The sequence below is a fragment of the Dermacentor andersoni genome, chromosome 1 (assembly GCF_023375885.2).
Source record: "Dermacentor andersoni chromosome 1, qqDerAnde1_hic_scaffold, whole genome shotgun sequence".
Lineage (NCBI taxonomy): Eukaryota > Metazoa > Arthropoda > Arachnida > Ixodida > Ixodidae > Dermacentor > Dermacentor andersoni.
Window position 1 is genome coordinate 178,433,840 of NC_092814.1, and position 68,553 is coordinate 178,502,392.

General features: G+C 47.6%; 1 protein-coding gene across 1 annotated transcript; it reads left to right on the top strand.

Annotated features, from left to right (window-relative positions):
* Positions 1–5,710: 5,710 nt before the first annotated feature.
* LOC126547234 (nose resistant to fluoxetine protein 6-like) lies at positions 5,711–54,341 on the top strand. The gene is made up of 13 exons (XM_050195176.3): positions 5,711–6,221; positions 30,144–30,352; positions 31,452–31,575; positions 33,341–33,428; positions 35,642–35,754; positions 38,036–38,215; positions 38,855–38,951; positions 40,489–40,584; positions 42,070–42,238; positions 47,936–48,018; positions 48,672–48,794; positions 49,074–49,518; positions 50,225–54,341. The coding sequence occupies exons 1-13, from the start codon at positions 5,873–5,875 to the stop codon at positions 50,603–50,605; spliced, it is 2,457 nt and encodes an 818-aa protein (XP_050051133.2). The 5' UTR covers positions 5,711–5,872; the 3' UTR covers positions 50,606–54,341.
* The last annotated feature ends 14,212 nt before the right edge of the window (positions 54,342–68,553 follow it).

The window sequence follows — 68,553 nt, forward strand, 5'->3', positions numbered from 1 at the left end:
TCACATTTCATCAAGTTTCTCATTTCGTCGAAAGGTTGAAGATATTGTTTCTTTCAACCGTTTAAAACTTCCCCGGATCGTTTATGTTTATTTGGAAGCAGAAAAGGGACTGTATTATGAAAGAAAGGAGGCTTAAGCGATTCAGCCTTTCGCAAAATGATTGCAGCTCGACGTTAATGGAGGCAGGTCCGCTTTGGCGTAGTCTCTTGTCATTTTGCTGGGTTATGGTGCTCGGCTCAAATGGAAAGTTGCCACGAAAGTGAAGGATACACTGATGGTATAGCCTAGGTAAATGTGTTAGCGCTGAATACATATCAGGTGTATAGTAAACACAACTAGCAAGCTTTTGTGAATTGTTTAGCTGGGTGTCGCGTGTGTCGATGTCTTATGAAATTGTCAAAAAAAAAATGAAAATTCGGGCAAAATTCAGCTACCACTAACTTTCAAAGTATGTGATGGCATGCTTATAAGTGTGTGAGGTAAATATTTTCATGTAAGTACAATGACGTCAGATACAGCACAAATGCTGGAATCTATGTGAAGTGAAGCTTTCAGGGTATGGTTATTTAAATGCTCTAAAAAACTGCTCATCTTCTGCACCACATGTTGCAGCATAGCGATTACTGGCCCAGCATAGCAGGGCACTATTTCACTATCTCCAGGATCGGCCCAGTCCTTCCGATGCGCTGGAGACGCCTTAAGCGGGAGACACATGGTGCGATTTTCCGTGCGATCTGTCGTACGGCGCGTCGTGTGCGACTTGCCGCATGCGGCGATTCGGGACACATGGTACGAATGACCGAGCGGCGGGTAGCTCCGCCCAGAACCGGCGCCCCTGCGTGGAAGTTCGGATTGCTGCATAACTTCGAACCGAAAGTGAAAGCAAACGTATTTGCACAGCTCTCTTGTTTGAAACAAACGATGACGATATAAACACGCCTATGGAAGCACTGTAGACGTGTTTCCGCAAGGCCGCGTTAGCAGTAACGGCTCCTTTGACAGCCGCCGATGAGCCGGCAGGCACAGCTCGCTCGGCCATCGAATCCGACACCGGTGGCGCTTGTGACACGATCGCTTGCAGCTCGTATAACGAAGCGTCTATGTTAGTCGGCACAACGTGTACACAGTTATCGTACGCTCAATTTGCAGCACATTTGATTTCATTGGCGCCGACAGAAGCGAACGAGCATGCCAGGCGAGCTTGCGATCGCTGGGGTACTGTGTAGGCCTAGCTCGCCGGCCGTCTATCCGAGGACGAGGGCCCATGCCGATGCGTCCGCAGCTCGTAATAAAGCGCCTAAATTCATCAGCACAATCAATGCCTGAACATTTATGTTTCTCTTAAGTGAAAATACGGTTAGTTTTCTCGGTGCCGTTAGTAGCGATGAGTAAACACGCCAGTCAGGCGAACCGCTTCGTATAGACGATTGCTGGCGCATCTGCGCTGACCGCGTCCGATTACAAATCACGCCAATTATTTACTATATCGCACAACGTTTTATAACATGCACTCTTTCGAGGCCACTTTATTCTATCAGTTATTTCGTGTCAGAAACAAATTGCAGCTTACTTATGTGCCGCCGTCACCGGCGAAAGAGGCCTTCGTTTCGACCAGGGAGAAAAAAAAAAAAAAATAAAACAGACATGATCGGAGCGGCGAGGCGCTCGCTCGCCGGCTCCGCCCCGTCGGGTCTACGACGTGGCCGTGACGTTTGCGCTACCGGCGCTGTCATTAGCTGCGGCCGCCCGACCGGTGCGGCAGCGAGTTGGTCGCATGCGGGGCGTGCGATTCGGCGCCGCGTGCGGCGGATTTGGTTGAAAAGCTGTTGAGCGCGGCTGCCGATGCGAATGGTCGTACGACCGATCGCACCCAAAATCGCACCATGTGTCTCCCGCTTTACAGCTGCGCGCCCGTGCATCACGGGCGACCTTGCACACTCTCTTTTGTCAAAGGTGCGCTCCTATACCTCGTATCTCTTACAGACTTGAATCCCTTGCAGACTGCGACGTGTTCGTCTGTGTTCAACACAGAATGTTTTTCTGCTAGATACCTCTAATGTGTGTTAAGTCCACCTATATTGCTATAAAAGAAAATGCGTGATCTATGGTGGATCTTTCAGCCCTGCAGGCCAATTCTCTAACTGTTAAGGTCGCGCTTCTCTCGTACCACTCTTCGAAACATCTGGCGCGTGCGCGTCACCTGCCAGTTTGTCGTATACTCTTCCCTCGTGACAGCTAGCGCTTTGAGACGCCGCGTTAGACTGCGCGGCTTTCGGGATCAGCCCATATATCTGATCAGACGGATGCCTATAAAGTGGTCGAGGTCTGCCTCTAATGCTATCGTATCAAAAAGGCTCCTCGCAGAGCACTAGCACCTCATGAACAGATACAGCACAAACGCGCACTACACACAATGCACTTCTTTTCGTGTTGCTCAATCACCTGTCACTTGACCAGTGCCATTACAATCGTCGTTGTCGTCATAATTATCATCAGTATCTTTCTTTCTTACTTCCAGCGATCACTTTATTTCTACACTGTATTTCGGCTGCTCTTTGGCCAAAGTTTTTGTACTCCAAGAGAATTTCCAAGACAGCGTGCGTAGGGTATGCTCTGTTCCCCTTCTTAGCCTTTATGATGCCCGCACCGCAAGTGTATCTTAGCTGTGTGCCGCAAAGCAAATGTAAGGGTATATATAGCTGCGGACTATAATACTACCGGCGCAAGGCAACGGTACGGTAGGGGAAAAGCACACGTAATTATTAAAAACTCACAAAGAGGCCAGTATTCATCAGAATCGTTCGTACTCGAAGAAGCTTCATATTCCACTGAGTGCCGCCTAATAGTGTCAGTAAAATATATGATAGCAAAGATTCAGGCCAGTGATGAAAGTTTCTGTGAAAGGAGTAATAAAATACCGGCCGGTGTCCTGCACTAAGGCAGGCAAACTGAGTGTACTGTGATTACATGAATAAAATAAGATAGTTCGTTTTTGATCAATAAGAACTGCCGGAGTACCTCTTTAAGGGGCCTACGATAAATATTAGTCATAAATTATAACTATCTTGCATTTCCGCCCACTTAGCAGTTAGACCTTTAAGATAGAGTGCACTTCTTCATGCAAGGTAAAAGTACGATCAGCGCGATGTCGGATTTTGGGCTTGGATTACCCCGCATTAGGTTACATGCTGTACGTTTTGAATAACTCGGCCGGTTTAACATAATGATCCGCTTTGCCCGATTCATTCCACTCTTATTGTTAACACTTCCAGAACGGTCGATTCTGGTAACACCACAGGTCTGGCCAATATGAAAATACGAAAAGAAAAAGAACTGGAATTCAACCATCACGTGATTCCAGCCTTGCTGCAGACTGAGTGCTGTATACGGGCAGAAAGAGACAAAAGCTGCGAAGACGTGATAGTTGCGACAAACGGGCATCACTGAGCACATTGTATCTCGTTCTTTTATTTTGGAGGGATAACCTGACTATTTGGCACAGCTGTGTTAAAAATAAACTATGGGGTTTTACGTGCCAAAAGGACGATCTGATTATGAGGCACGCCGTAGTGGGTGACTCCGGAAATTTGGACCACCTGTGGTTCTTTAATATGCACCTAAATCTAAGTACACGGGTGTTTCCACCCCCACCGAAATGCGGCCGCCGTGGCCGGGATTCGATCCCGCAACCTCGTGCTTAGCAGCCCAACACCACAGTCACTAAGCAACCATGGCGGGTAGAGGTATACGCTATTGCGACGCTTTAGCATAAAGTAACAAAGCTACCGACACTGACAACACAGCTCTGGCGATACGACGGTGTGTTAGATATAATTTATGAAAAGAAAATAAAGTATCGTATATTGTAAAGATTATTTTCCTGCGATTGTACCTATAGTTCTTTTTCTTTTCACCCGTCCCACCCTGTGGCCGATCACGGAGAAAGCAGAGACGTTTTCTTATGTGGCCCAATGACTAATGGCAAGATAACTGGAAATCGAGAAAAAAAAATAGTTGCGAAACATGCGCCCTTCGCAGCTACCTGTATACTGCACGTCGGCCATACATCAACTGTACACACGCACGCCGGACACCACGTCACTTGAAAAGCGATATGATAATAAATCCTAACAAAACGGAAATGGAGCACGATAACTTAACATATCTCACATCTCACACAAGCGTACCTTCCCGCCGATGTGAGTACTTCGAAACATTGGCCCGTCGTAAACATGATTTGAGCGCAAAGAAGAGCCATTATCGCCAGCGTTACCTATAAAGTATATAAACCTCCTTACACTTACAGACTAATGAATGAGCACAGTGCGCTCACTTATGACGAAGGGAAAATATAGGTTCTAAGCAATATGTCAGATAGCCTCTTTAATAAACTAAATTAATTAACAAAAAAGGGATTTTTTAAGACAGTTTAAGGAGATAATCTCAAGAAGGTTACAAGAGCGCCCTTCATTTATACGTAAAAGCGACCGAGGCCTGGGTCGTCTTCTTTAATGTATCTTTTCTCTCATTATTCCTAACGTCGAGCGTTTTTTATGAACCAGGATTGCTATTTCTGCGTTTGCATGTCGTTGTCGCGGTAATATATGTAGTGCTTCTTCTTTTATCTAGCATGCTGCGGCCACTGAAGTTATCGGTGACATGGCTTGCCCTTCGCAGGACGTATCATAATCAACGGGTAAACAAAGCTATAGAGTATCAGCGATGGAAAGAGTTATGGCCAGTGAACGTTAAAGTACGCAGATGCTTAGCCTGAGCACGCTTATGGCCGCATATACCACCCCAACTGCGCGCTCTCTTCCTTATAGGAATCCAAAAACATTTCGCTAGAAACAATGCTAGGCCTGCATGACAAAAAGGTGACATCACCAATAACAAGGAACTGAACAGCCGAGTTGGAAAACAACTGCAGCGGGCACGAGTGGTAAATGCCCTATCGCTGCGAACCACACACCTGTTTCTAAAAAAGGCTAAACAACGCTCTTAATGCTTGTCTATCCCAGCGAAGAGCCGAGCGTTGTCACATAGCTAAAGCTCGTGATTTGCGAACAGGGTGTTCAATACCGCCATAAGGCCTCCATTAAGTCCTGGAATTCCTTGAAAGTACTCAGGCAGCACGTCCTCTCAAACAGGAGGGCGCCGTCTCGCACGCGCCACGTGCCTTTAGAAAAACACGTGAAGCATTCGCTGCAAATGCGGCAATTAGAAAGGGAAGGAAGAAAGCTGGGAGAGGAGGAAGGTAAATGAGTGTATGGGCCACACGCCCTGTGGCGCGGGGTGTTCTTCGGCAAAGTCGCCTTCGTTTTTTTTTCCCTCTTGCTGAAAGGTATCACTCGGGAAAAGTCTCACTAGCGCTGACGTCACAGCGAGAACGGGGCGCACCACATGAGCGCTCAATGCCAGCGTATCGGCTGGCGTCGAAGACGCGTGCCCCGTGCACAGGAGAAGCGGCCGCCTTTCTCCCGAAGCTGGTGATTGGTCAAGTTCAACGGCAACAGGGGCAGCAGCACGCGCTGACCGTCACCAAGGTCCCGCGCCGTCGGCACGCGCCGCGGGAAGCGCAGACGACACGGTAACGGCTGTGGGGGAGGAGAAGGCATGTCGTCGCGGGGCCTCCCCCGCTCTGCCTTTCCCGTCACCCCCCTCTGTAGCGGCCGGGCTGACGTAAATTCATCGCCAGTTCCGAGTCCATTATTCCGAGCCTGAAAGTCGCCCCGTGTTCATTCGACCATCCGTGGCGGACGCCAGCGGTTCCAAGTGCTAGCGAACCCCTTGCCGGCACGGGCTAGCGCGTACGCGACCGTCGCGGAACCCCCCTTGGTCGGCCGCATCCGCCGCAGAACCTAGTCGCACCATGACGGGCCTCAGGTCGGAGCAGCTGAGATGCCCTCGCGGCCTCCTCCTGCTCCTCGTGGCCACCTCGTCGCTCGCCTCGGCGCAGCTGGCCGGCAACTCCACGCGCGCTGTGCCTGTGACGGGCCTCTCTGTCGGCCGGACCACAGCTTCAACGACGACGGCAAAGCCGGACCCCATCAAGGAGGCTTTCGACTCCCTGTCGGAACGCATCACGCGAATCATGTTGAAAGAGTTCTACCCGATGGTCAGCGAGCTCATCTACGATCAGCGCCTTTCAACGGGCTGTATCGGATCGCTCATGAAGATCGGCCCGGCCTTGAAAAACTTCGACATATGGGCCGTAGAAAGTGAGTGCGGGCTCGGCCTTCTTGCTCTTTTTGACAAAGCCTTGGTGCTCACGCGCGAGTGCGAGCTGAAAGCGTGAGTCCATTCTGTTCGCGGCAAACGTTTAGCGCATTTTTAGCTCTCGCAGTATAGTGAGTAACTGGGGTCTGCCCTGTTGTCACGGTTGACGCACTATAGTTGTATATAGCGTTTCAGCTACTGGCACTACAGCTTCCTTTACTCTAGCGGGCTACGCTTTTTCACTTGCGTAAGCCCTCACTACAGGTCCAAGAACAATGCTTAGTTGGGGATTAAGCGTGGGCCTCTGATTTCCAATTGGTTGCTAGATTACAGCGAGTGCGGCAAGTTATTTATTACACTGTGCTATTTCTTCTTCCGCTCTGGCAATGCAAATGTCGCCGTTGGCACTGCTTTCTTTTGACGCGTGTGTGTTCTTGTTCTGGAGAACCTCCATACAGAATGTGTTGCAACTCATCGCGGGATTCCATTCTTATTGCGCGAGCAGGCTGCGCGCGTGATAAACTGTGAGGCTTCGACCTCGTGAAGTCTCCTAGTTTGTCATGCGCAATTTCATAGTAATTGATGAACTGAGGTTATACGATTCCAGATGTGTTCTTGTTACCCAAGGAGTAGGAGGAGGAAAGAAATAATGGAGTGGAAGTAGTAGGATAAAAAAAGGCACCCCCCCCCCCCCACTTCACAAAATATTTATTAAAACAATACAAACAAAAAACGTCGTGGCCTTTGTGTTCTCGGTGATAGTGAAAAGTGAATGTCTGTTTCCCGCTAGGCGTAATTCACTCATGATTCCGTCGCTGTTTAGTTCCTCATTATGCCTTTATGATTAGCTCGCTTCGGTGCAGGATCATTGGTTGTAAAGTTCGGCTTCAGAGCACCAGATCGTGGATTCGGTTGCCGGCTGCAGCTGTTAACGTCGTGATGTGGACGAAATGCAAAAAACGTTAGAGCACTTACATTTAGACTCACCTTAAAGAAGCCCAGCCGGTAAAAAAACAACAACAGGTAGCCCTTCACTGCGCCATTTCTTGAAGGCCGTCTGTGGCAATAAAGAACATTTAAAAAGAATGTTAAACATCAAACCCGTCAGTTCGCAAATAAATATGTTTTCAATTACGTCTTGCACAGAGCTGGCTTTAAAATTTTACGAGCGTACAACACGTCTAGATTGTACACAGTATTCCTAACATGATGGCGAGGTACCGCAAATATCGGAAGGAAAAAGCCCCGTGTGTTTGCCTGTGGGCTTCTGTGTACGACACTCCCAACGGCGTACAAACCATCCCAAATTGGCGGAAAATAAAAACTAAGAAGAAAAATCAAGATTATGTGCTAATATTACTCTTCGGAAAGCGAATAAACGGAATAACGGGCAAGGATGTAGCAACACAGTGACTTCATAACAGATACGCGTAAAACTGTGATAAATAAAAAAATAATAATAAGACAGGCCCAAAGGGAGATTAATACGGCGATAGGACTTCGGAATTAGTTTAGTACATTTGGGGTGCAGCAGAGCGATGAACATTTCTGAACAACAGGTACACGTAACATTCAACGACCATTTATTGTTAAGAGAGTCCTTTTTCAAGTAAACTTGGTGCGTTTCTGGCATATCTAATTTATTTATTTATTTATTTATTTATTTATTTATTTATTTATTTAGTACATACTGCGGACACGAAATCCATGCAGGGTGGATAACACAATATAAGGTCAATATATAGTAGGTCAAGGCGGGCAATATTGAAAGCGCTTGCAAGTGGGTGCTGTAAAATGTCCGCTGTCGTAAACGCGCTTCATGGATGACGACGTGAAGCTTCCACCATGATACATGCACTGCTAGAGAGTTTAGGCCCGAAAGAAAGCACGAACAGACGTAGAAATATCAAATCTTATGCGCGCGTGTTTCGTTTTATTGATTTAAGGTCGCCTGCTTCGCCGCAATTCTCCACTTTACGTGTGCTCTATACCACTCACGTTAAGTACGTATTTTAGGGGTAGCAATTAGCTTCGTGCTAGACGCAAACAGAGCGCATACATTTTGCCTCATCGAGGTTATTAAATGCGAAGCATTTCTTGGCAAACATTTGAACACTTTGGCAGTATCTATCAAACCACCCCCGTCTTGGCGCTCTCGTGGTCGTTTCGTTAACTTGGTAGGCATCAAAATTCGCATAGTATGACAAGAGTATATGACGAACACAAATGATAGGTCATGACATGAATATCATGACATGTTTGTCATGTAGGTCCTGAAACAGCCGCCTGCATCTTGGTATGTACCAAAATTGGCACAGTATGACAAGAGTGTATGACGAACCTAAATGATCGGTCATGACATGAATATCGTGACATGTGTGTCATGTAGGTCATGAAACAGCCGCCTACGTCTTCGGGCTCTCATGGTCGTTTCGTTAACTTGGTAAGCTCCAAGCTACACACTGCTTCACATAACATCGATTCTCGCAGGGCGTGGGATCTGCCGGCTTATCATTATTATTTTTGAAAACATATACACTTGACAGGAAAGGGAAAGCAAGGAGCAGGTTGGCAGCTGCCACCGGAAGGGGCACAACGCCTGCCTACTTTTGAGATAAGAACAGGCAGAAATATAGCATCGGGGTTAAATATATGTGTTCCACGCATCAGTAAATGGAGAAGCGTGATTACCATTCATCACGTAAATAATTGCTGAAATCGTTATATCGTACAGCGTGAAGCATAGTAACAGTCAGCACAATTCTCAGACAAACATGACGTACGGGAACACCAACTCCGTCGTGGTTAATTCCTAGAATGGCACACAAAAGCAAGGAATAAATTCAGTTGAAATGTGCACATCTGAGTAAGGTCACTGTATTTTAATTCGTCAATCACGTTAGGTGGGATTGACTGGTTAAAGGATGTAGAAGCGTTACTCGATCCATTTAGCTGCTTCAAACGTAGTATCAAAACAATGATGTATATTACAACTAGTAGGTATAGCTAAAGTCCATCATGAACAAATGACGGCGATTATGAAGGACCAATGAGAGCATTAAGAATTATCACACCGTGAATTAACAAGCAACCAGACAGGGCATGTTGAAAAGAGACAGAGAAAGGGAAACGCATCGTCACAGGGAGCGGAACAGCTACTGATCATCGACGGGGCAAACCGTTAGGACACCGATCGCGTGGCGGCAAAGAAACTTGGTCGAAGGCCAGAACGGACAACTAACGGCGCTGGACGCTCGCCGTGGGTTTCCCGCGGCGGCCGTAACGATGACACCGAAGGAAAAGCGGTCCGTCGTGCCTAAGTGGGGCATAAATCCCGTCAAGTCGCCACCGGTGCAGACAGCCAGCCGTTCGCTGAGTCGAGGGCTTTATAGGGGATGTCTTCCGAGGAGGTGCGTGCGCGATAGGCTGGCCGGGGGCGTCGTAATCTTTTAACACGCGGATCTGCGCGAGCGATGAGGGCCCGGAGTTGAGTTTTCCTCTCCGTCTCGCGCTGTTGACGCTCGGTTGCGCGAGTTGTCGTGGCGTGTATAGACCACGATTTACGGCACGGCCGCGACGGTCCGAGTGGGCGCGTGCCGCAGCCGCCGCTACATACAATTAAGCGGGAAAAGCGAGAGCCGCTGGTCGCGCTTTGCTTGGCGCGATAACAGAACGGTAGGAGAGAGAGCATATATCGATGTAGGGAAGAGCTCAAGGTGGACGGGACTGGAAGGTTATCGACGTGAAACGTCCTTAAAATCGGTTGCTTAAACGGCATGTAACGAAAACATGTTATGGCATTGTCGTGCATATCTTTGCAACCATACTAACCACGCGCCTCACTTTGATATCGTTGTGCAGAGGAAAGAAGCCACAGATGACACCATGCGTCGCGTGCATAGATGGCGTTGTTGTCGTACCACGCATGACGCAATTGGAGCTAAATGCAGCAACTTTCTCGGCGTTCAGAGAAGCATATAGTTACTAGTATAGGCTCAGCCATACTCAGTCATAACAGATATTATCCATCAGAATCAAACCAATGCTGATCAGGAGTTATGGGCCCTACAAGTGCCCAAGCACAAAGGCAAATAAGCTCGTGAACTTGCAGAAACCTTTCAAATACACAAGATGCGCGATTATTGCGTTTCGGAGCCGTCCATCTGTTTCCTAGATTGTGAGACGCAAATGCTTGGCCATTTATATCATGTGACCTAATAACATGCGCACGCAGATGGTGTCTTCCTTTTTTGCGTGTTTTCTTAGTAAACTTCAGTTGTTAGCGCTCGTCCTGTGTCCTTCCTTCTTGTGTTGCCGTCGTTTTCCGTGCTGATTCAACGAATTTACAGGAATTTCACGCTTGCTCGGTTATTGCTCGGAAACGCAGGGTCAAGAAATGGCGTGAAGAGAATCGGTCAGCAAGGCAGAATGATACCGTTTAACGATCCCTCCCCTCACCCCCTCTCCCCAGACACACACACACACATTTTACCACGCCGCGCCAAGCATGATTAGGGAGCGAGCACGATTGTAAGATCAGAGCGTAAGCTGTATAATAAGTTAAGCATATAAAGCTTTCTAATGCGTGAATAGACGTCATGTGCTTTACTTTAGCATCTTTGTGCAGAGGAAAGAAACGCTACTTGATCATATGTGTCGCGTGCGCGGATGGCGCCGTTGTCGCGCTACGCAAGACGCAACCAGATCTAAATTTAGCCTCGCGCCCGGCGTTCAGAGAAGCTTAGCTTCGCTGTACGCTTGTCCATTCGAGCAGGTATGGCCGCGTTTGTGAGCTCACTATGTCATAGTAGGTATAATTTATCAAAATCATACTGGTGTTCCTCAGCACTCATAAGGCCTACAAGTGCGTAATTTCTTGCAGAAATCTCACGCTCGCTCAGCTATGGCCTCCCTGCGTTCTGCACTTACGGTAGAAAATAATCACAAAGATTCTGTACTCCTAGTGCCCACACGCCGCGTGTAGCACGCACAGAGACGTTTCACGTACCCCGCTGCGGCTGCGTCCCAAATATATCCCAGATTTTTCTATATCAATATGGGGGTATCAAGAATGTGGTGATGCAGAGGAAACGATAGCTGCCTTATTGAGACACCAGAATTTTGCTTTCTTTCACTTCGTCGTCTTGTTACCCAAAGAACGTCAAACGTGCGACAGACAGCAATTTCTTATTTGCGATTTGCTCCGCGAAAATGGCGCATAGATTAAAGAAAGCGATGTAGTATGCTACAGTGACGCCGCCATCCTTTTTTCTCTCTTGTCCAAACTTTATATGGGAGCCAAGCGCGAGACTGTGTATAACCCACCCGCTCCGTAAAATTCAAGACCTTTACAATGCGTGTTCCGACTCGAGAAAAAGAAAAGTCTACCGAAGGCACTGGGCACGGTGCTGGCGAAAGAAGAACGACGACGAGAAGCGCTTGGTGGCCCGCTTCGCCATAGCAGCGACTGACTTGTTTCGGCCTACCGCTGCAAAGCTACAAGTGCTGCTAGAATAGCAGGTCTTAGTGCTGCTAAGAATATAAAAGCAGGTATGTAACGAGGCCGAAGTGCTACGTCGTTGGCAAAAGCTGCGTACGCAGTTCTCGTATGGGGGCGTCATCTGTGAGGCACAAGAACTCAACCTGCGTCTAGTGGCAAAGGGATCATTCTAATGTATAGATTTTGACGGGCTGTCTATATATGTCAATCTCCTGTAGGACACAGTCTTTAGCTTTCCTTTGGTCCCACACCGTAACCTCTCACTAACATATAACCTTTCTAATTTATCACTTTTTTTTCAATTATTCTATCTTTACCTTTATTTTGAAAACCTTTGTTTACACTTGCACCTTTCTTTGAGCCGCGGCCCACACGCATGCTGATGAAAAGCGTGGCTGCATAATCCTCAGTATACCGCTTGCCATAATTGCCTTCGGCCAGGTGCAAAAATATACGGGCTAGGAAACCACGTTGCCGAAGCGAAAACAATGGATTCTCTTATGCAACCGGTGTTAATCATCAGAGCAAAAGTAAACAATAGAGAGGCTCAATTGGACGGTAAATCGATGGTGAAAGGAGGAGGCGAGCTACAGAGAGCAAGAGATTGTTTATTGTCGTGTGGAGCGTGGGGACATCTGTGAGCTATATTTATAGCAGCATGTGGCGGAATGTTTCTGCGTGCTCCCTGGATTTGTCCGCGGTGACAACCTTCATCCGGGAGTACCACTCACGTTAGTGATCAAAGACGCACTTGAACAAAACAAACACGTAACCGCTGGGGCACGAACAATTCCGCAGTCATAGTGATTTCTAAGCGGCCAATTTCCATCACAGAGCTTTCATTCTATAGCCCCGCGTGTACTCCACAAACACTCCTGTACCACAAACAACTCCTTAGAAGCATGAGAGAAGGGCAGGAAAAAAAAGCAGGAAGTAAGCGGTCCGCCACTAGCATCAGTTAAAAAAAAGTCATTGTTGCTTCTCCGTCAACAACGCGTCACCACTATTCATCCTTTTTAGTGGACACATTTCTTCGAACAGTATACTCTAGCCTATTGAGTGTCGCGAGCGTTACTTTTTTGGTTCCGCACGCTTTCTTTATGGCGGATTTAACCAGGAGCGTTAGTCATGCGCGTGACCGTACAGATAGCAAACATGTACCGGCCGCCGGCGACGCATCGGCGAGCGGGCAACAGAGGATTCGACGCCGGGTTCGTGAATCGACGGTATCTGCGGACGGGTATACGGGCATGCCGCGGCGAACGGATCGCCGTGTCCTCACCGTCGCAAGGGGCTTATCTCCAAAATGGGAGGCAACTGAAAGGAGATCGCCGGGGCGTGAAGGACGCGCGGCCCACGTCCGCGGACACACGCAGCCGGCAGGCCCAGCGAGCGACCAGTTACGCATTCCGCGATTCCTATCGGCCTCTATTTACACTTGCACGCATGAATGACGTCGCGCCGAACATCCGAGAAGAAGGACGCGTGCGAGATTCGCGGGCTTGGCAGAACGGCTGCACCTCGTACCCGCCGCCCTTGCCAGAGCAGCGTAGTGGTCGCTGCACAGAAGGCGGGTAGATCCCCCCGCGGCGCGATGAGTGGACGAGTGCCTGGCGAGCGTCGTGCTCGAGCGAGCGCCATCGCACCGCGAGGCGACAGGATGGCACGAACACCCCGCGCGCGAGTGGGGCGCCACGCGGGCATTGTTCCGCATTGCTGTTTTCGGCCGGGAAAACGGATGCGTCCGCGGAGCGGCTACAGCTGTAGTACAACGACTCATTGTGTGCATCGTCACAAGCTGCGGCCCGCTTGTTTCTGATGCGACAGTTTCTCAGAAAGCACGCGTCATGTCGACATGCGGTCTATAGGATGGCGCGAGGGCTGCTAGAATTGGTCAGCTTTATCGTCGATAAACGGCCGCCTGCTGACGGCAGGTCAGGCTATTGCGCGCCGCTGCTATGCGGGGTGATCATTTATAAGTTCTGTGCATTTTTTTTTAATTACCTGTGTCATATACCACAATTCCAGTCCTTGAGCGAGATTGTTCATAGAGGCGGACATTACTTGCACAAAAAATTCAAACACATATTCAAGTAATTAACAAAGATTTACTAATTAAGTTCTTATTTACGTTACGGCATACATTTCAATTTACGAATTGTGGCCGCTGAATTTGCAAGATGCGTCCACTTCAAATGAATTTCCAAGAAATGACACCAGTTTCGAGTGAGTGAGTGAGTGAGTGAGTGAGTGAGTGAGTGAGAGAGTGAGTGAGTGAAAACTTTTGAGTCTTTCAAGAGTTTCGCGGTTACGAGGTCTCCGTCGTCTTTATCTTCTTGGCGCTGGCGACTTGAGACTTCTCTTCAGCAAGGGTGGGTCCCTATTCGAAATATTTCTCAAAGTGTGGGACGAAATACATGGGCGTCCCCGTTACACTTATATGCATAAGAAAAGCGCCTTTTTTTATAAAGAAAATGGACCAACTGTGTATTTTATCGCGAGTTTTAATTAACGAATTACATTATGGGGCTTGACGCCCCAAAACCACGGTCTGATTATGAGGCACGCCGTTGTCGGAGATTCGGGAAGCTTGGGCTACCTGGCGTTCTTTAACGTGCACCTAACTCTAAGTACACGGGTGTTTTTACATCTCGTCCCCATCGAAATGCGATCGCCGTGGCCGGGATTCGATCCCGCGACCTCGTGCTTAGCAGCCCAACACCATAGCCACTAAGCAACCACGACGGGTATAACCAAACTGGTCTCATTCTGGAAATTCATTCCAAGTGGATACGCCTCACAAACTCGCCGGCTAAAATTGGTAAAATGCAATATGTGCCGTAAAGTAATTAATTAAGAAGTTGCTTATTCAATATTTGTTAATTAATTGAATATGTGTTTCAATTTCTTGCGCAAGTAGTGTACGTCTCTCTAACTAATCCAGCTCAAGGGCAAGAATTTTGTTATCTGCAACAGGCGGTTTTTAAAGATTCCATAAAACTTCAAAATGATCACCCCGTATACAGATTGTCCCAGCTAACTTTAGCCAGTCTAAAAATATGAAAATGCCACCTAGCTGGACAGAACAAAGGTACTGTTGTTTGCCGTCGCTTGGAGATACTCGAGCTATTCTTTTCTTACAGCCTAATTAGATGATTAGTCTTAATTAATCAATTAATCGTCTTCTCAAATATTATAATTAGATGAAAAGTGTCAGTGAGAAAATTGTAGAGCAACATAAAAAACTCCCGATACATCTTTCCGTTGCTCAATACGTGCTACATAAAAGTGTTTTCCGAGCGTGAAAGAAGCCCGCTAATGCACGCAAAACTGCCGTGCCACTGGCCGCTCGAGGCACTTTGTGTGTATTCGCGGGCTCCTTTCGCCCGCCGTGGTTGCTCAGTGGCTATGGTGTCGGGCTGCCACGGAGGCCGCATTTCTATACGGGCGAAAACACCCGTGTGCTTAGATTTAGGTGCACGTTAAAGAACCCCAGGTGGTAGAAATTTCCGGAGTCTCCCACTACGGCGTGCCTCATAATCAGATCGTGGCTTTGGCACGTAAATCCCCATAGTTTGTTTGTTTTTTTTAAACCTCAACCACAAACCGCGTAGCGAATGGCTGGAGGATCCGGCAGTCACGAGAGCACCGGCCAAGTTGACCTCCAAACTTTACCTGGCTCCAGATTGCGCGCAATGTCGCGGGGACTATACCAGTGTTTCTGCGAAGACTTCCAAGACATTTGTTTTTTTTTAATCGCCTTTGGCAGGTAGCACTATTCTAGTGCTTGAGCTGGTCCACTCGAAGCGGCGGACATTACTCGCCCAAGAAATCGAAATGCATAATTGACTAATTAACAAAAGCACTGATTGTGTTCTGACTTAATTAATTCACGGTATATATTGCAATTTGAAAATTGTAGCCAGCGTGTTTGCAGGGCACATCCACCCGGGGCGAATACTAAGGACGGCACCGGTTTCGACATATGCGCAGTCAAACTTGAGACCGAAATTCACTGTTGTTCCACTTCATTTTTTAAAGAAAACGTTATTTTATGCATTGAAACACAAAAGTAACTGAGACGCCTATGTATTTCGTCGCCAACTTCGGGAATTAATATCTCGAAACTGGTGTCGTCCTGAAAATTCGTTCTTATTGGATGCCCCTTGGGAACTCACCGGCTACAAATCGTACATTGCAATATGTGCCATAAAGTCATTAATTAAAGAGTTCATTAGTTCGCCTGTGGTTACCGGAGTACCGAACATGCTCGGCGCTGCGACAGAATGCTCGTAACTCGCGCTGCTTCGATAGCTCTCGCTTGGGATCGACTGCCAGGCGGCTGGCGGAGACGTTGGAGAGGCTTCGCGCGCTGGCTCCAAGACAACCGGAAGTAGACGACACGATGCCCCATCAAGAGCCACTGAAGGCGAAGCTTAGCCCCAATCACTCGGCGAACGAGTTGAGGAGAAACTGCATGGCTATGGAGGAGGGTAACTTGTAATCGACCGTAGCTCTCTGAATATGAGACGCTTCACACAAATTGTGGTGCGAATTATTTACTGTATCTGTACCCTACGCGTCTACAAAATTTCTCCGAACCGTTTCAGGGACCATTTAAAGGGCCCCTACACTCTTAAAGCAAATGTACACCCTTTCGAGTGTATATTTGCCACACAACTATAATCGTCATCTGTCTTTTTGCTTGCGTTTCCTTCCTTGAAAACGCTGTGCTTGCTACTTTCCTGTCGAGAATGCTCTGTTATGCTGATAACGGGCATGCCGTTAGTGACTTGGAAGTACCGGGCTCGTCGCGTTAAAGAAAGGAAATGCGGACAAGACAGATGACGATTATCGTTGTGTGGCAAAAGGGTGTAATTTTGCTTAACAGTGTACACTCTGAACATTTTTGTACCTTTATTGGCGTATAAAGGGTGTTAGATGGTCACGCGGCTAACACCCTCACGTTTAAGGGGTAAGATCAAATTGTTGGTGGGAGCGAATGATGGCATCTTGTTTGCCAACTTTTTTTCTTGCAAGTAAAAATGATGACAGCTGTGCCAGGCGACATAAAAAGTGCATTAAATAAAGTTTCCTATCTATACCTGTGAAATTTTCCTGTCGGATATTTCTTTGCGCCGAAAGCTGTCATAATGATTACGCAGTTTTCAACTACGTCTTTTGTCATCGCACGTCTAGTTATAACTCCGTTGTCGTCCTCTATAAATTTTTGTAAGGCCCTTGCGGTAGGGGTGTTACCTGTGTGACAAGCAAACGCCATTAAGGGTGTAATCATTTTGACAGTGATTTATAAAGAAGATCCGACATTTTGCGAACATGGCAGCCCCTTGCAAAGTTTCTTCATAAATGTTGGCCCTATAAACGCCCGCGGAGAAGGCACAAATTAAAAAAAAAAGAAGCCCGTTCGGACTTCCGGTCCCTTCAACGCCAGCAGAGTAAGATAGTTCGATTGGTCGCTCTACGAGGGTCGATAGCGACATAACGGTAGCTGTCTTTCTGTTCTGAGAAGGGCTCGCCCATTGTGCCCCACTAATCCTACCGTGAAGCTTTCGCTGAGTCGGCGTCGCGCGGATGGTCATTAGGGGAGGCAATGGAGCAGCCTTTCTCCTGATGTGCCGATGCGACCATTGGCGTTCGCCACACTCACTACATGAAGTTGTCGAGCAGAGGGCGCCTGTTGAGAGGGTAGCGAAAACGAGCGAGAAACCGCGGTGGCCGCGTATAGTCGTTATTTCATCAAACGCCTTTGACTTTGTTATACTGGCGACATTGTTGAAAATTTTTGCGCTAGTATGTTCACTTAAAAGTGGTTCACAGCTGTCAATATATGACAGTGTCTCGAGCTCAGACTGGTTTAGGGGCCAATTAAAGGTGTACTTACCGGAGAGGCTATTCTTCAGCGAGTGACGTCGTGTGCAGGGTCGTCCATGTTAAGGAAATAGCCTAATTAGTATTCAAGCCAGTATAGATAAGCTTATCAATTCTCCTACTTCCATGGGTATAAACGTGCCTCAGACGACGCCTAATGCGGATACCTATTAATAAATATTTTGCATGTTGGTAACAAACAAAACACAGCGCACGGACAAAAGACAAAGAAATTAGTGCGCGACGCGACATAGTATCTTGTGATTTGCGCTCTTTTGTTTGTTAGCATGAATCAAATCCAACTAACCCAATTTGCCCTCTTAATAAGTCTGCTGGATTCCATGCCAAACTTCAGCTGCACTATGAACGCTATGCAATTTGATGACGTATTCCTCCTAAATGTGCACAACCTTCTACAAGCAACTGACGCCCCCCACGTCAACTTTTTCCAAGCGTGCGCCATCAGAAGCCGTTTACGAAGTCTATACCTCTTCTTCGGGCGTACACACGCATAACTTGTGATGGCGGAATAAAATGAAGAGCCGCACTTGGACGAAACTATTGAATACGGAGAAACGGCATGACCTGCGCACGCATACAGAGTTCGAGACTGCACCGCCTTTCCGCGTCCGAGCTTCCGCTTGTTATTCCTGCGCACGGCCTCGTGTGACCAGGCGTGTACGAAACAGCTGCCACGCGCCAGCGATCGATAGCCGTAGCGTACGCCTCTGAATCGTGATGCGCAGAGCAATTGGCTCGATTGATACAAGGAAGGAAAATGTATGTCGGGAGAGTAAAGAAGCGGAAAGTCGGGTTTTTATTTTCTCGCTGCCCTTGACAGAGCGGAGTCAAAGCAAATCACGCTTCGAATTTCTAATGTTCGCGCGTATGCAAGTGCCGCAGTCAATAAACCCAGGAAGTTACTTGTAGCGCGACAGGGAAATAAGGTTTTTTTTTATATATATTTGATGGAGGGTTATATGTGGCCGCAACCTTTAAGAAAATCATCCGGCGTTTGCATGTGTAACTTATTAGCAATTTCAGCTTCATATGACAGTAATACGCGGACACGCTTTTTCGTTGTTTATGCATGCATTTGTTATACTTCCTATGTAACTGCGCGCTGATAGGAGAGAGAGAGAGAGAATGAAGAGGAAAGGCAGGGAGGTTAACCAGATATAAGTCTCCGGTTTGCTACCCTACACTGGAGATGGGGGATAGGGGTTAGAAAGATGACTGAGAGGAAAACGCGCTGATAGGATTCCGCAAATCATGCCTGTTCTGGGTCTGTTCTTGCACAGCGCCAGACTGAGGGACAAGGAAGAACATGCCCGCCGTAATAACTCGACATTGACGTGTGCTCGATGCATATCTGCCGTCAGCATTTGACTTCATTCTCAGCTCTGCCAATATATAGCTATACAGCACCCATAGACCGTTTCGAGACCTGGTATTTCGCCAAGAGTTCCTCCTTGTGGTATACCTCGGAAAGGTTTAATTAATGCTCCCCTAGGGTACTCAGATGTGCGAGATTTCCACGTAAAATTTAGGTACACGTTAAAAAACCCCACGTGGTCCGAATTATTCCGGAGTTCCCCACTATACGGCGTGCCTCATAATCAGATCGTGGTTTTGGCACGTAAAACCCGATCATTTATTATTTTATCTCCATCTACTCGAGTAAGGTAACTCGCGGTAACGATAAAGTCTGAGTGAGTTGGTTGCTGCTGTTGCAGTAAACGTAGTATTTAACACCAAACGCGTCCCGGAAGACCGATAAAAAAGCAAAAGCACGTGCGCTAACTTCCAAATGATGTTATTCAAAAATGACACAAGCTTATATTGTACCTGCTCGATTTCTTGGTTCTAACTTTGCTCACTGGTTTCTGTACCGCTTTCGCAAAGATAGCATTTATAACCTGCGGCACGATTCCCTCGCGTTATCTTAGCCAAGCGCACATACGGCACGTCTACTTATCAGGATTCTGTTCCATTTATCCGCTTTTACGTGCTTTTCGCATATGGTGTGAATACGAAGCTGTATTCGGAAATCACGCAATATAATTTAAATTCGCGTCAGTTTTCCCAATAAAATGAGAAGTTAGCGCACGTATTTGTTCGTCTTTTTCTTAGTGTGTCGTCCATTGAATGGGGGCACTAAATACAATATGAATAACAAACTCTGAACCTCTGCAACTAAATGTCCTAGGACCTTTCAGTTCACCGTCTTCTGACACAACAAACGCATCCATCTTGGCCGAAAAGTGGGGACATACAACGCTGCCGAAACTGCCGCGCACCGTGCATAGACGTTGGCGTAATATCCGTGCATAGACTTGCGGAAAAGCGCACTTCCTTGAACTCCACCACATACCAGATTGCTATCGCCGCTGTCGATAACAAACTGGTATGTCGATCGCCGCCACTTCGAAGCCAGCGGAAGAAAACTACAACCACTGAGCTCCCGCAGAGGGCACAAAGTGGTAGCTGGGCGTAATTATACTTCTTCAATCGTGATTTCTTTTTACCATAGTTGTGACAACGTGTCATCATTTCGTATTATTGGCGGCCCCTCCACGGCACCAATGCGGCAACGGGCACGCCAAAGCTACGACTCGGACTAGTCCATAGGTTGGGGCTCGCCGAGACTAGCGCGTGCCAGGGGTGTGTGCGAACATACCGTGGCACGCTTCGGCCTCGGCGGCTCCAACCCAAGGACCAGTTCGAGTTCCAGCTTTGATCCCCTCCCGCTGCCCATTGGGTGCCCCGGAGATCCTGCGCCGCCCGCTTTATTAAAATGTCAGGTGCTCTCCTGAGGCCTCCGTTTGCCGGTTACGTGTGCCCTCCTGGAGCAGTACTTTTAAAGAATAAAGAAAAAAGCACACCGCGACTTCTGCAACACCACACAGAACTTTGCCAATGCTTCTTTATGTTTCCCTTTTTTTTTTGGGGGGGGGGGGGGGGTGGGGGGTGGGGGGGGGATGATATATGCTCCGTCTTGTGCCTCATGTCAGAAGTTAATGGCGGTATATCAAAATGACCTTAAAAAATGTGGAGTTTAACGTCCCAAAACTGCACAGCGGGTTATAAGGGACGCTGTAGTGGGGGGGTTCCGGATTATGTTATATGTCACTCGGGGTTACTTAGCCACGCAAAGGTATACGAGCGCTTTTTCCATTCCACCCGCATCAGAATTCGACACTTGTGGCCTAGAATCAAAGCCGCGAACCTGTGCTCAGCAGCGCAACGCCATATAGCCACCGAACGACCGCAACGGGTGCGAAAATTATTTCAAATCGAGTAGGTCGGCAGCTACATTTATGCAGCGATTGAAAACGCTAGTGCCTGAAATTTGCTTTTCTTATTGTTTTCCTTTTTGCGTGCATGTTTCTCTCTCATAATGTGATTTTTACGCACAGAGACATCGTTTCGCTCCGGGCGCTCGCTGATATATGCGTATTGAACTGACCTGCCTATACGGCCCGCGTCAAGCGTTTCGACTGGGAGCTATGCTTCGCCACGTGTACCCCTTGTTTCACACGGTATCCACTCGTATTGGATAAATAAGCCCTTCTCGAGCAGAAGACACATTATGGGGGCATCCAGTATACGGCACGGTGGCGAAAGAGGAAGGGGGGTGGGGGGGGCTGGGGGGGGCGACACCATGCTTTTCAAGGCCGGCAATGTTGGTCCTGTCGTATGCGTCCGCCTTTTTTTCTGTTACCATTTGTTTTGTTCAATATCAACTTCTGAGGACAATTGAAAGAAAGAAAGAAAGAAAGAAAGAAAGAAAGAAAGAAAGAAAGAAAGAAAGAAAGAAAGAAAGGAAAAACCTTGGAAGCACTTGATGATCGATACTCGACTGCTCGATTCATGCGCTTATAGAGTCGCCTGGCTGTCGTGTAACAAAACATCGCAGATAACGTTCCCTCGCAGAGCAAGCCTTGGCCACCAACATTGAACATTATTTGCTTTGCGAGACCAGTATATCATGCATCATAATATTGCAACTTACCTGGCTCTGAACAGGGCGCAGAGATTTCTCTGAAGAAAAGAAAACTGGGTTCTAAATGTATAAATCGATGCAAAACACCAGAAAGAATAATGAATAAAGATACAGGCCTGAGCGATATCCCAAGCGAGATCAGCTGTATAAGGAATGGTGTGTGGCAGTGCGGACTGAATTAAACCTGCCGGTAATTAGCTCATTTCGACGGGCACTCACCTGATGTTGCGTTTCTCCTTGCTTCAGATATACTGAAAAGCTAAGCGTATGAAAACGCTGGGCATCGAGAACATTGGTCGGCGCATTTGGAACAAGGACAATGAAAGTAACGTCGCGATGGGGAAAGGCAGGTTTTTACGGCACGCTATAACTTATAAGGAGGGGAGAGGGAGAGACAAATAGGAGGAAAGACAGGGAGGTTAGCCAGTGTGAGTACCGGCTGGCTACCCTGTGCTGGGGAAAGGGGTAAAGGAATAAAAGGAGAAAGAAGAAGAGGAGAAAAAAAAAAGAGAAATCGGAAAATTCACGCAGTAACGCGATAGTACGCGATACAACACTCAAAGGCGATCCACAATTCGCATGTCCTTAAACACTTCCGCAAAGCCCTTATGGCCTTGAGTGCCGAAGCCCGTCTGGACCAGTGTCCTAGAGCTTTTTCCTCTGTAAAGGGGTGATTGTCCACTTTTTCTAGCGCGGTCACGAGCACTGTTCTTGGCACTTTGTAGCTGGGACAGTCACAAAGGAGGTGCTCAATCGTCTCCTCGCAGCCGCAGGTGTCGCAAGTAGGGCTGTAGGCCATTCCAATGCGGAATGAATAGGAGTTCGTGAATCCCACGCCGAGCCACAGGGGGCACAGAAGTGTTGCTTCCGCTCGTGGCAACCCTGGTGGTAGACGAAGTTGCAGACATGGATCCAATCTGTGGAGACGTGCGTTCCTGAACTCATTGGTGTTCCACAGATTCTGCGTAAGCTCGCGGGCGAGGGAGCGAAGACTTGTGGCTGTGTCTGTTCGTGACAGTGGTATTGGTATAACGTGGGCACCATCGTAGGCCGATCGGGCGGCATCATCCGCACTGTGATTGCCCGAAATTCCGCAGTGACCCGGTATCCACTGGTAGATGATGTTGTGCCCCTTGTTGATTGCGTGATGGTGTAGTAGTCGGATGTCTGCCACTAGTTGCATATTTGGTCCGTGGTTGAAAGGGGACATCAGACACTGGAGAGCTGCCTTCGAGTCACATAAGAGGGACCATGACTGTGACGATTTGTGACAAATAAACTCTAGAGCAGCACGGATAGCTGCGAGTTCTGCAGCCGTCGATGATGTAATGTGAGACGTCTTGAACTTGAGGGTGACAGACTCTGCGGGAATTACCACTGCTCCAGCTGACCTATTAGAGGAGACAGAACCATCCGTGTAAACGTGGATGCGGTCTTTGTGTTTGTCATGTAGGAATGAAAGCACGGTTTGTTTGAGGGCGAAAGATGACATCTCCGTTTTCTTTTTGATACCGGGAATAACAAGAAGAGCCTGGAGTGGATGGAGACACCAGAGCGGTAAAGATGGTCGTGCTGCAGGCGTGAAGTTTGATGGTAAAGTTCCGTGGTTAGCGGCAATAATCCTGCTAAACGCTGAACGAGGTCGAACGGCAGGAAGGGAGGCGAGATGATGCGATGGAAGTCGCGCGAAGTGCCTGATATGCATCCTTAAAACGTCGACTTGAAGATACGTATCGATAGGGTGGTCATGCGCGATGTCTATTGTTGCTGCCGTGGATGCACATCTGGGAAGTCCAAGACAAATTCGTAGAGCTTGAGCTTGTACAGACATGAGGGCACGGAGGTTGGTCTTACTGGTGCCACCCAGTACAGGTAAGCTATAGCGCAGGAGACCGAGGAACAGTGCGTTATAGAGTTGGAGCATCGCACTTACAGACGCACCCCACGACTTTCCCGCAAGAAATCTGAGCACGTGGGTTATCATGAGTAATTTCCTTTTTAGGTATGAGATATGTGGACTCCAGGAGAGGTCTCGATCTATTATCACTCCTAGAAAGCGGTGCGTCTTCTCGTAGGCAATCAGATGTCCATTAATTCTGACAACGTACGGTTTCATTGCTTTGCGCGTGAAAGCGACCATAGAGCACTTCTCGGAGGACACCTCCAGGCCTCGCGCTCGAAGATATGCTGATGTTATTGTGGCCGCTTTTTGAAGTCTGGCACGCACCTGGGGACGCGTCGCTCCTGATGACCAAATGCATATATCGTCTGCATAGATCGACACATGGACGGATTTCGGAAGGGTGTGGACCAGGTCTATGAGCACGAGGTTAAATAGAGTGGGGCTCAGGACTCCGCCTTGTGGTACGCCACGGTAGGTGTTGTGTTGTGATGACGCACCATCCTCTGTTTGCACAAAGAAGGACCTGTCCTTCAAGAAGCTGAATATCCACCGAAAAACAAGGCCGCCTAGGCCGACATTGCCCAAACCGTCCAGGATGGCTCGATGGGTTACGTTATCATAAGCGCCTTTAACATCCAGGAACATTGCCGCTGACAGCCTCCTTAGGCTTTTTTCGTGCTGAACAGACGAGACAAGGTCGATGACGTTGTCTACAGAAGAGCGTCCGCGTCGAAAGCCTGCCATAGCGTCAGGGTATAACCTGGAGGGTTCTAGATACCACTCTAGACGCGTCAGCACCATCCTCTCCATCACCTTTCCTAGACAACTGGCCAGAGCAATGGGACGATAAGATGCCACGTCTAGGGGTGATTTACCTGGTTTGAGCAGAGGCACAAGGCGGCTAGACTTCCATGCAGCAGGAACCACTCCTTCACGCCAAGAATTATTGTACACGCCTAGAAGAGCATGCCGGGCTGCTTGACCGAGGTGTCCGAGAGCTGCGTATGTCACCCCGTCAGGCCCAGGCGATGAGGAACGTCTGCACGCTGCCAACGCCGCCTGCAATTCCTCGATGGAAAACGGATTGTCCATACCAGAATCCCGCGAGATTGAAACATCACAGGGATCACGTGTAACGAACGATGGCGGTAGACCAGCAACCTTGACACAGAAGTCCTCCGCTACGTCGATCTCTCTGCGAGCTTGGTAGAGAGCCAGGCATTTGAAGGGGTGGCGTTGTTGCGGTGATGTTCGAAGACCACGCACCGTTCTCCATATATGTGACAGGGGTTTATGCGGATCAAGGGAATCGCAGAAGGTTTCCCACCTTAGAGACTGCAGGGAGTTGATCCGACGCTGGATCTTCTTCTGTATTCGTCTCGCCTCCCTTAGGTCGTAGGTGGACTTGGTGCGCCTGTACCTTCGTTCCGCGCGACGGCGGATTGCTCCAAGCCGCTCCAATTCTGCTTCGAATTCCGAAAACTTAGGAATAGGCCTAAAAGCTCTTGTGGCTTCTTGAGCAGCGGGATTAATTAGCTTTGCGATGTTGCCAGGTAGACAGTCCTGGATCTCTTGGCAATTCTTCTCCATGAGCAACGTGTATTGAGGCCAGTCAATGGGACGAAGAACTGTGGTGGACTGTGTCTTGCGTATGCCGTCGATTTTAACATATGTTGGGACGTGGTCACTACCATGTGTTTCGTTGTCCGTAAACCATTTCACACTGGCACTGAGGCATCTTGAAACAAAAGTCAAGTCCAGGCAGCTGCTGTATGTCAAGCCCCGCAGAAAAGTAGGACTGCCATCATTTAGGCAGCAGAGCTCATGGTCCGACGCGAAGGATAGTAGACGTCTTCCTCGGCAATCCATCTTTAAGCTTCCCCATAGCGGATGATGCGCATTGAAGTCGCCGGTAATAATCCATGGTCCAGGTGTCGCTGTTAAAATTGCACTTAGTCTCGCGTTGTCAAATCGACTCGAAGGTGAAATGTAGGCACCTACGAGCGTGAATGCGACGTTCTTGCATTTTATCGTCAAACATACGTACTGATTGTCGTCATCAGGTGCCACTGGGTGTGAAACATACGTGAAATCGCATCTGATATAAACGATGACTTTGCTGCGTTCGCTACAGGTAGCAGACATGAAAGCTTCATATCCTGATAGGCGGATGGCGTTGTCAATGTTTGGTTCACAAATGACGATTATTGGAAATTTGTTCTTAAAAACAAACCGACGAAAGTCCGAAATGCGGGATTTAATGCCTCTGACATTCCATTGGAAGAGAGACGCTTCCTTGACCTCTTTATGGAACGAGTGTAGAGGAGCAGCCATGGTGCTTCTCAAGACCGGACAGTACTAGATTCAGGGCGTCCAGTATTTGAAGTGCGTCTCGAGCCGCCGGAGTGTGTATGGCGGTCAGTAGTACTCGTAGCGTGTTCATAAGGGCCCTTATCATGGTGACAACTTGTTTGTCGTCGTCTAGGTTGCTGCCAGAAGGTGAAGCATGATTCGGCGAGCGTGCTACATCTTGTCGCTCCACTGGTGGATCTAGCCGCGGCAACGGTGGCCACTCCTCGCATAAGGCAATGATGTTACCGACTTTCTGCTTAGGATCCTCATTGCTACTATTGCTAGTTGTATGTGGAAGTTTGTGGACTGTCAATGGACGCGGTGCATCCTTAGCAATAGCAGTGAGTTTCCTAGATCTCCAGCGACGTGAACGTCGACGACGCACCTTAGCGGCAGCCTCCCTGTGCGAGGAACCATCCCGGACCATTTGCCTCAAGACTTTCGCCTCATTTTTCACGTGTGGGCAATTCTTTGAAGTTGCATCATGAGAGCCCTGACAATTGGCGCACTTTTGGTTTTCTGCACGACAGGCGTCGGAGCTGTGCAACCCAGAGCAACGTGAGCACACGGCAGCATTTGTGCAAACTGCACTAACGTGCCCTATCCTTTGACACTTCCTGTACTGAAGCGGCTTTGGCACAAAAGGTCGTACTATGTGTCGGAAGTGACCGACCTTGACGTGTGACGGTAGGCTGTCTCCTTTAAAAGTTAACTTCACACACTGCGAGTTCCCCAGGCGACGGGCTTGCAATATGGCAATTCCCTCTGTCGCCGGCTTGATGAGTATGTGCAGGTCAGCATCGCTTATCGAATTATCTACGTCATACACAACGCCGGCAGTAGAGTCGTGATGATCTTGTTTATAGCAGCGTACGTTGATGCTATCCAGCACCTTAACATTACTGAGAATGTCTAGCGCGCTGCGGTTTGTAACATCTATAGCAAGGATGTTCTTTCGGGCGTTGATCCTTACATCTTTTATCTGACCCGGAACAAGTGCCTCGAGCGACACAGATGTGGCTTGGCGGTTGATCCGGTTTAGATTGTCGCTAGCAGCCACAGGCACAAATAAAATTGTGAGGTCTGATGGCTTTCGCGTAGGGATCACAGTTGCCTTACTTGTGGAAGGAGATGTCCTGACGAGTCGTCTCTTTGCTTTGTTCTTCGCTACGGGCACGAAGTCACTGTCATCCGAGGTTTCATCACTGGTCGCTGAGTAGATCACAGTGTCCTCGCTGTCGGTGTCACTCGGGCGACTAGACCGCTTTCTCGGAGCGACCGCTGTTGACGTAGAAGGACCAGGGACCCCTCCAGGTGACTCCACGTCCATCGCCGTAGTTAAGGGAGCGGCGTCTCCCACAGGGTAGCTTCAAGTTCGCAGAGACAAAAAAGCAGCGTTCCACACAGTAGACACTTCGTCGTCGTCCCTAGCTAAGTTTTCAAACTTATAAGGAAATATGTAAAGCAGTCTACGTGATGGTGTTTTCCCAGATATGATTCATCACCTGGGGAACAGAAATAAAGTTGACGATGGGGGTACAAGAGAACCGCATTCCCCATTGGAGAAATAATAAATAAGTAAGCACAATAACTAAAATAACTTTACGTGTCAAAACCACAACATGATTTTGCGCCCAATGCACGGTGCACGGGCATTTTTGCATTTCGCCCCCGTCGAAATGCGGCCGCTGCGGTCGGGATTCGATCCCGCGCCCTCGGGCGTAGCAGCGCAATTTCCCAAGCCACTATACGCCATTGCGGCGGGTGTACAACTACTATTTGAAACTTTCTGTACGGACACCAAGCTAAACATGTTTCTCGCTCACCGAGAGTGTGACGCATGCTCGGGAAGTCGCAAATAAAAGCTAACTGTGAAGTTTTACCTAGGTTGGACACGCAGCCGGTAAATATATTTCCTCGTATTATCTTCGATCACACGTCTCTGCAAACTGTACACATTGCAGCGCATCGCAGTTGACGCTCCGGCTATATATAGCACTTCACTTGGGTACGTAGCAAAGTGATAACAATGCGCGTCACAAGAAAACTAATTGTATGATATTAACCGTGCAGTGAAATGAGCCTTTTCCTTAATGTCAATCCTTTGGGGCTACTACAGATGCGTACGTTGAGAGGGGCAAAGGTCGGGCAGATCATTATATACGCTTTCCATTATGACATAGAGTAGCTACATTTAGAAGTCTCCTTGCGCAGACAAACTACACAGGTACAGGCTGGAAACAGTATCAAGACTTCGTTCGAGTTGCGCGTATGCATTCATAGTGTCGAAAACTATGTGGCTACCTCCACTACAAACTGCGCACCTTGCAATTAGCCTGAACGCATGGCTTGAATATATATATATATATATATATGTGTGTGTGTGTGTGTGTGTGTGTGTGTGTGTGTGTGTGTGTGTGTGTGTGTGTGTGTGTGTGTGTGTGTGTGTGTGTGTGTGTGTGTGTGTGTGTGTGTGTGTGTGTGTGTGTGTGTGTGTGTGTGTGTGTGTGTGTGTGTGTGTGTGTGTGTGTGTGTGTGTGTGTGTGTGTGTGTGTGTGTGTGTGTGTGTGTGTGTGTGTGTGTGTGTGTGTGTGTGTGTGTGTGTGTGTGTGTGTGTGTGTGTGTGTGTGTGTGTGTGTGTGTGTGTGTGTGTGTGTGTGTGTGTGTGTGTGTGTGTGTGTGTGTGTGTGTGTGTGTGTGTGTGTGTGTGTGTGTGTGTGTGTGTGTGTGTGTGTGTGTGTGTGTGTGTGTGTGTGTGTGTGTGTGTGTGTGTGTGTGTGTGTGTGTGTGTGTGTGTGTGTGTGTGTGTGTGTGTGTGTGTGTGTGTGTGTGTGTGTGTGTGTGTGTGTGTGTGTGTGTGTGTGTGTGTGTGTGTGTGTGTGTGTGTGTGTGTGTGTGTGTGTGTGTGTGTGTGTGTGTGTGTGTGTGTGTGTGTGTGTGTGTGTGTGTGTGTGTGTGTGTGTGTGTGTGTGTGTGTGTGTGTGTGTGTGTGTGTGTGTGTGTGTGTGTGTGTGTGTGTGTGTGTGTGTGTGTGTGTGTGTGTGTGTGTGTGTGTGTGTGTGTGTGTGTGTGTGTGTGTGTGTGTGTGTGTGTGTGTGTGTGTGTGTGTGTGTGTGTGTGTGTGTGTGTGTGTGTGTGTGTGTGTGTGTGTGTGTGTGTGTGTGTGTGTGTGTGTGTGTGTGTGTGTGTGTGTGTGTGTGTGTGTGTGTGTGTGTGTGTGTGTGTGTGTGTGTGTGTGTGTGTGTGTGTGTGTGTGTGTGTGTGTGTGTGTGTGTGTGTGTGTGTGTGTGTGTGTGTGTGTGTGTGTGTGTGTGTGTGTGTGTGTGTGTGTGTGTGTGTGTGTGTGTGTGTGTGTGTGTGTGTGTGTGTGTGTGTGTGTGTGTGTGTGTGTGTGTGTGTGTGTGTGTGTGTGTGTGTGTGTGTGTGTGTGTGTGTGTGTGTGTGTGTGTGTGTGTGTGTGTGTGTGTGTGTGTGTGTGTGTGTGTGTGTGTGTGTGTGTGTGTGTGTGTGTGTGTGTGTGTGTGTGTGTGTGTGTGTGTGTGTGTGTGTGTGTGTGTGTGTGTGTGTGTGTGTGTGTGTGTGTGTGTGTGTGTGTGTGTGTGTGTGTGTGTGTGTGTGTGTGTGTGTGTGTGTGTGTGTGTGTGTGTGTGTGTGTGTGTGTGTGTGTGTGTGTGTGTGTGTGTGTGTGTGTGTGTGTGTGTGTGTGTGTGTGTGTGTGTGTGTGTGTGTGTGTGTGTGTGTGTGTGTGTGTGTGTGTGTGTGTGTGTGTGTGTGTGTGTGTGTGTGTGTGTGTGTGTGTGTGTGTGTGTGTGTGTGTGTGTGTGTGTGTGTGTGTGTGTGTGTGTGTGTGTGTGTGTGTGTGTGTGTGTGTGTGTGTGTGTGTGTGTGTGTGTGTGTGTGTGTGTGTGTGTGTGTGTGTGTGTGTGTGTGTGTGTGTGTGTGTGTGTGTGTGTGTGTGTGTGTGTGTGTGTGTGTGTGTGTGTGTGTGTGTGTGTGTGTGTGTGTGTGTGTGTGTGTGTGTGTGTGTGTGTGTGTGTGTGTGTGTGTGTGTGTGTGTGTGTGTGTGTGTGTGTGTGTGTGTGGCTTGTGGTCGGTGGCGTAGCAGCCACGCGCGTAGGGCTGTCTATGTAGTTTGAATCAGCAGCATGTCCTCACTCAAAGTGATGCACATACAATAGCTTGACGTAGTGGACCTGTCTTTTGCATTGTTTCCATGGGTGTTTCCGCCTAATAGATCTATTTTAATGCTTGTCCTTTATGTTTTATCCCCACAGTGGTGGACGCCATCGGCAAGCCGCACGCAGGTATTACACAGGGCCGCATCGCTGTATACGGCGCGTACGAACAGTGCCTGTCCATTAGGCACAACGAGAACCTGTTCCAGGGCAGGTACTGCATGATACACATGTACCACGACGGTTCTGACCTGCCACCTAAGGTGTACGAAATCGCCGAGAAGTTCCTCACGCACCACAAACTCGGAGTGAGTGTCTGCATTACACAGGAGGCGGGGGGGGGGGGGGGGGGGAGAGGGGGCTATATAGCTGCCTTTGGCCGCGCATGTCAGTGCTTCAATATTTAGTCAATCGCACATTCACGAAAAGCAGGGCTCCTCTTGAACGACGTCTCTACGAGTGCTACATTACTTCGAACCAAAGATTCAGTTATTAGACCGGCTGGAGAAGTTCCAAATTTCCTCAAGCTATACCTGTATGTCACGGCCGTTCGAGACCCCTGAGTGTCAAACACGCACATCGTTGTAGAGAGACGACTGAGAATTGCAAATAGGGAGGAGCTACAGCTTCGTGGTTCATGTCTAGCCCGTACTTGTCGCGATGGTAATGCGGTGGATTAGACAAGTGCTAATAAAGAGAACAAAATCGACAGAACCAGATGCGAGAGTTTTTATGAATGTTCCTTCAATATATGCCGGTCCCTGTAATGTTCGGGAGGTGAAAATCAACCAAGGGCAGCCTTGTAACGTCTCTCTTTTTATTTCTTTTTATTTCTTTTTATTTACATGTTTTATGGCATATCGAATAAATTTTACTGCACTGGGACATCTCATCAGAGCGCGTATTTTAAGCGTATGCGAAGAAAATGATCTCAACATTGACGATGTCGCCTACACCCTTTCTTTTTAGATAGACACGAAATAAAATAGGCATACATGCAGCAAAGTATTATTACGTATTTCGTAATATTACGAGTAGAAAAGTGGTTTTAAGGACGACATTCCTCATTAAATAGCAACCTCTGTGAGCATGACCCTTTATTGGAACACATGCACACAATACATAGCAGACAGAGTCGCGCAGTGATCCAGCGACACATGAACATCAGTACCTCAAAAATAATATAGCTATATGCAGGATTTCACGCAGTACGCAAATGAAATGTGCGAACACGAGAAGCAATGCATAAATCGAGTGCAGGTGCAGCAACTCTCCCGTAGGTATAGCTATCTCTATAGTATAACCACTGTTGCAGAAGAGTTTCGTCTGGTCACTTCCTGAAGGTTCAAACCAAGGCTGTTTCCTTAACCGAGTTGCCTTGTTTGTTTCTTTTGCCCCGTTCAACAGTATATTGGAAACATTTCACGATTGGCCGACAAGGAGTTATTGGCTATGATCCCGCTTCTCAAGTACGGCGTTTGTTTACCTTCCACCTGTCATCAGGAGGACGTCCAAGTCATCATTGACCACTGTAAGTGTGCATCGCCTTATTACGTTTTCGCTATCGCGTTGGAAAGTTTCAATTTAGAGCAACTTCGATGACCTCACATTCGTGCTGAATGTTGTGCCTAGTGAAGCTTGATTACTACTTTTGGTCTCTTGGAAACTATAGACGCGTGCAAGTCTTTTTGCACGTATTTTGTCATCCCTATAGTAAGCGGGGTGGGGGGTGTTCGCCTTCTGCCACATTGTGCATAATTCGTTGGTTTCTTTCTTATGGAATGGAGAGGAAATTGTATCGCTCCTTATTCTAGCACAAGCTATACATCTCTATAACTTTTGCGAAAGTTTGAAAGCTTCGGAGATACTTGGTGAAAGCTGTTTTAGAGAGCTGCGTTTTAAAGCGGAGCTTTCTTTGTCTATCACTCCGCGATTTGGCGTGCCGTAGTCGTGTGGCTGTCTCGCTGCGTAGGAGCTTTCGCTACTCTAGCCACCATACTGTAGCAGTGGAGGAACACTGCGCCACGCTCGCTATCTACGCAGAGTGCCAGGAACGCTTTCGGTCGTCGACTTCGACGTATCCAGTGCGGAGTCATGCGAAATCTCGCGAAGGTGGTAATATCACCGAAAGTGATAGCTCCAGAATATTGACCGTGAACAAAACTTACCGTTCCTCTACAAAGTACACCACCGTGGCTGATGAGCGTTATGGGATGCCGAACCTCTCTGCACATTTCTTATAGTGATGAACCGTTCAGTCTCGTCCGATCATCAAAACTTCGCTTACACATGTTCTTGCAGTGCGCGTGATCTGAATACGTATTTATTAAGGCGAAAGCCTTAGGTGTCTATGTTGGCGGCGACCCTGACGAAACTGCGTCGTTACGAAAAATGGCCGACGCCGCAAAAAGTAAAAACACGTCAAAAAATTCTCCGATTGACATCACATTTCTCAAGGTGGTTCCTGTAAATAAAGTAAATTAGTGGCTTTGAAAAGAAAATTCAGCCCGGGCTTCCGGGGTGCGAGACTAGCACGCTTCCCTGAAGCCACGGCTGCTCCACGGTTGCGGCTTATACTAAAGGTGTGCCTAGCGCGTGCCCGATTGCACACGCCACGTCACAGCCATCTCGCTGACCACGGCGTGCCTCATTGGGTGGCGCACGTGACGGTGCGGAGCAGGTGGCGCCACGTCATTAGTGCATAAAATGAGCGCGTTGATGACGTTCCGAGGTCTACAAACGGTATAATGTTTTCGCATTCCCACACGTAAGCAGTCTAAAGCGTCGGCCGAATTTTAAGTTTAGCCATTGCTGTCGCCGCAGGTGTTGCGGCGCAGAAGAGAGGGCGCGCGCGGTCTGTGCATTGACGTCACAGTCGGAGCGGCTGCGACGGTTGTCGACGGCGAGCGATGTAGGAGCGTGCACGCTATTTCGGGTTGCGAGCACGGCCGCGCAAGTACGCCACTGCGGAAGAAGCGCGTGCCCCTGCGCCTTAGTGCCACACGTGTAGTTCCCATTGCGGCTCGTTATGTCATCCAAGAAGTCTAGCCCCGATTGCCCAGCATAATGCATTACCAATATGTCTTACAAAGAAGTCTAAACCCGATTGTATAACTCCATGTATTGCCAAATGTGCAGCAGGCTTTCGCCTTCTTGTGTTACAGGAATGTAACACTTGCCGAAGGTTTTTATTTATTTATTTATTTATTTATTTATTTATTTATTTATTTATTTATTTATTTATTTGACCAAGATTTCTAAACGTGAGTTTTATTCTTTTTTTATTGCTCATGCAGTTGTCGGTGAACTCGACCTCAATATCAAGGCCCAGTGGTGCAAGATCGACGAGCCAGTAAAGTTGGATCAACGGCAAACCCTAATTGTGTAAGGCCCGATGAATACGTTATCCTTAAGCCACTGATAATAATAATAATAATAATAATAATAATAATAACCCAAGTGTTTAGTGCGAGGTGCTTTTTCTTTTCACAATTCCTGGGTGTGTGTAGATCAACATCTACTCATTTTTCCTCTGGTGCACCTGACGTAATTGAGAAAGCTTCATTTTTAAACTCAATTGGCGTTACTCATAAAGAAGTAACCCCTAACGAGGATGTCTGACTGCTTCTGGAACCTTCGTTCCATCCCCGATTCCTTTCGCTGTATAGACAAGGGCGGTGATCTTGTAGTAATGTATTCCGCTCGATTCAATACCACACTTATTATCTGCCGTTCACGGCCAGCTGATCTCATTCATAACGCTAACGGGGCGCCGCTGTGACCACCGACGAAGCCCGAAAAGTGCGAAGAGGAATAGCATTGGAAAAGTGGGCCGCTATTTTGGGACCGATGCCTCTTCCGGTGCTATATTATTTTTCGAGCTTCGTCATTGGCCAGAACGACGCTCCGCCCGCGTTACCAGTGAGATCAACTGGCCGTAAACAGTGGATGATAAGAGTGAATAGCATCGAGCGAAAGGCATCACTAAAAAATCGCGGACCAGAATAATTTACTCTCGTATACCCTCTTAGAGCAAGCACTCTTTATCTCGACTCCCGTCGCCACCTGTCGGCGCAGCCCGCGCTGGGCGACCAATTTGATGACAGGGCAGCTGACGACGAAGACATGGCGAGAAAATACTGGCGGAGAGCAGCGCTAAGTGCAGGCTCAGCGTTTTCGCGCAGGTTTTTCTTTGCCTCTACCTTCGACTTTCCCACTGCTGCTTGTGTTGCTGCTGCTGTCTTGCACACCGCGTTGGGAGTGGTTCAGAGTGTGTATATACATGGAAGGAGCGTGGCAGAGAAGAAAGGAGACGCGATAAACTCGTTTGACCTGTGCACCTCGTCAGATGTGCACCCTCTGCAGCTCCCTGGGCGTCACCAAATTAGCCTCTTGACAGCTTTAATTATCCGTGACCCCCTCAAAATCATCGCAGAAATTACAGCGCTTACCTTTCTACCAACGTGCAGGAAGCTAGATAGAATGGTTGGTAGGAGGGGGAGAGAAGGCAGAGAATGGGTAGAACCGACGCAGTCGAGAAACGAGGGAATAACAGGCTTGCCACTCTTCTTTCGCAGTTCCCATAAAAGGGGGGAGGGGCGGGCGGGATAAAGAAAAGGTTACGTGAGAAGGCAAGGGAACGCTACAACTAGGCACGACCGCGGTTAAGGGGAAACGGGGTAAGTTTAAGTTTAAGGTACGGTACGGTACGTTTCTGCTATTTCTGAAAAATAAACGCCATGCAACTATGTCGAGCGGACAACTAATGCAGAGCGTGCAGAAGCATTATAATATTAAGCGCACCGCAGGGTCTAGGCGACACTACGGAAGCGGTCGAACGTCAAATCAACACTTATGTGCCCCCGTGGTAGCTTTGCGGATCTCATTGCTCGAGGTCGTGGATGTGACCCCGACCGCAGCAGCCGCATTCTGACAGGGGCGAAATAAAAAGCGCTAGTGCACTTAGATTTGAAGATACGTTAAAGAAAACCAGGGTGTCAAAATTAATCCCGAGTCCGCCACTTTGGAGTTCCTCATGATCCGATTGTGGTTCTATCACGTAGAGCCCCATAATTCAATTGAAGTTTGATACTTCTGCCACGATGCGATGTGCCATGTGAGGCAGTGATAATGCTCAACACTCTCAGAGATTATGAATGGCGCACAATAACGCCTGAAGCAAACACGTCTCATTGTGCGTTCTGTGTACTACGCAGACAAACAGCAGTAGTGCACGCAATGTAACGTTTAACATCCGCTCAGCAATATAGTCTTGGACTAAACGTTGAAGTAATTAAATATTCACCGTCAATCACCGCTAATTATCGTCAATCAAAGCAAAGAGCACAAAAACCTTCGCTTACGTCGATTCCCACAGTGCGTGGGATCCGCATATTTTTCTTTTGACAACAAAGCTTTTTCATTAACATCATAATTAAGATACGCCTTTTGTAGTTTAACGTTTACAAATGACATCGTCGTGTGTTCGTGTCTGAGAAGCCATAACCGTGCTGCTTTCCTGCTTTCACATTTACTAGCGATATTTTCTGCGCGCGAAACGCCGTAAAAAATTCCTCTTTTCACAAACGCTTATGCAGGTGCATATTCGTGCTGTGGACAGCCTTTATTCTCTTCGGGACTGCCTACGACATCTACAGGACGATGGTGTCGACGGAAGAAATCAAGGAACCTAAATACCACCCATTCATAAGTGAGGACATTTTTGGTTTCTTTCATTCCTGCTTCGACCGGATGAACTGTAGAAAGAGAAGGAGGATTTTGTTGTTGGCTGCAGGTGGATCTAACCTTGGGAGAATTGCCGGCAATCGTTCCACCCGAGTGCCGCCCTCCAGGAAAGTTTAATAGGACAATACAGAGAAACACTAAATCGGTCTAGATTCCTAAAATATTCTCTCAAAACTATGTTTTCGATAACTTTGCGGTGATGATAAGTATTAGAAGAGGATATGATGGGATGGTTAAACTTCTATATGTAAAATTTTGTGCTAAAACATCGCTGCCGGTACGCATGACGTCACGTATTTCAAAGTTTTTTTTATTCGTATTTGGGCCGTTGTTGTTTAGTAAAAGTTATTGAAACTTGCTATGATCAGTCTTTGGCTCGTTTAGAGTACAACGTATAGTCCAACGTATAGTCCAACGGCGTGCCACCATCTTTCCTATTACGTCTTCTTTTGCTTACCAACCATCCTTCCATAGTAAGACATCATTTTTTTCTTTTCTTTCCTTTTTTTGGCAACGTAGAAGGTAATTAGCTGATACATCCCAAATTATTTATTTAGTGTCTCTTTATAAAATGTGAGACGAACCAATTAATCATCAAAACGTGAAATCGATGGGCTAAACGTTCAGTGCGTCATTGTTCAGAAGCGCGGCGCGAGACGGTTAAAACAATACGACGCGAACAGCAAGGTGGAAGAAAATTAAAAAAACAAATAAATTAGGTTACTTTTAGGTGCGAAAACCACGATATGATCATGCGGCGTGCTGTAGTGGGTGAGTCCGGATTAATTTTGACGACCTGGGGTTCTTTAGCGTGAACCCAATGCACGGTAAACACGGGTATTTCTTGCATTTCGCCCCCATCCCCAATATGCGGCCGGGATGTCCTCTCGCGCCCTCAGGTTTAGCGACGCAACGCCAAAGCCACTACGCCACCACGGCGGGTTAGAGGTGGCACACGCCACAAGCCCGCCACTTGCGAGCCATCCAGCTCACGATGCCACGCAGGCCCGCCCACTTACACGACCCAGCGCGCTGAGATGAGTCTTCTTAACGTTGCTAATCACGAGCTAAGTCCACGTCATTTTAGGAACTTGAGGAGCCGGAACAGTTCGCTCCTGAATGTTCGGTGCACGCGAGCACCACGGTGAACACCACGGTGAGTACGGTGAACACCATGACGTCCGCATTATGTAGCGTGTGGAGCGCTTCAACGCTGAATGACTCAACGAGAAATGTCCGCGCTGAAGCGAGTTCAGGGCACTGCAACGAATAGCGTTCAGCATCACTCCGAGCCTTACAAATCGCGCATAATGGTGACGCGGCGAGTCCAATTTTACTGTATAATTATGCCGGAGTACAAGCTGTCGCCGTGCGCAGGCGATACAGCAGGCAGGCCTCTAGCCTGCTCAGTCTCTTCCTCACACATGACTGCAGAGGTGGCGGTGACCGTAAACAATTGAATACCACAGGCGACGGCTTGTTTTACGGGACCTTGAAGGTTTCTATAGGAGCCTTGTTGGCCTGAGCTCTCGGGCATCGCGAGCAAACCTATTAGCCGCTTCATTGTCCGCTACGCCTACATGCAAGAAAACATATGTAATTGAATCACGGAAGTTATTTGTAGCCTTTATTCAAGCGCATCTCTCTCTGAAGAGCCGCCTGCGGAGGAGTAATGCGTTAGCATGCGGTATTAGAGTCGTCATTACTGACACCTATATACTCACAAGAATATTTTTATCGGGCGGACTTGTTTGTCTTACATCCCCACATTTCTTTTTCTTTTTTTTTGTCTTTATTTCTCTCTTCTTCAAGCAGGTAGGTGCGACGTCACTTGCAGGAAAAAGTGGCCATAATGCGTTTTTTTTTCCAGTTTCGAATTTAGTGTGTATGTTTGAATTAAATAGTCATAAGAAACAAGACGCTCATTACGTGGTCCCACTGTGTCAGGGCAGAATCGAAATTATCTGTACGCGCTCAATTATCTGGAAGGCAGGTTAGATACACCTAGCCTTCTTACAGCATTCGAAAGTTAATATTAATAGGAAACCGATCATGGTGTGGCATTACCTTTCGTGAAAATATAGATAAAAAGCACTTTCGTCTTGCGGTTGCTTTCAGGCCAGGCTACGACACGACGCAGTTGATTGACTTGGCGACGCGCAATCAGCTTTCTTTGCCGCAACACGGAGCTATCATCGGGTCATTAACATACCGTTGGCTAACAAGCGGTCCTCTTTATTGCGCAGCCTACCTGTCCGACTCGGTACAGTCGGTCTCTCTTCGAAGGGCGTTCAAGAAACTGATGGATATGCCCAACTGGGGCGACTACTCCAACAAGCTTGGGTTCATTCACGGCGTGCGTGTCTTCTCTGCTACGTGGGTCGTTCTGGGGCACAGCCATATGCTTCGGGACCTGCACGCCAGCTGTAAGTAGCAAGAGCACGCATAGGTGCGGGCAATGCGAAGCCGTTCTGGCTGCTTGTTTCGTTCCTTGACCTTTTGGGCAAAAGAGGGCAATGGTTGTAGTTGCTTTCATTATACTTCAGTGTGTCTTCTTTCTGCCTATCTCCACTGTATTGTGGATACAGTTCGACGTGCTCGTCTGATCTTTGTCGTCGTTTTTTTGCAAAGCCAATAAGCGTTCATTAGAACAGCGGTACACTTCGTCACTCATTCTGAGGGTGAATTTTCCGAAGCAATTGCTAGGCTCATGACGTCAAGCTTTTCTTGTGTCTAGCAAATTGGCTGGCTTTATGTCTGGCAAGCTTCTACTTTGCAATTACAGCGTGTCCCCTGAAGTTGTTAATGAAACGTTAATTAGTAAGATTTACTTAATTAGTCCATTATTTGTCGATTAACACGTGCATCCTAAGCTTTGCTACCGAGAAATACTTGTTGCGAAAACATTGTTTCCGAATCCCACATATGTTTAATAATCACTTATAGTCTTCGCTGAAACACCCGGTATATTGAGCGTTGAGAGAGTGTTATCTGCAAGTGTAAGCAGCAGTTTAGCTCACGGTATGTGTGATTTGCCTTATCCCATACTTTCCTTCTTTTTTTAGCCAACATGATTCGTTTCCTCAGGCGGATACAGGACGACTTCTTGTTCACTGTCCAGCTGAACTCCTTCATGTCTGTCGAGACGTTCCTGGTGATAACGTAAGTATTTATCACTGTTGGTGAACTCGCAAATCGGGGCAATTTCGCCCGAGGGAAAGAATATATATAACATTGCAACCGGTTTTTACAATATTCTGGATGTTTTATATGAACGTTAACACAATTTTTTTTTTATCGTCCGTGGCATACAGCATAAATCTACTAACCGAGCTGTAAGTAATGCAGGCATCGAATCTAATGTATGCCTCAAAGAAACAAGCATTGACAGAAAATCAATGTGCATAAATGATTAATTTAAAACTTTTTAACAATTATATTTTTAACTAATGGCTTTAGAACACATATCGATATGCATGAATTGAAGCCAGTGATTTCCCAAGGCACATCCAGCTGGAGTGAATTTTGAAACTAGCACAAGTATTGAAATAAGCGCAGTGAAACTTGCCGTAAAAATGCACTGTTCTTCCACTTACTTCTTTAACAAAGCGCCTTTTTATGCACTGAAGCTCAAAAGTTACTGGAAGAGCAGTGCATTTTGTCGCAAACATTGGTTAACCATATCTCGAAACTTGAGTCCCGATCAGAATTCATTACAAGTGGATATGACACGAAAAGTCATCGGCTACAATTCGTAAATTACACTATGTGACGTAAAGTAAGTAGTCTTAGAGGTAATTAGTAAAGCTTTGTTAATTAGTTAAATATTCCATTTCACTTTTTAATGCAAATAATGTCTGTCTCTGAGAGCAACCTTTTATTTATTTATTTATTTATTTATTTATTTATTTATTTATTTATTTATTTATTTATTATGATATTATTCATTCATAATAAATTAAAACTTCCCCACTAATTATCACCAAAGCAAACAGCACAAAAAGCTTCGCTTACATCGATTCTCACAGTGCGCGGGATCCGCATATTTTATTTATTTACTTATTTATTTATTTATTTATTTATTTATTTATTTATTTATTTATTTATTTATTAAATAATATAGACCGTTGTGTGCGGAACTCCACGATTACGCAACAAAAAAAAAAGAAATTCTTCGCTTAAGAAGTCAGGCTTAGTTCATTCCAAGTGATCTTTCGAGTAAGGCAGCTTGGAAAAACAATAGACCGGCGAAATCGCTGAAGTCGGCAGATTTTTCTACTGTTCGCTCTTTGTTTAAATTGCTCAGGCGGGTTTTTTGTTTGCCTGATTAATGAATGCTTTATATGGCCCTATCAGTTGGGGAAAGGACTCCAGACGAAAAACTGAAAAAAAACGAAAAAGTAGCTTAGGACAACTACGCAGATAAATTTTGGCCACGTTCGGGTGCCAGGATTTTCTCTCGTTGCAACTACGTTCAAGGAAAACGAGAGTTACCTTACACAAAAGCGGATAAGGAACGCTGAAAAATTCAAGGTCACACCCACTCTGCTGTTGAAGTAAGTTTGCCACTTTTTACCGGCCAGTGAGGTTGATCATAACGGTAAAACGCTGACTTTTTTTTTTTGTACATACCTTCTTGCAGCTGCATTCTTTGAACAATGAACACTGCTCATTGTGTGAAAAACTGGCATTCTTCCAGAGGATTTCTTTCGGGCTATCTTGTAACCAAAGCACAAAAACTGGACTACCACCCAATAATGGTATTCATCGTGGCACTTGGGAGGCGCTATATCAGGTGAGTCAACAAGTGCAAACTACCTCTCATTTGATTGGTATGGATATAATAGAGGGAAAGAGAGAAATGCTGGCCTCTGAAGGCCTGGCGTATGCTATTAAAACCGTAGCGTGAAAGCTCACGCAGCACACGAACACGCAACGGGAACAACTATTGAGATACACGCACACCTAATTAAGCTATTTGATGGTCTCGTTAAGACCTGTTATCTGATGCCGATCTTCGAAGGTGCGCACCGCTCAAGGAAGACAACTACAGTAACGAACAAAAATAAACTGTGGCATAAGGGACAAGCACATTTGATGCGCTGTCTAGCGTGTCGCAACAATCGATAAACTTATTTATGGAGCACGTTTATCAATTAGCTCATCCCTCATCAGCCTATTAGATGTTAAGGGTTCTCATAATACTGGAAATATTTTGTTCTTCTCCGAGAGTCATAAAGCAAACCCGTCGCAATTTAACGGGGCGCACATGTCAGCGAGTGGTGTTTATAGCTATACGACTGGATTTACAAGCCGCTATTTAGTAAATTTAATTGATTTCGATCACGGTGTTTAACATCTTGAAACAGCACAGTGGGCTTTGAGGAAACCCGTAGTGGGGGGCTACGGATTAATTTTGACCACGCAGGGTTGTTTAACGTGACCCGCTGCATCCAGAAATAAACCCGCAATATCGTGCCCGGCAGGAAATCGCCATAGCCCCCGAGCCACCTTGGTGCGTGCCTTAATAAGCATGCTTACCGGGGTAAACATTTAACAGTGCGAACAGACGAATAACAAGACGAGTAATTAAATAAATTTGTGGTTTTACGTGCCAAAACCTCGATCTGATTATGAGGCACGCCGTAGTGGGGGACACCGGAAATTTGGACCACCTGGGGTTCTTTAACGTGCACCTAAATCTAAGTACGTGGGTGTTTTCGCATTTCGCCCTCATCGAAATGCGGCCGCCGTGGCCAGGATTCAATCCCGCGACCTCGTGCTTAGCCGCCCAACACCATAGCCACTAAGCAACTGCGGCGGGTATCAAGACGAGTAGGCGACACACACAAAAAAAAAAAAAAAACGGGCACGTATGGCCTATTTCGTCTTGTGCTTCGTCTGTTGGCTCTGTTAAACGTTAACTACGATCCAGAACCAACTATAGCTCACCAACAAGCCATAATATGCTTCTCGACCGTCGGTATAGCCGTTACCGAATTCGAGGTTTGCGTTGACCTTATTTTAGCAACGTGGCCTTAAAAAGCTCTGCTGCACGTAATTGTCAATCCCGCATGTTCGGATGATATCGTAATACGTGTCAGCAGTCATAATATACAGCGAAATTGTAAGAACAGAAAATATAAGGTCAGGAGCCGAAAGTCGTTCATGCCTATCGTGTGTCTCGTTTATTCGGTAAGCTGTAAGCACCTCGCACGCAACTATAACGTATGCAGCCAGTGCGCAGGCTCACGCGCGCATGTCCACTGCCATGCCGCAGGTTTATCATGCCAATGGCAGCGCTCCTGGGCTTCGTATTCCTCATCCCAGCCTTGGTGGACGGACCCGTGCTGCACGACTACTGGTCTATCTTCCAGAAGCCCTGTGACACGAACTGGTGGAAGATATTCACTATGTCCCAAAACTACATGGATGACTTCAAGGACTTGGTGAGTAGCCCGTCCCGTCTGTGTCTCAAATGGCTGTTGATTGTTGTGCGGATATTTTAGGAGGAACGACCACTGCGTTAGGCAGCTGCCGTGTTCGTCGGTGTTTATTGTGGTGCGGTGACCAGTGTTGCCTGCCGAGCTATAGCAGGCCGCCGAGCTTGGCGGGCGAACCAAGATTATGTCCGAGGGGGCGTCACATACTTGCTACAACCCCTTACCCCCAGTTTGTTAAATAAAAAACGAACGTCCAAGTTCACACTATGAAGGCTCTGCCTCCACCCTAGCTGGGTCGACGGTGCCTGCTACCCAGGCGAGTAACGGTCTGGTGGCCTCCGCCGTCGAGTACTCCGCCTGGGCACCGATGTCGACGGGTCGGGTGTGGCAACGCCGGGTGCTGCCTGGGCCAGCGTCGCTCCATCCGGGTAGTGGTCGGCCTCGTGAGTGGTGCCGAGCTCGACACCGGTCCAACGGGTGCCGCACTACTGGCTACGGTTGCCGCCTCCGAGATAGGTGGTACTCCGCTGGAAGCGACTGGTGCTGCCGCTAGTCCTCCTGCGGGCTGGAACTCAGTGGCAGTCGAGGGTGCTGGCCAGGTCCCGAGGCGAGGTCTGACATGGTCGGCGTGTCTATGCCACATGGCCCCGTCTGGCATGCGCACGAGCAGCGATGAGGCGATGGCAGGAGACACCACCTGTCCGGCAGACCTGGGTGGGCCAGGACGGAAGTTCCTGGCGACAACTGGAGCTCCCGACTCTGGCAAAGGCCCGGGACGGCATCCTTGGTCAGCAGCCAGCTTCTGCTTCTGCTTCTCTGATTGGGCCTCGCGCAGCTTGCGCTTGCTGCGGGAGACCACGCTCTTGAGCTGCCTGTTGCGGCTCTGCAGGCTCGTTATAATGTGCCGCATCTCCCGGTTGATTGGCTGAACCTGCTCGCTGGACACCGACGACGCCTCAAACTCAATGCGTAGATTCTCGTACTCGAGACGAATCTGCGCGATGTTGTCCTCGAGGCGGATGACCTCCGAGCGAAGCTTCTTCTGGACAACCAGCTCCTCGCTTTCCATCTGCTCAATGTGGCGAAGGTGTGAGTTTTTGGCTGTCGACAGCAAGGAGCGACACTCATCCTGCTGAGTCTTGAGTTGCATGCTCTCATTGTACAGCACGGAGAACTGGCTCTGCAGGCACTTGTACTCTGCCGTGCTCACCACCAGGCTCTCGGGCAGCGACCGCAGCTCTATCCGCAGCCGCTCCACCGTCTTCAGGGCCTCCTTGTGGTCAAGCTGAAGCTGCTCCAGCTCCAGCAGCCGTGCCGATGCCAGCTCCCGCTCTTCCTCGAGCTGGCTCTGCAGGTCCTCCAAGCGCAGGGAAGCTGCTCCCCCACCACCGCCACAGCCCCCAAAATCCACATGTAGGCGGGACCAGGGTCTCTGTGGGAACGGCCAGGGGGTGCTTCGCACATTACGCGAGGCTCGCTGATGCTCCTGGCAGATTTGGCAGCTCTGCACCACATGCAGGCTGGCTTCCGGGTACTCTGGCAGACGAATTCCCAGTGCATGAATCCAGCTTCGGCCCAGCAGCGTCGGCGACGACCCCTTCGTTAAGTAAAGCGGAAGGGTTGCCTCCCTGTCGCCAAAACGAACGCTGACCTGTGCCTGACCCTGGACCTGGGAGAGTTGCCCGGAGGAGCTGCGCAGCATCACGCCCGAAGCCTCGACGGACACGCCGGGGAAGGTACGCTTGAAGAGCTTCCCGGCCGTTACAGACACGCTGGCCCCTGTGTCCAGCTCCATGGAAATGGGGTGCCCGCAGATTTCGACGGTCAGCATGTATGGCGGCACAGACGACGGTACAAAGCCTGTGTGCCACATGGCGAAAATCGGCGGGTCCTCGGCCACGACGTGGAGCCTGGCCGCGGAAGAACTTGAGCTTGCTGCCGCATGCCTCCGCCGCGTACCCTTGCGACGGCTACCCTGGCCGCGGGCTTGTGTTGTACTTGGGATTGAATCAGGCTGCTGCTTGCTGTTCGTCCTCCCACTTCGGCATACACGTGCCAGGTGCCCAGTTTTCCCGCACGTAAAGCATTGTGCTTGAGAGAACTGGCACTGTGAAGGGGAGTGGGCACCACCACAGCGACCGTAGGTACTGCCCTTTGTGGCGAACTTGTTGACCGCCGCTTCCGCCGACGGTGAGCCAGACGCACGGGAAATCTCGCCGGCGTCCTTGGCGGCAGCTTCCATTGCCAGCGCTGCCTACACGGCGTCGTCCAGCGACGGGTCGGGAAGCTCCAGGAGTCGTGTCTGCATGGCGGGGTTGTTGATTCCGCAAACGAAACGGTCCCGGAGCAGCGAGTCCAGTTGGTCCCCGAAGGCGCAGGCACTCGCTAACCCTCGTAGCGCAGCAACGAATTGCCCGAGGGTCTCTTCTTCCCGGCGGCTCCGGTTGTTGAAGCGGAAACGCTCCATGAGTGTGGACGGTGCTGGGTTAAAATGCGAGCGCAGTATGGCAAGCAGCTCACCCAGCGTCTTAACGTGCGGCGTGGCTGGCTTCAGAAGGTCGAGCAAGAGGCTGAAGACGCGGGTCCCGCAGCTGGCCAGGAAAATGTCCCGCTGTTTGGCCTCGGGTGTGTCGTTTGCCCGGAAGAACACGTGGACTTGCTCCTCGTAAATTTGCCAGGCGGACCCACCAGGCGGACCCAGGCGGCTAGCAGATGGCAGGGCGAAGTCGAATTTGTCGACAACACGAAGCAAAGGCAAGAGTTTGACATAGTAGGTGGAGAGAAGTAATGAATAAAGGGAAAATCAGACATCTACCCGTTCGCAGCAATTGCTACAAAGGAGCCGCCTGGTTAGCTCAGATGGTAGAGCGGCTGCCCCGGAAAGGCGGTGGTCCCGGGTTCGAGTCCCGGACCAGGACGAATTTTTCTACAACTATGAGGCTTTTCTTTCGAGGAACCCGTATGGGTTTCCTTTGTAGCAATTGCTGCGAACGGGTGGATGTCTGATTTTCCCTTTATTCCGAACTTTATGTTTGTATTCAAAAAACACAATAAGGTCGATATACTACCAGTCGTCACATTGCATCTGAATAGCAACCTCATTCCAAGCGTAGACAGACTCCGTGTACTAGGTCTTCACATACAATACAACGGAAAGACAACACATACGCTACGCCTACTGCGCCAACAAGTCATCCAAGTAACGCCCCTTGATAAAGCGCATTACGAACCGCCAACAAAAACTCCTAGAAAAAGATGTACTCGAAATCGTGAAAGCCCTCATAATTCACAGATTTACGTACTACTAGGTACTACCCCCCCCCCCCCTCCCACACACACACACTAAGTACCTCTCCTACAGTACTAAAGGTAGCGCTGTGACTTCCACAACATGCGTCCACACAGCTCCTACGTGCACAACACCATCCGAGAACTAACGAAACTTTGGACGACCACCTTAACAGCCAATCCCAGCACCTCCAACGGATAAGGCAGGGGAGCCTCATCCTATCCCGGCAAGGATACCAAACGCAAAAAAAGAAAGCCGCAACAGGAAGACCGCACACTTCTAGCGCTTAGCATTCGACACAAAATTTACGTGACCCAATTCCACGGAACATGCACCCTGACCATTATATATGCCGCAGACAGGCAAGAGCACAAGCACTCCCCGGAGTCTTTGGCGATGTCACGTTGGACACACCGGTCTTATGCACCGACGTGGTCCGGTAGCCACACAGGCTTGCTATGTGTGTAATCGTTCTAGATAGCACAGACACTATGACGGCTTCAACCACGCTCAATACTGTGGACAGTGGTACGGCGGAAGAGGCTGCTATCGCCCTGGCCATCATACACGCTTCAGCCATACCGGCATCGGACGGGCCCATCACACTGGTTACTGATTCGCAAACCGCCGAAAGGGCTTTGGCATATCGAATGGTGATACCATAGGCACACCGTGCCCTCACATCCCTACACCCCGCAGCCTTACAAAGGATTCGTATCCTCTGACACCGGGACACGCCCCTCTCCATGGTAATGAACGCGCTAATGTGATAGCGCGAGAGCTCGCTAACCTGGCGCCATTGGAAGAGCTGTCCAACCCAGACGACACCACCGACAGAACCACTGAACTACAATCAAATGCTACAACATTACAGGCACCAGCAGTAGACACTTCCCCCCGCCCCACACACACACACACAACTTTTTTTAAATGAGACGCCAGGATTGAAATAACTTTTTTTTTCTGAATAAGCATGCCTTATTTAACTTACACGACTATTTAAAATGCAAGAAATGCTTCATTGTATTTTCTGGCAGGTAATTTTTGTCATAAAAATGGGTTAAATGAGCTAGTCATGCCAGCAACGATAAATAATGAATTGCTGAATCAAGTAAAGCTTCTACATTTCTGTAGCAAAGTGTGGGACGTATGCAATTAACTCGGATAAATGTAATGTGATAATTATTAAGGAAGTAATGTTTCAAAAACTAAGCGATGTGGAAGAAATCGACCACTTGGACCAAATTTATTTGCGAAATGAGCTGTAAATTCAAAAATATTGCATCAATTTCTTTTGTCGTAGCTTATTGCACACATCGACAAGACAGTGCACTCCGTTGCAGTTGATAGCAAATATATTTTAGAGCGCAGCTCTTAGGCGCCCGTTACTGCGGCGATCGTCGGCGTTGTCCGACGGCGTCGGCGTAACCGAGCGTATCAGCGCCGCGAAGAGTGAAAGCCAACGCGCACCGCAGCGGGGGATGAAAAAAAGGCGATAGCTCAGGAGGAGGGTGCAGCGGAACCGTGAGGCGGAAAGTGGAGGAGGGAAGGGGAGACGGCCTGCGTATGCGCTGAGTTGCCGGCGGTCTAGGCATGTGTGTGTAGTGATTATGAGGGAGAGAAAGAGTGGAGTGCAGTGCCGTAACTGTCTCTCAGAGGAGGACACCTCAACAGCACTGCACAGGTTAAGGGGAGTGGGGAGAAAAGATAAGGCAGAGAAGCGAAGGAGGTCTAGGCATCCGCAGTCGCGTGGGCGATCTCATCTGCACTTCCGAGGGGGGGGGGGGACAGGTTGCCGTGAGGTGGGGAAGGCTACGCTCGTCCACGGCGTCAGCTGCTGAGGTCAATCCGCGGTACAAGCGTGTGTGAAGTGGATCGCTGCTCCTGCAAGGGGCGATGGCGAGCGGCTACGAGTAAGGCTCGATGTGACGCTCCCTTGGGTGTTGTCGCCGCTGACACTGGTGACACGGCTTCCCCGCGACGTAGGGCCGCTCTCGTCGTTGGTGGAACGAAAGCGTCAGATGAAAAGCGTAGTGGCGCGCAAACGGGCTCTGCGGAAACGAAGGCTACGATATGGCGCCGGCGTAGCGCGCGTCGTCTGTATGAAAGAAAGCGCCGCATGAGTAGAGTCTGTGGTGGCTGCTGTGAATCGCATGCGCCCACGCGCTGGCTCTCGCGATCTTCCGATTAGCGAGGCAGACACGCCACACTTCGCTCCGTTTTGAAATTGCCGCAAGAGACATTGTCCGCGCCAGCCAATATATCGGGAAATGAAAACACATATAGAGCTGCGCTCAAATTTCGCATTAGGGAGTATCGTAATCGTCGGTGAATTTTTTTCTCTTTTTGTCTCTGCATCCAGCACGTCCCAAGTGTGGTGTCAAGGAATCAATTATTTTTTTTCTCCTATACAGTGCATGCCCCACTACTGGTACATCTCCGTCGACTACCAGCTTGCCCTCGCCAGCACCATAATCCTGGTTTTCATCACGCCTAAGTAAGCGATCTTTCTCTTGCTTTTACACCTATCAAGGACATTGGTTGCGTGCCTTTTTTCTTTCGCGAGATGTATTTCTGTCATTTTTAACAGCATTGTGCTGCCCCTACATCCGTTGTTCAGTTTTCGAGGTCAGTTTGGTACAATATGCAGTTTTCTTTAACTTCGGATAATCTAAAGATTACGTAATCATCAATCGTTTTGCGTTGATAAGAAAGAAGCAACACTAAGCAGCTTATTTGCGGATATATTTACATCAGCCACAAATCGGTATATGTACCACTGGAGTCACAGGATTCCAGTCAAGAGATACAAATATAGTAAGCACAAATTTCGTCTAGTCAATCAGTAAGCCATGCAATGGATAAGGCACTATTTCTGTTCTAAACTCAAGACTTCTATGCGTTCAGACGCCGCATCGATGCTCGCACTATCTTCCTTTTTGTTTCAACGATCTTTTTCTTGACATCACACAACGATAATAGTTGCTGTCGTTGGGGTTAACTGCGGTAAGGAGAGTTTTTCGGCATATAAGTTTCCACAAATGCATGTTTCCCTCTGTCAAGGCTGGTTATCGTGTAGTTACGCCTCCCTTAATTCACTTGTGACTTTTGCCAGTTTCACGAACGATTGCTCTAATGGTTACCTTGTAGATGGCCCAAGGGAGCCCTGTGGATCATGGGACTTATCGTTGCTGCCACTTGTCTGACAACCGGCATTCAGATTTACGTCAATGACTACGTGCCGTTCAACATCGTCTTTACCACGAACATACGGTAAGTCTTACAGTCAGGTTATTCAGCGTCATTCCTCTCCATGAGCTCATACTGAATTTTGCTAGTAAGGCAAATTTACGTGAAAAAAAAAATGAATACTATGAAGACGATTCCGTTTTCTGAGCATCTTTACGAGTGTACGTAACATCACGCTTGAACGCAACGCTCAAAGCACGCAATTTAATCATGCTAAACTCCGCAGTTTCGATTTATTCCCCCGTATGAATGTATAGTGCTCCTCAGCCACCAACTATATCGTGCCTTTGAATCTCCTCGCAGGCAGCTTATCGACTCGGCGATGAACATCTACATCAAGGCGTACACGCACGCACCATCGCTGTTTGTGGGCATGATCTTCGGCTGCCTGGCCGTAAGGAGGCACCAACTGTCACGAAAGATGCAGGGTGCTGCGTGGGTTTTGGCTGTCACGGTGTCCCTGGCCGCGCTGCTGGGCGTACGCAGCTGGTTCCAGGGCCGCCAGCCGGAGAGGCTCGAGTCGGCCTTTTACGGAGGTCTGCACCGCGTCTCTTGGGGCGTGAGCGTCGGCTGGGTGATGTACGCTTGCGCCACAGGCCGCGGAGGTTTCGTCACGAGGATCCTTGCATGGCCCATCATGTACCCACTGGGAAGGTTATCGTTCTCTGTCTACCTGGTCCATATCCTGCTCATGGCCATCAATGCTATTCTTAGTCGGGAGCACGTCACCCAGCAGCCTTTTCTGCAGGTAAGCCGCAGTACACGTACATATGTCATAGGTGTCACGCCGCATAGAAGAGAGAGTACGTGCAAATGAAACAACAGTTATTAGTGCTTTGCGGAACCTTGATTCCGGTACAGCACAGCGCTAGCTATGACCAAGGTCGCAGAAATACCTGCCACCATAATATCAGCGAGGAGGCAATGATTTGCTTCATTACAAAGGAAAAGGTCGTTACGAAGTTATCATGGGCTCCTTACTGAAGTGCACAAATATTGCCGATGCTTTTGCATGGCTTCGTTTCCGATAAATGGGCGACCGGTTCGAGACAAAATGGGGTGAACTTGGCCCGCATAAGTTTAGGATTATTTTCAACATTTTTCATTGCATTTCTTTTTCATCTACTGTTTCCGAACTGCCGCTTCTTGTGATAACATATCTGTGTCCCTGATCACATCCTTGACGAAGAGCGAAAAGGAATGTACTCGGAAGAGAATTGTCACATTATTCCCACCCTAATTTTTTCGCGAGACAAAACTTCCTAAAGCTCTACAGGAGCCATGTCAGACGGCGTAGAGGAGGACTCAGTACTAATTATGACCACTTGATCAAACACAGATAAAGATCATCTCTTCTGGCTATTGTTTGACGCGACCGACGAAACGTAGCCTCTCCAGTTCTCCTTTTTTCGACGAACGTGCGACTAACTTGCGCTGCTTGATGGTGTTCGCAGGCTCAAATATACGTCTCCCAAGTCGTCATGTCCTACGCCCTGGGCGCCATCGTCTACCTCCTCATTGAATGCCCCGTCGCCGGCATGGAAAATGAGTTCTTCCGGAGATTCATGCCCTTGGATGGGATGAGGAGTGACAACACCAAGTACAGTAACGACACCCAAGAACTGAAGGCTGTCCAAGTCGCCACCGGGATTGTTGCCACCAAAAAACAGGACGCGGCATTGTTCAGGCATGAGCTTTCCAACGGCTTCCACGACGTCATAAAGAACGGTTGCAATGGAAGCCATCCCAATGGCTACGTCAACAGCGCCTGTGAAAACGAGCTCGGCGAGAAAGACACTGCGGCCAATGGCGCCATCGTTTCAGTGAAATTCTGAGGACATGTTGCCTATCTAGCTACTGAAATGTGTAAATAGTGTTACGTGTTTTATGTTTCTTGTTTCTTTAACTGTTGTGTTTATAGCATTGTGAAGGTTTATAGCAGGTTATGTGTCTAAAGCCGTGCCCACGGCAATGGAGCCATCCGCCGCTGCAGCACGCAGCGGTATAAATTTTTATAGTTTGTACATGCGTGCTGTGTTTATAGTAGTTGTGGTGATGCACCTCCATAATTTTATGCACGGATGTTTCTTCTTTCCTTTCTGTCTGTCAAGTGCGAGTCTTTGACCTGTGTCGAAGAAAACGTCATTCTCCTCAGGTTGTTTCACTTTTTCTTGCTGCTTCCTCTTTCTCTATTGCTCTGTCTCTCAATCGGTTCACCGCAGCAGCGTGATCACGGCGCGTTCGATGGCAGTTAACTCATTCGCTCCACCTTGTCGCTCTTCCCCGAGATCTTAAGCGCGAAATGACGCGCTCTAAGCTCTGCCATTTACCGCATATTTCTGTGTTTTCGCTCTTCCGCGTGCAGTGAACACATCCTGCAAAGGAAAGCCAATCCGTCCTCGGGTCACATTAGAAGTAAATTATTGCCCAGTAATATTCAGAAATCTACGTACTTTTACACAAATGTCTTGAAAGATGATTTGTCAAGTTTCTTTTAAAGTTCATTTTCGCGAATCCCGGGAAAGACATGGTTCAATGTTACGTGAATTTATTCTTTGGTTGCCCCGGCCGATGATCTACAAGACATAGGAGCATGCGGTACCGTCAGGGAGTGGAAGGAAGATGGGCATGTTTAGCGACATCTTGCATTCTTCCTCCCCCCCCCCTCTTTCCCGTTCTTTTTTTAGATCATCAGAACGCGATTCATTGACACGCGTCTCTTCCTCACAACGTGTCCATTGGCGTGGGAAAAACCTCCGTTTGTCTCGCCTGTACGAAAGCAAGGAGTTTTTATACGTGGTCAACCATCCGAGGACGTTTTTCGTGCAAGCGTTCAGAGTGGGCTGACCAAGGGTATGCCAAGGGTCTCCGCGAGCGTAAAGGACATCTTGCGCTTGCCGGTACGCCAGCGAGCCGCGTCCTTGCTTAAACGAGCACTGGTGACCCTCGGTCACGCGACGTTGTTTGTATTCTTTATTGCTGCTATTGGGTCCAGGCGGTCGCTCTCGTTCGTCTTGTACCGTGATGTCGAGAGGCATTACGAAAATGACGCGTCCATTGTGATCGCATTGTCTCTGGGAACGCAGGCGCATCATTGTGAGGCAACGGTAGAAATTGAAAGTTACTGGAATGAATCGCGATCACGCGCCGTCAGTGTGCCCGAATGCTCCGTCGCACCTCTTGTGTTTGATGCTTTGGTTATATTAAAGGACGTGCAAAGAAAGGAAACAACGATCCTGAGCATAATATTTACGTGGTGTTTATGCGTTTCCGGCTCAGTAGGTGTGGGAGGCTCATTACACAGTTGCGCTTACCTAAGCACATATAGAAGTGCGCTGAGTGTCCAAGAGCTCATAAGTGGGCTACATGCGAGTAGCGTCTCCCTGCGCGATGATTCTATGCGTTGCTAGTACCTATATAGCTGAGCACTATAACGGCGTTTCTAAAGCTCAAGCTTCAGGGGCACGAACGTGACACCTAAATTCCCGAACCTTTGTTAAAGGATGCTGCCATCGAGCACTGTCAAAGGGACACTAAATACTAACATTAGGAAGATTTTATATTGGTAAACCATTCGTCAGAAAGGTAGTTTAACTTGTATGACGGAGAAATGCTTAATACTAATAGAGAAAAGTGCAAACTTCCGCTTATTAATATCGTGCTGAAACCTCGGCGCCAGTATATCATCGTGAAGTCATTTTTTTTTTATTTCTAGTATTTGGCCTATCTCTCGCGCAAAAAGAATTCTCGGGATTCACGAAGTTTAGTTTAGTTTCTTTTAGAATTCAGTGCAGTTCTTATTTATTGATAAACGATAACTACCCCCCCCCCCCCCCCCCCCCAATGACGTCGTCAACATCCATGACGTCGTGGGAATAGTGCGGGAACTTCGCGGTGACGTCGCCATCCAGTTTAGTTATCGCTTTTCAATGCAAAAGCATTGTATGTCCCCATTACGCGAAAAATCCGGCGTTGTAGTCGGCGGCGTGACCGAATGACGGTACCAAAAAACGGCCGACGCCAAAGAGTAAAACAACGTCAAAAAATGCTCAGATTCATGTCAAATTTCTCAGGAAGGCATAAGTGAATTTCGGTCTGGGTGGAAGACGAGCCCGCTTCGCCGACTCCACGGCGGCTCCACGGTTCTGATCAACTAAATGTATGTCTAGTACGTGCGTGCTGGCGCACGTGGCGACGCAGCCAATGGGTAGGAGGTGGCGCCACGTCATTAGTGTATGAAATGAGCTTATGAACTAAAAAGCATTGATGTTCAATCGAACGCCGCTGAGCGGTCCTTCGAATTATAAACTCGCAGGCGAGCGAGCACGCTGAGACGCTTGGCGCGGTTTCATTTGGACTTACCGAGGCGCAGTTAGAACGCAGGCGAAAGCTTGCGCGAACGAAGGACGCGCAGAAAAGAAACTATTTCATCAAAAGGGCTATAATGCTTTGTCATTCCCACGCGTAAGCAGTCTGAAGGGTCTCTGCCGAATTCTTTTTTTTTTTGGAGGGGGGAGCGGGATTGTAGAGAGTCCTTTCACAATAAGAGCAGCCGTGTTTAATATTCTGGAAGCGCAATTTACTAGTTCAGCTTAAGGAAATATTCATCTTGAGCGTCCCATTGTGGGGAATGAAGCGCCCCCGAATAAATCCGAATCAACTCTTGAATGCTGCAGTGAAAAAGTGCTTCCTGTTTTGAGGGTGAACCTTGAGGATGAAACTTGTGACCTTCAAAGCCACTTCCCTACTAAACCTTACGTTATACGGTCTCCCATGATTTCTCTACAGTTCTTTTTTCCTTCCCTGGTACTCTGTCATAACAGAAACACATTTTGCAGTAGCGAACGCTCGCTCCGAGGCGTCAGTCGTAAGGCCAAATGTTTTAGCTTAAAGCCACCGTTCTGAGATGCCATATATAATGCCGCAGCCGCACGCCACAGAATAGCGAGCGGCCGTTATTTGCGTTATTTATCAAAGACAGGCGTAGACCGCGGAGAGGAAGTCCACCGTGATACACGACAGCGATGATTTCTACTTCCGTGCTGTGTACGCCTGTTTTTAAAGCGTTCATGTGTTTGTACGTGTGTTTGTGTCTCTGTGTGTTCGTGCGCGTGCGCGTGTGTGTGTGTGTGTGTGTGTGTGTGTGTGTGTGTGTGTGTGTTTGTGTGTGTGTGTGTGTGCGTGCGTGCGTGCGTGCGTGCGTGTGTGTGTGTGTGCGTGCGTGCGTGCTACTGAAGTGTGTTGTTACAAAATCCGGTGGTCACAATGCTGTTATCTTGCTGCTACTTTTTAAACGAGATGTGTAGGAAAGCTGACAAGAGGGATATATTGAACTGGCGGTGCGCAAGTCTAATCTCTCACAGCTTTAATGCGGAATTGAAAGTTCAGGAACTGCATGTGATAACTATGGGCGTGGTTTCGGGCTCTCTAACCATTCGATATGCACGTGAATGAGCGAGATGTGCAGCTCGTGGTGGGAGTAGTGACAGTGAACAATATGTGCTGTGAACTGTTTACAATGTGAACGATGTTTACATGTACAGTGTACAATAAAATTTTTGTTTCCCGATACTTGCCGGTCATTTGAATACACTGTGAAGTCGTTCCCGTAACAGGAAATCAACAGTATACAAACAGATATGCCCCAGTGCCCAGTTGACGGTATTTTTTATTTTATTTCTGGTTTCAGTTTTATTCAAAATAAAGACAAATAAAAAAGAGGCTAAGTCACCTTAAAATGGTGAAAGCTATGAAACATTTTGTTGGAACCACTTAACAATATTGCTAGGTCCCGAGAGCCAATTTTAAATGCGTAAGCATGTTTATGCCTACCCAACGAGGAAACCCGTCCGTCCGTCTGTCTCTCCGTCCGTCCACCAAGTAAGACGCTTTCAAATAGGGCCCGCAGCAGCGAGCCAATTCACCTTCTTGCTGCCACTCGCTTCAACGCGAACTAAGCGGCGAGAACACATAGCACACGAAGCTATCAGCACTAGGCGCATTCTGTCCCCATCGGAGATCGCTTTCAAGAAAGGTCCCACCCGGCTGTGCGGCCGCGTCATACGCAACCGCCGCCAAAGTAGAACGCCCCTCCCCCGCCCCGTACCTCCCCGCCCCCCGGTGCCTTGCGCGCGATGGAAGATGGCGCGCTACTTACCCGCTTTACTCCCTTGCGCGCGAGAGATTTAGCTACCGTCATTGACTCACCCTTGCACGCTTTCACTCGCACATACAGCATACGGCACGCGGCGACGATGTTATCGCACTTAGACTTGATACGGAACATCAAGGCCATGGCGACGGCGACGGCGGAAATGCGCTTGCAATGTATACATGTAATTGCTATCGCAATAAATAGAATAGCAGTCTACGGTTTTGTGTTGACTACCGGGAGCTCAATAAGCACACCATACTTGACTCGTAGCCGCTGCCACGTATTCACGGCGCCATTCACACAGTACGAAATTCAAGATTACCTTCATCTCTGGATTTGGGAGCAGGGTATTGACAAATCAACGTAGCTGAAAAAGATAAATGCAAGACGGCCTTCTGTACACCTTCTGTCTTGTGCGAGTTTATCCGAATGCCTTTGAGGCTGCGAAAATCCCCGAGTATATTTCAGCATTATATGAGCGCCGTACTAGCTGGGCCCGCTAAAAGACCAAGCCTGCGTTGTGTACCTGGACGACATTCTGGTGGTAGTTAAACAGAACCTCTGCGAAATCTCGACAGAGTACTAGAGAAAGGTTACATGTCGCTGGATTTTGTCTCAACCACGACAAGTGTCAGTTTGGGTTGACCACTGTATCTTATCCATGGTATATCATTTTCCAGAACGGCGTACAGTCATTCCCGGAAAGGATAGAAGCCGTATCCCACCATCCTACGTCAACTTGTATTAAACAGCTGCAGGCATTTCTAGAAATTGCGTCGTACTTGCGCAAGTTTGTCCCCAACTTCGCATCAACTGCAGCTCCGCTCACAGGCCTGCTTATAGGAACCCATTTTGAATGGGCTTCGCAAGACAAGGCATTCCGGACTCTCAAGAACCAGCTGACGCATAGCCCGGTTCCGTGCCATTTCAGCGAAGATTAGGTCACAGAAGTCCGCACCGATGCAGTAAAGGTTGGTGTCGGGGCAGTTTTGATTCAGGGTGACCCGGATGGACGCAAACATGTCGTCGACTATCGCCAGCCAGAAACTCTCGGACGCGGAGCGCCATTACCATTACAATGAACTGGGGCCCTATAACGTAAAACTATTCCAATATGTTTCTATTCCAATCTCCTGACGTCAAATTTGCGTAACCGCCAACGCAAGCACAGGGCGGTCACCCGCAGGGTTGTCTGAACAGACCAATCAAACGCTCTCCTCGTTCATGGGAGGTCACTTTTGTTTGCTTGAAAAACGAATAACATTGCCTACACTGAGCGGCTTGTCGTATCTAATTGGCTGACAAGAGGCGAGGAGAACGCTCAAGTGGAGAGGGATTCGATGGGGCCGAGCCACTGCACTGAAAGTCGATAACCGGATGAAGAGGGTGGTGCCGGCGTCTACGATTGGTCGGCTTTCCCTTACTTTGCTTGCGGTGGCTGGTCGAAAATCGCGGCGGCATGCAACGGAAGCTCAAGAATGACGCTAAAACGGACCCTCAGCAAAGAAAAGTTGGCAGAATGAGGGGGTAAACGTGCCGAAAGTGCTCGAAAACGTTACAAGGCCACGCAAGAAGTTTTATTATACGCAGATACACCCATGCGCTCCGGCAGGTGCGAGTAGCCAGCGTCTGGGCGATCGGCGTCAGCCATCTTCTATTCCTTTCGGAACGGGGCAGCCTGCGGCTATTCCGAAGAAAATTCAGTTTTGTTCGGCATATTAATGCATCTTTATCGCGTACACGTCACTTTGACGCGGTGAGTTCGTGCGGTTTTGTGACGTCGCATGACAGGCAGGTGAAGTGGGTGCAGCCCGAAAACTTTTTACCAATAGCCGAGGGCTAATGGCGAAAAGGGGTCGAATCAGAAATAACTGTTTTTCTTTTTTCTGTCAAATCATGCATAATCAGTGTGTACACATCATATCAGATGGGGAGGTATCGCGGTTTTCGTGACGTCGCGTGACACACAGGTGAGGTGGGGGTGGTCGAAAAAAGTTTTTGACCAATCGTGGAGGGCTGATAGCAGAATTGGAATAGAAAAGTTTGGAATAGTTTTACGTTATAGCGCCCCTGGAGTTCCTAGCCATTGTCTGAAGCGTCAACGAGACGTTCCGGAACTACTTGTATGGACGCAATCTCACGGTATTGAGGGATAATTCCAGTATTGAATGGTTGTTTACAAAACAACACCTTAAGCAGAAGTTTGCACGCTGGATCATTCGGCTACAAGATTATAAATATCCGACGCGGTGCTGGAGTACTAAACCACGCTGCAGACGCTCTATCTAAAAACCGAAATGATGAAGGCTTCACACAAAACCAAGAAGGCTGGGTGACGTTCTCTCAGCAACAAGATTTAAATGTCCAACGCATTGACAGAGATTTGCTGCCCGTAATGAACTCACTCACGGATTCAAGGAGCAATTCCAAGCTTCTTTTACGCGAAGGTACACGAAGGTACCGTCGGCACTGGATTAACAAACAAGACGAACGCCACCTTCTAGTTATTACTGGCTCCTTGCGTCCCAGTATTTTATATGTCATCCACGAAACACCAGAAGAAGGCCACGTCGGTCAACAAGCCATCCTACGCAAGGTACCAGAGCGCTTTTGCTGGCCGAGGATGGACAGGAGCATTCGTTCATACGTCACATGCTGCGATGTATGCCAACAACATAAGCGGCTTCCGGGCCGTCAACCTGGGCTCCTTACAGCTATTACACCTCCTGAGACAATTTTTTACACTGCGGGAATGGATAACGTCAGGCCTTTTCCAACAAGGTCCGCGGGTTATCGTTACATTATGGTCGATGTGGACTGCTTGTCAAAATTCTTGAAAGTGGCTGCCGTGCTTTCGCTTGCCGCCTGCTGCGGCATAAACTTTCTACAGGACCACTTCGAATGGAGACACGGCCTCCAAAAGAAGCTTATCTCCGACAAGTAGACTCCTTTTCGCAGCCGCGAGCTCCGTACTTATCTCAATCAGGCTGGAATTGAGCACCCCTTCGCATCAACCTACCATTCGCAAGCGAATGGTAGGGTGGACGGAGAGGTCTGACGGAGAGGTCGAACCAGGCCATCCTTACCCGATTGTACAAGCAACAAGCCGGGTGAAGAATACCGGGATGAACATCTTCAAGCGGCAGCATACGCAGTTAATGGGTTACCCGTCGCGGTGGCTTGGCGGCTATAGTGTTGCGCTATACTAAGCACGAAGTCGCGGGATCAAATCCCGGCCGCGCCGGCCGCATTTCGATATGGGGGCGAAATGCAAAAAAGACCGTGTCCCGTGCGTTAGGGGCACGTTAAAGATCTCCTGGTGATAAAAATTAATCCTGAGTGCCCCCCTACGGCGTGCCTCATAATTAAATTGTAACCTTGGCTCGTAAAACCTCAGAATTCAATGCAGTTAATGCGACATTGTAGAGTTCAGCCAGAACTTCCGCGTATGAGATTGTGTACGGTCAGCTACCAAAACTGGGCGCTACACTCGCCTTGGACACACCCGTCAAAATTGGGGCGTTCCAACGCAGGACAGACAGTTTGCCACAACATCCGAGAAGCGGCGCGCAAGAGATTTGCTCATGCGTGACAGACGCAAAAGCGATATAGGACCGCCGCCACCGTCTAGCACCACAGTACAGGATTGGAGGTGAAGTCTGGGTAAAGCAAGGCGGCCAGTTACCGACCCAGAAGTTACATGCGAAATACGAGGGACCTTTTATCATAACTGAACGCCTGAGGGACAACACTTGGCGAGTCGGCTGCCCTTCCTCAGAAGCAGGCACAGATAGAGAAAAGCGGTAGAATTTTGCGATACACACGTCTCACTTGAAGGAAAGGATTCGTCGGCAAAACTGACATGCTCTGGCAAGCTGTGTTTTCTTTCAGATGGACAACATACGCAGTCGCGGCCGAATGTAATGAAAGAAGTGCACAAGCACGAGCAACACTAGAGGAGAAGACGCGGAGTCTTGGCAGCAACGGCAGTGCTTGCGCACGACTCACGCATTCCTTTCTGCTTGTACAGGCTATCTTGTTAAGCAAGATTGTCTCAGAAGACCACCAGAATTTGGCTGGATCAACCGCACGTGTCATCAAGTAAGCTATCTTGTCAAGCAAGACCTTCACAGAAGACCACCAGGTGGTGCTCGCTTGTGCCAGCATCTGCTTGATGGAGAGGGCGCTATAAGGAAGTAATATCGGGTTTAATCTCTCATACAAACAGGCGGGTACAGTAATAGAGCAGCAACTCCCAGGTTTATTTTATGCGGACGACATTCTGTTGCTAGCTAACAAGCAAAGTGCTTTGCAACGTCAGGCTAATATCTGTGGACAGGAAGGCAACAATTTAGGTTTGAAATTTAGTGTTAGAAAATCAGGTGTTATGGTATTCAATGAAAACAGTGAACAGACAGTGGAGATACAGGGCCAAGAAATACCTCGGGTAACAGAATATAAATACCTTGGTATATGGATAAACGAAGGCAATGAGATATAGGAAACACAGGAAAAAACCATAACAGTAAAGGGAAAGAGAAATGCATCCATAATGAAGCACAGAGCGCTATGGGGATACAATAGGTACGAGGTGCTCCGAGGTATGTGGAAAGGTGTAATGGTTCCAGGACTTACTTTTGGAAATGCGGTTGTTTGCTATAAATCAAGGGTACAATCAGGACTCGACGGGAACCAAAGGTCAGTGGGTCGCCTCGCATTGGGCGCTCACGGAAAGACTACAAATGAAACTGTGCAGGGTGATATGGGCTGGAATAGTTTTGAAGTGAGGGAAGCTCGCAGTAAAATTGAGTGTGAAGAACGGCTGAGGAATATGGAAGAAAGTTAATGGGCTGGGAGAGAGTTCAGGTATCTGTACAGGAAAAACATTGATTCACAGTGGAGGAAAAGAACTAGGAAGCTTACCAGCAAGTATGCGGCCTGTAGGGTGGACAACACAGCAACAAAGAAGGTCAAGCGGAAAGTCAGAGAGGCTGAATTAATCTCATGGGTGGCGGCAATGGAAAAGAAACCTGCCATGAGTAACTACTTAAGAGGAAAAAACGAAATCAGGAAAGAAACCATTTATGATAACTCAAAGGGAAGCTCATTACTTTTCGAAGCGAGATCAGGATGCCTTAGAACACGCACCTATAAAGCGAGATATAAGAAGGAAGAAGAAGCATGTGCTTGCTGCGGTAAAGCTAGGGAAACTACGAAGCATGTTTTATTAGAATGTGAAGACGTCTACCCAGCGGTCGATTTAGGCACCACTGGCCTCCTTGAAGCCCTTGGGTTCAGAGGGAGCAGTGGTAAATAAAACATGACCGCAATAGACATTAGTAAGAGGCGGCTGGAAGATTGGTGGAAGAAAAGTAGGGAAACGACAAAAGACGGGGTCGTACAAAAGCACAGTTCGCAATAGGGGATCAGAAAATTTGGGCGTGGTAGTTCAGTTTCTTTTTTCCTTTTTCATTGTTTAACCTAGGTAGGATATTAGGCAGTATAGTAACAAGAGCTTGGTGGCGCAACCCACAGCCCCGTTCCAAAGGGGACGCTCATAATATCCATACATCCATCCATCCATCTGTCGACCAGTCTTGGCAGCAGCGGCAGTGCTTGCGCACAACTCACGCATTCCTTTCTGCTTGTACAGGCTATCTTGTTAAGTAAGGTTGTCTCAGAAGACCACTAGAATTTGGCTCGATCAACCGCACGTGTCATCAAGTAAGCTATCTTGTCAAGCAAGACCTTCACAGAAGACCACCAGGTGGTGCGCGCTTGTCCCAGCATCTGTCGACCAGTCTTGGCAGCAGCGGCAGTGCTCGCGCACAACTCACGCATTCCTTTCTGCTTGTACAGGTTGGTTACGACAGCATCTGTCCTTTGCTTTGTTATCCTGTTACTATCGCTGCTGCCACGAACTGTTCTTAAGCTACTTGTGTCCTTGCATTAAGTTTTTAGTGTTTTTTAGTTCAGTGCTTTACGATATGCCCACCTGTGCTGAGCTCGCTGAGAGAATTGATGAACTGGAGTCAAGACTTCTTAATGAGTCTGATCGTATGACTGATCGCTTTGTTGACAAGATTATTGTTAACATGAAGACCTCTGGGGCTGACGTGCTGGAGCAAAAGAAGCACATGGACAGCCTTGAGTCCAGTGTGAAGTTTCTGAATGATCTGGTTGACAAGGTGCTTCTGGAAAGGCTTCCCTTGTGGCAGAAAACAAAGGCCTGAAAACTGTTCACTTTCCTGTAGGGTCTCCGAGCTCGAGCAGTACTCTCGCATTAACAACATCGAGATCAGGGGTATCCCCTGTACTAAGGGCGAGGGCTGTGTTGCTGTATTGGAGACAGTTAGCAGGGAAATTGAATGTCCCTTGACTTCCTCTGATATCGATGTTGTTCATCGAGTCTCTACTAAAGATAAGGGCAAGAAGAACCTAATTGGTAGATTCTGTTCTCGAACGAAAAAGAATGATTTTATCAGCAAGGCACCAAAGGCGAGGCTCTGCCTGAGTGACATCGGCAAACATGACAACTTTTCTATATTTGTTAATGGCCACTTGACACCACAAAATAATGCACTCTTTTCCAAAGCACTGGTGCTAAAAAAGAAGCCTAACAACTGGAAGCACTTGTGGACGGATAACTGTCAGATTGGTTAAGGCTAGAAAGACAAATGAGAGCCGTGTTTGCCGCAATACTAACGAGTATGGCCTTTCTGTTTTCAACTAACTGCCTCTATTCTGACCCTTAAATGTCATTATCATCCACCATAGATTCTTACCTCTAAACATCTGCACTTAATAAATTCATGTCGCGCGACTACCATTCAATTATTCACTTTAATGCTAGAAGTCTCCGCAAGCATTTTGATGATTTTCAGCACCTGTTTTCGACACTTAGCACCTTTTCAATAATATGCATGTCTGCAACCTGGCTTAGTAATGATGACAAGAACCTATTCTGCTTTAACTCGTAAACTTCGGAGTATTCTCACAGAGCGACGAGTAATCACGGTGGTGCAGCTATATTTGTCTCACCTAACATTCCATATAAACGCTGACATGACTTGGAATCGAATATTACTAACTGTGAATCTGTGTTTGTTGAAGTTTATTCCCCCGTCTTCTGTATAGACAACAAGAACTTGGCTGCATTTATCACTCACCTTCTTCTTTAGTTACTGACTTCTGTAGTGCCCTTGATCAAGCCATGGAAAAAATATCATGCGCAAATTGTAACGTAATAATCATGGGCGACATCAACCTCACGTGTAACATTTCATCTAATAATTCTATTTATTCAAGCATATTTCATAGTTTCGCATATGAATGTTTAATTAATTTAATTTAATTTAATTATGGAGTATTACGTGCCAAAACCACTTTCTGATTATGGGGCACGCCGTAGTGGAGGACTCTGGAAATTTTGACCACCTGGGGTTCTTTAACGTGCACGTCAATCTAAGTACACGGGTGTTTTCGCATTTCGCCCCCATCGAAATGCGGCCGCCGTGGCTGGTATACGATCGCGCGACCTCGTGCTCAGCAGCCCAACACCACAGCCAATGAGCAACCACGCCGGGTGACCACTGTTTCATCTGTGCAACATTTTCTCGCACTGTACAGTGTACGAATCTATGGGTGTGTTTCTTTAGGCAACATGTATATTTCCATATTCTGTCAAGACGTGTTTACATTTCCTATGTAGTATAACGCACCCAACCTTGTGGTGATGGTCACGAGCACTTTCTGCGGTATGGTGGCTTTTCTCTCAGAGCAACACAACCAAGTGAAAACCGACTGGGCTTAGGAACATAGCATAAACAACAAGAGCAACTGTGGTAGGATTACAGGTAACGTCATAACACGAGTATCAGAACAGGGAGCAGCAGTATTGAATAAAAAAATAAATAAATATACGCTGATAAATTTTCCATTCGCTTTTCGTCAGCCAAGTCTGAAACTTTTCAAAAATTGTCTGGGCTTTACTTTTCTTCACTGACAATTCATTTATTTTTTATTTATTCATTATTTATTAATACCTCAAGGGTGCAAAATAGGACATTACATGAGGGGTGGACACGTAAAAGGCGGGATTGATGATGTTGAAATTAGAAAGATGAGTCGGAACACTCAATGGCAGATCTAAAGCGCGCTGTATCGCGGATGAGTGCAGTTTGTCTGGGAAGGCCATTCCAGTCTCGGGCAGTTCGGACGAAGAATGACTGCAGGAACGTAGTGGTGCGGGCTTGTGGCGGGATTACCGAGATCGGATGGCCTGTTCGACAAACACGATGAGCCAGCTGAAAAAACCTGTGATAGAGGCATAGGTGAGAGATGCGACGACGAGAGGCAAGATGCGATAGGTCTAGTTTAGATTTTAGTTATGAAACGCTAGTGTGATATGAGTAATCTGAAAGAATAAATCTAGCAGCAAGGTTTTGAACGCTTTCAAGGGCTTTAGTGAGATTAGTTTGGTAAGGGTCAAAGATAGCACATGCACATTCAAGTTTTCATATTCAATATTCAACAACCGATATTGACATTTTCGTAACGAAATTTCTCGCGAGACAGAAAAATAAATCAGAATTTTTTGCAATACATTGAATAGCCGGAAACATCTACCGTTCGCACAAATCATCCCCGCAAAACTGTCGGTGTAGCGGCTGCAACTGATAAGAAGTCATTATTGACACACGGGGCAGCGTAGTGGAAATTATCTGTAGTCCTTAACTGAAATAAATAAATGGTAAATAAATGTAAAAATGGTAAGAGCATCGCACGCGTAATGGGAAGACGTGGGCTCGTGTCCCACCTGCGGACAGTTGTTTTTAAGCATGAAATGCTTTTACCTCGCGTTGTCAGCGACCTTCGAGTGACCTTGAGGTAAAAATTAGAGTCGTTATCCGGGCACTCAAACGAGAACATCCGGGCAAGTTGCGAGTAAGAAATTTTATTCGGAACATAGGTACATCAGACAGGTTCCAGACAGGTTATAGCAAACAAATTCACAAACAGGTTCCAGACGGGTCACAGCAAATAAATTTGCATGGTAGTCACCTCTTCGAGATCTATGGCAGGTTCCGTGGCCCTATTATCTCTAGAGCACAACAAATTACACATCCTGTTTTGCGCAGCCATCGAATCGGGGTGCACGTAAATAGCACTCTGCCATGTGCGAGTTCAATGAGTGAGCACGACCCCTTTTTGAGGAATTCTTCCTCTCTCAAAAGGAAGAATTCCACCACCAAATGGTCTATGATTATATTATACATTCTTGAGAGCAGTAACCACTGGTTCTTTCGGAGTTTGCCCTGATTAACCGTTAATCCCCTACTTTCCCACAAAACAAAGAACCAAACCGCAATTCAAAGCCGGGCGAGGACATTATGTGGGCACGGCGCTTTATTATTAAACCTTTGAATCCTTAATGAGTCGTATACTTTGTCCATCAGCGCCCAAAATGTTTTGGCTACCCGACATGACAACAATGCATGTTTCTTATCTTAATGAGCTGCACAGTTCACACATTTTTCACTTTGAAAATAATTCCATTTGCACGTTCCGTCCGCTGTGGGTAAGACAGACCAGCCGAAGCGCCAGACTACATATTGAATTTCTCCCGGCAGCCGGCTAGCGGTTAACAGGGCCTAGGGGAATCGAGTCTTCCTTGTTTCGCTTACAGTCTTTAGTAGTTCTTGCGCTAATTCTGTATTACTTACTTCTAAGGGGGCGTCTTTACTTCTTTACTTATTTCTAGTTGCAATGAGGTAATTCTCTTAGATACCTATGACATGCTTGTAAAAAGCTGAAGGGTTCAGTGTTTTAGGTCCAGTGACTTGGGCCTGTAAAACCAACGACTTTGAACCCCTAAGAAGTAGCAAGCAAGTCTCCTTGCTGGATGATCTGGACTAAGTTGTAGTACTTTCAATGTGGTGTTGAGTGCATAGATGTCTGCTAAAACGACAGCTGATGGAATGTTCCATGCGCTCTTCTCTCTTGGCCCACCAATGGTTCTCGTACATTACTAAAGCTGTTTTTGTGTCCCAAAGGAAACGTGTAATTTGTGACCTCACTTGTCTTGATATTTGGTATTGAATAACTGCAAAGTTCGCTATGAACTACAAACAGCCTGTCAAAACGTTCATTGCTAGATATCTTCGCACCCTAAAAGAAAAGCTAAACTTAAGGGCTTGGGTAGCCTGTTCCTTGAAGTACTGGAGCTCTGTCTTCCAGCTTCCAACCGATGCGCCCTTAGCGCTATATTCCATCCCTAGTATGCAAATCCTGTTTTCTGCTGTGACACAATGTAGTGTTGTTAATGCTGAAAGGTACAGAGAAATTGACTTACGTTTGTTTACATTAATTGTCGCATATTCTGAAAACACACTTAAAACTATAGCTAGACTGCCTTCATCTCTGTGGTAAATTGTTACATCATGTGCATACGCTGTGACCTTAACCGAACAGTTATCTGGTAGTTGCAACTCTAACACGCCTTTGTGTTTTTCTGTTTGCAACAAAAATGGTTCTGTTAATGCAAAAAGCAAAGGGGAAAGTGGGCAGCCTTGTCGCATACCTTGTGAAACCTAGAAAGACGCGTCTACCTCCTTGTTCATGGTCAAGTCGCTACCACTATCATTTTAATGTTCCATTATTAGATACACGAATTGCCTAGGAAACCCGAAGGCTAATAATGTTCCAAATATATATGTGGGCTCTACTCTATCAAATGCATGTGCTTGATTGAGAGAAGTTAATCACCCTTTTGCATGTCTTGCACAAGTGTATTCTATAATATCCCCTGTTTAGCATGTTCAAGGTTTGGACATTACAACCGGAGACGGAACACTACTGCCAAGAATGAATTAATGATTACATGACTTCCTCTACTCATGTCATCAAATCGGTTGTCAGCAACTTGTAATCAGCGCCCAGCAATGTGATGGGGCGCTAGTTATGTGGGTCTTCGAGGTCATCATCTGATTTAGGTATTAAAATTATCCTTCCTTGCTTGAAGGACTGTGGGAGAGTGAGTGAATTCATGAATGTATTAAGTACTTCACGCAACTTTGGTCCTATAAGGTCCCAGAATGTGCTGCATGATTCTGCTGGAAGGCCATCGCAGCCTGGTGCTGAATCTTTATGCAAGTAATGCAATGCTCGTGTGAGCTCTTCTAATGTTATTCGGGTAACCAAGTGACAGTACTCCTCAGGTGAAAGCTGTGAAAGGCCTAGTAGGAAAGCATGTTCAAGCACGTTCTCTAACTTCGATTCAAGTTCGTGGGTTGAGGAGATCTCAAAATGTGCGTAAAACCTTTATGTATCCTGTCTAGTGAAGTTTTTCTTGTTTCTCATTCGATTTAATCGACAACTGTTCGCATAATTGGCAAGTGCCTAGCTTGGAATGAAGTGCTAGACGACGTTAGGTTCCTAAACCACTTTAAACTCATCTTGAGATTGTTTAAACAAGTTTTCATTAACATTGAATATGGTTCGCCCCGCTTGACTATTCCGATGCGCTGCAATGTATTTCTGATGAAGTTTGAGTACCTGTGTTTAAACTCCTTCCCATCGTCTATGCATATGTATTTCCATTATTTATATAAGCTCATCCCAGTTCCCTGTATTCATTGATGCTGCTAAACGATTACGAAGACTAGCCATTGCCCTTCGGTCATAAAAAAAAACCTCATTATCTACACGCCACAGGTGAGAGTAGAAGCATCATCATCATCAGCCTGGTTACGCCCACTGGAGGGCAAAGGCCTCTCCCGTACTTCTCCAACTACCCCAGTCATGTACTAATTGTGGCCATGTTGTCCCTGCAAACTTCTTAATCTCATCCGCCCACCTAACTTTCTGCCGCCCCCTGCTACGCTTCCCTTCCCTTGGAATCGAATCCGTAACCCTTAATGACCATCGGTTATCTTCCCTCCTCATTACATGTCCTGCCCATGCCCATTTCTTTTTCTTGATTTCAACTAAGACGTCATTACCTCGCGTTTGTTCCCTCACCCAATCTGCTCTTTTCTTATCCCTTAACGTTACACCCATCATTCTCCTTTCCATAGCTCGTTGCGTCGTCATCAATTTGAGTAGAACCCTTTTCCTAAGCCTCCAGGTTTCTGCCCCATACGTGAGTACTGGTAAGACACAGCTGTTATACACTTTTCTCTTGAGGGATAATGGCAACCTGCTGTTCATGATCTGAGAATGCCTGCCAAGCGCACCCCAGTCCATTCTTATTCTTCTGATTATATCAGTCTCATGATCCGGATCCGCGGTCACTACCTGTCCTAAGTAGATGTATTCCCTTACCACTTCCAGTGCCTCGCTACCTATCGTAAACTGCTGTTCTCTTCCGAGACTGTTAAACATTACTTTAGTTTTCTGCAGATTAAGTAAGAGTAGAATAACGTATCCTTCATGTCACAGACAATTTCCATTGGTCTGTGGTCTGAGATGCCTAAGGCAAAAGGAGGGGGGTCAACTGCCTTACAGTCTATGACTGAGGGTTCTAAGGAAGGCGATACATACATGCGGTCCAAACGATGCTGTGCGTTATAACGACTCCATGTATGCTGAAATATTTGACCATATGGTAACACATACGCGTCAATTAAATTATATTGTCTAACAGTTTGTTAAGATCCAAAATCTATGTCTGTCCGTTCTCTAGCGGGACCTGTTCTATCTGTTAGGCTGTTTAAAACACAGTTAAAGTCTCCTATGAGAACGAGGTGTTTTCTAAGAGTAAGTGATTCAGCTGTACAGAAAAGCTCGCCATCGCTGGGCTTTTAAGTGGTACATAAATGCTTATGAGCCTAAATTTCTCCGTTTGGTACTCGAAATCGAGTACTATCATTCGACCGTCTGGCTCAAAGCTGAAGTGACATCCGTTGAGAAGTGACCAATTTATTGCTATGATGCCTGTCCCACATGCTTGCTGTGTAGGGAACGAGAAGAAACCCTTAGCCCGGAATTGCCTTTCAAGACCTTGAATTTTCTCCAAGGAACCTATGTTTGTTTCTTGTAAGCATAAGATGTCACACTGTTGTTTCCTGGCGAGTATTTCCATTGTTTTTTCCAGTGTTTCCTGCTTAGCCTGGTTACTAAGTCCCCTAACATTCCACGTAATCATCTTTAGTGGCATGACTTAGTGAGGGTAAAATAATAATAAAAAGTAATAATTATAATAGTAATAAATAATAATAATAATAAAAACTTTCCGTGTGTGGTATATAAATGTAGGGATTCATTAGAATCCATTTGCTTGTTCTGACCTTACCTGTAAACCTATCACGGTTGCTCTCGTTTGTGCTATGTTCCTAAACCCAGTCGGTTTTCACTTGGTTGTGTTGCTCTGAGAGTAACGCCACCCTACCGCAGGAAGTGCTCGTGACCATCACCACAAGGTTGGGTGCGTTATACTACAAAGTAAATGTAAACACTCGACAGAATACGGAAACATACCTGTTGCCTAAAGAAACCCACACATACATTCTTACACTGTACAGTGCTAGAAAATGCTGCACAGATGAAACAGTGGTCCCCCGCCGTGGTTGCTCAGTGGCTGTGGTGTTGGGCTGCTGAGCACGAGGTCGCGGGATCGAATCCCGGCCA

Coding starts and splice junctions, on each gene's coding strand:
- LOC126547234 (XM_050195176.3), top strand. CDS start 5,873: ATGACGGGCCTCAGGTCGGAGCAGCTGAGATGCCCTCGCGGCCTCCTC. Junction 40,585..42,069: donor CTTGGGAGGCGCTATATCAG/GTGAGTCAACAA, acceptor GCCATGCCGCAG/GTTTATCATGCCAATGGCAG. Junction 49,519..50,224: donor CCCAGCAGCCTTTTCTGCAG/GTAAGCCGCAGT, acceptor TGGTGTTCGCAG/GCTCAAATATACGTCTCCCA.